Below are 72,089 nucleotides of genomic sequence, written 5' to 3'. Positions count from 1 at the left end.
CTAGAGGCAACATAAGCAGGGATGCAGTTGAAGCAGCTAACGTACGTCGGTGTACAAGAATTTCCTCCATAAGGGTGAAGAAAGAGAAGGCTATAATTCATGGTAAAGGTCCTTCCTAAAACTGGTTTTTGTCTTTTTATCAAAGTGATGTTAACTTCAGGAACCTGGTAAAATAATTCATCATCAAAAGAAACGATTTGAAATCTCTAATCGCTTCGTCTTTGGAAGAGCTAATTCACTATCAACGGATGTTGTCTCTAACGACGAACACCGTACGTAAACTGAAAAGAGAACTTGGTAAGTTCATAGTTATTTCCAAAGAGTTGGAGGAATTGAATGACCCCATTATCAATGTTTTTTCAACAACGAGAAGGAATTCTCTGAAGAGGCCTTGGGAAAGCTTCATGTTGCCTAGTATGTCTTCTTTTTGGTTTAGTTGGAAGAATAACTAGTCCTTTGAAAGGAAATGATTGTGACTACACGTAGCTATTATTTTTCATCTTCTTGTTCTTTTTTAGGTTTATTGGTTTAAATTCTAAAAACTTTTTGGAGGATGGTGTTTCGCAGTATTAATATTTATGATTTGTTATATTGCAATTTGTTATGGGATATTTGTGTTTACGACCGTGAACTATGTTTGTCCCATACTTTGTCAAAAGTAAAGTCGTTCGTGATCGGTATTCACGTATTGATAAAAGAATGAATGGACTTTTGACAAATACAAAAGTTAAGCCTATATTGTCAAATATTTGACGGAAGATAGGTTAAAATCTTTTGTTTTCAAGGATTATGTCTATTAAATATCCTTATGCAAATAGTGATGGAAAAATAGAATGAATCCTTGTGTATTCCGCGGTATTGATCATCCTTGATCCATATTTTATATATTACTCTGAGGCTCCGTAATGTATCTTATGTTGAGCATTATACAACCAAGTTGATTTTCTTAGCTTAGTTTTTGTTCCGTGAGATATGTTATGTCGAGCATATTGAACTAAATTAATCATCTTGTTTGGTTAATTAGTTATTGATCCGTAAGTATTCTTATGTCGAGCAAAACAAATGACAATTAAATTGATTACTTTTATAATTAATTTGGTTGTGTACTCCAATTAGATTAATTATGGGTTCTCTTATAATTAATCTAGTTGAATATTTTCGTGACTCCATAATATTTTCTTGCGTTGAGTGTATGAACGGTTAAGCTAATCATTATCTTATGGTTAACTTAGTCGTAGCTCCGTAAGTTATCTTATGTCGAGCACAATCAATTGAATTGATCACTTTTTGTTTTTAATTTGGTTGCATATTCCGATTAAATTAATCATGGGTTTACTTGTGATTAATTTGATTGAGTTTTTGGATATAGAAAATTATTCTCATGGTTTTTGGTGTCCAATAAACATCCTTCTTTTCTTCTGAAATTAAGGTCGCTCGTTGTTGTTCTTTCGGGTATGACATTAAATGGGGGAGAGTTCTTTTGAACTTGTGCTTAATGGTCATATCTTGAGGGGTGTGCGGCTTTGGAATTTTAGAGGAGTTATCTTGTATCTTTAAACTCCTTGATGAATGCGTTTAGCTTCGGCTTTATGATTGCATCTAAATTAGTTGGTAGGTATTTTTTTTCTTTTAGTCATGAAATGTCTCTTTCGGAAATTTCATTATGATCCCGTTCTTATACCTTTGCCAATTTTATTGACAAAAAGGGGGAGAATTAATTTGTAGTTCACACTACAAATACATATGGTTTTCGGATCATTGTGTAAGGGGGAGTGGTTTCCATTTGAGATGGAGTATTGACTAAGGGGGAGTGATACATATCACAATAGTATTATTGTTGAAGTTGTGATACAATTGGACTTTGACACTGTGTAATAATACTATGACACTGTATAAAAATGATCGAGACCGATGCTTTCTCATTGTTATAGCTACTGATCTTCAACAGCGGTGATGCTAAACTTACATCCTTTGGGATCATTGGAGTACTTAGAAGTGACAAAGATTTCGAGGAATTTTGAAGATTAGACATGTGGAATAGGAGATACTAAAGTTTCTTTATCTTTTTTGTATTCCATATGTATTGATAGTTTTGTCACTAAAATTGACAAAGGTGGAGATTGTTAGAGCATTGCTCGGTCGAACTCGCATGCGTTGCTATCTCAAGCATGTTTTTCAATGTTAGTGATCAAAACTATAAGTCTTGATTTCTAGTCTATTATAGCTAAGTCTCGGACTAGGATAAAAAGTGTAGTTGAGCTTAACGTATTCATGGCGATTCATCATACAAGTAGAAGAACTACTCAAGGAACCGGCGGAACTTCTCGACAAAAATGTAAGTGAAGACTTGAACTTATCTATCACTCAAAATTCTATCTACTCTATTTCCTACTCTTTGAGACGAGAAGTCGTATGCTATATATATAGACTTGGATTATACACATTTGGTATTTCGAGCTGAGTATACCTCGCCTACCTATATCTCGAAATATGTGTTGATAAGCTTTTCGCTTACATCAAGTTTATCTTTACCATGTGACGAAAGTCATGATATGTTTCAATCATCTTGAAAATTGCTTTGACGATAAATGGTCTAACAACTGTATAACGTCCTCTAAGAATGTTTTAATGATTGAAATGAGAGTTTAGATTACATAACCAATGGTGGACATAAGCATTATTGTGGAAACACATTTATGTATAAGTCATATTCCTTGAACCAAAGTTTGCGAACTTTGTTGATCAAGAGAACCAAAAGAATGGCATGAGCCAAGTCCGCGAACTCAGTCCGCGAAATGCCGAAGTTCTCAAACCCGAGAATTTCTGCTAGAGTTGACAAACTACTTGCGTGAAGCGAAGTCCGCGAACCGGAGAAGTTCTCATACCGGAGAATTTCTGAGGGAGTTTGTAAACTTTGCTCGGTAACTTAAGTCCGCGAACCTAGTCTACGAACTTGAGAAGGTTATATATCTGAAGATGATTTCTGATCTTAAACTTAAAAAGACTAAGGAATGCAGTTTGAAAATCGTGGATATAAAAGTTCATGAACCGATTCAAGTGAATCAAATCATCTTTGCTTCAATTGTGTCTTGTGTAGTACATGAGATTTCCTTGCAATTGAACAACTCTCTAACTAGTTCATTTGAAATCATTTGAACTAGTTATGGTGAAGAAGAACGTGGTTGATATGAAATGCTCATATAGCTAACCTTTTGGTTAACTATTGTTGGACCAACAAGTGCACACGTTTGGGTACGGTTAACAAACGTAGAAGCGTGCATTGTCAAGTGTGTGTAACAAGCTAAGTGTTCGATCTAACGGTTGAGAAATATTATCTTGAATCTAAATCAGGTTTCATCTAACGGTGGATATTGATTGCTTTGTTACCAAGGTAACTTAATTGCAAACCGTGATTTGAAAGACTATATAAGGGGAAATCTAGTATCTGTGCAAAACTAATCCCCACACCTCATGTGTGATACTAGTTTGCATACTAGAGTCGGTTCTCCTTTAAACTTTGGTTTTCTTCTTCTAAAACCAGGTTAACGACTTAAAGACTTCATTTGGATTGTGAAGCCAGACCGATACTCTCTTATTGTAGTTATGTGATCTGATCTTGCATATTCTATCGTACGAGTACAATCAGGTTGATCGGCTTGAGATTGATATCTCCGATAGGCAAGATATTAAAAGTAATCACAAACATCTTAGTCTCATTGTTTGTGATTCCGCAACATCTTGTTTCGCTACCATACGATTAAGATTGTTGTGAGGTGATTGATAACTTTAGGCTGTTCTTCGGGAATATAAGACCGGATATCAATTGGTTCCTATTCACCTTGATTATTATCAAAATACGGAACAAAACCTTTAGGATTTATCTGTGGGAGATAGATTGATCCTTTGATAGACTTGTCTGTGAGAGACAGATTTGTTTATTGTTAAAGCCTGCGATTTTGGGTCTTAGCAACTCTTAGTTGTGGGTGAGATCATCTAAGGGAATCAAGTGCGCAGTATCCTGCTGGGATCAGAGGCGCAGGGAGTACAACTGTACCTTGGATCAGCGGGAGACTGATTGGGGTTCAACTACAGTCTTGTCCGAAGTTAGCTTGGAGTACGCTAGTGTCTGTAGTGGCTTAATACAGTGTGTGTTCAATCTGGACTAGGTCCCGGGGTTTTTCTGCATTTGGGTTTTCCTTGTTAACAAAATTTCTGGTGTCTGTGTTATTTCAATTTCAGCATTATATTGTTTTATCTTTATAATTGAAATAATACAGGTTGTGTGTTAGATCATCAATTAGAGTAATCCAACCTTTGGTTGTTGATTGTCATTGATTGATCCTTGGATATTGGTATTTGGTACCATCCAAGTTACTCCTTGTGTTATATTAAAGACTCGCTGATTTCTATTAGCTCGAGTAAATCAAAACAAGATAGAGATATTAACTCCTTGAGATACTTTTACCTAGATTGAGTCTAACTATTTAGTTGATTCTCTAGAAAGTATTACGGAATTAGTCCATATAGATGTCTAAGTGAAATATTGGGTGGTGTTGTTAGACCCACGCTTTTTCAATATACACGTATGAAAATTTTCATTTGGTATTCAAGTTAGACCTCCGTATAAGAATATCCTCCATGTAAGAATATTTTTTTGTGGTTCCTAGAATATTCTTACACATAGGTTTTACTGTATAGAATTTCGTTGTGCTTGTCCATTATTGAGGTGTTAAGAAGACCCATCTGGATAGTGATTAGGATAGAAGTCCACCACAATGCTAATGTTTGATCACGGAAGGACACTGGAAGGGACCAGGAGGATCGCCTTAGCTCCTAACATGAACTTCATGTTTTACAATCGATTGTTGTGGTTAGTATTTTGTGGTGACTTCCTTTGACATTTCCACTTATTTTTGTTTTAGTTACAAAGATCTGTTTGAGTATTCTATCATCAATCTCAGAGAGTGAAAATTGAGGTATGCAGGCAGAAGATCAGACAGTGTTGAGTTTAAGGCCTGGTGGTGGAGGCAATCGAGGTAGCAGATTTAATGCACCTCGTTTTGAATCTGTTGCGTTTGGTACTTCGGTGGTGGTTTAGATTCTGGTTCTTCGTCAGCAGATATTATTCCTCATGGTTTCGCATCATCTCTCAAGGTTTGAGAAATATTATTGATTTTTTTTCTTCTTTTCATGGATCTAGGATTTTGTTTGTTTGTTGATTTGAGTTATATGCTTAATAAAGCCTGAATTTGTCTTCCATTTTAATACCAGATGACATAGGAATATCATAGATCTCGAGCAATTAACCCTAGTTACCCTTTTATCATCCAGGGAAATTTTAGCAAATATGAGGTTACAAGGAAAGGGGGAGCGGGAATATGCCACCAAGTCAACTACCAGGGTTGATGCTTAGACCTTAAAACACACCTGGACCAAACTTCCTATAAACGTTTCTTTGGAAATTTGTAGAATATGGACTTGTTTGTATATCCGTTTGTCATTTTGCGCCTTATACTTTCTATATCATTCATTGCATACCTTACTGTAGATGGTGGATTTTCAACAAAGGGCAAAACCGTAAAAGCATGAGGCATGTTTTTGACACGGCTTTCAGGCATGCAACGATTCATATTTTACGAAGCCATGATGAATATGTTTTCGAAAAGCCTCCACCGGCTGAGCGTTCGATCCCTGGCATTTCGTCGTGACCTCTATGCAGAATAATGTATTTGGGCGGTTCTCCGTAGATTGAGAGCTTAACGCCTTCAGGACGTCGGTGATACTCAATGTTCCCTGACTGCAGGAGAGAGACCAACCTCCGCATAGAAGAATAGTTGGGCGGCGGACGCCTTCAGGACGTCGGTGACACTCATCGTTCCCTGATTATGTGGAGAGACTATGCATAGATTCAGGCGATTCTCCGTAGATTGAGAGCACTAACGCCTTCAGGTCGTAAACAACACCATGAATCCCTGACTATGCACCATTCAGAATAGATGTGACGCTTTAACTGGCTAATATCTTTTGTGCAATAGATTAATCCTGTCGTGACATTAACTACTGAATTCCCAGAATAATCTATTATTGCTTCTATTCCATGGACGAATCCACGACCTGATCCCGTGGAATGGCAATAACAATTGCTTCTATTCTATGATCGAATCCACGGCTTGATCTCATAGAATGGCATTAAAACAACTGTGCTATCTCATTACTCCGATTTCATGATCGAATCCACTGATATCATGAAATGGTAATATATAATCTTAATTACTCCGATTTTATGGTTGAATCCACGATCCCATAGGATGGTAATGCTTGTTTTATTATTCTGAATTTGTGTCGAATCCACAACTGATCCTGCGAATTAATAATGAACAACTATTCATTTTTATTACTTAGTTTCATGAATTATTCACCACTGAATTTCATAAATTAGTAATAAATACTCAATAACCAGGCATCTGGACCATCACTGAGTAAGCCCCACAAAAATGGTGTGAGTGTACTTGACAATGATGCACGACTGAGCACCCGGATGCACGATCGAGTGTCCAAAAATATGAAATAATGAGGAATCCTTCGCAAAACAGGAGAAAACAATAAATATTAATAAAATAATAAGAGGCGCCCAAGGCCGGGTCCAACAGCCGGCCAGCCGGCCGTGCCCTAGCCATGGTCGGTATGTGCCTCTCCCATTATTTTCCTTATTTTTTGTTATTTCGTGAACTCACGAAAACTCCTTGGTTTTAGCAACTTTCCTTGTTTTTGCAAAACCCGTGAATTCTCCATAACTTCGTGGATTCACGAAATAATATTATAAAATAAGGAGAGGTGTGCGGGACAGGGCAACCTAACCGGACGGCCATGCCTAAGCCGTGGCCGGTCCCACACCTCATAATCCTTAGCTTTTATAATTATTATTCCCTAATCTCAAGAAACTCCTCCGTTTCAACAAAAACTCATGGATTCTCCATAACTTCAAGGATTCTCCATAACTCCAAGAATTCATGAAAAATAATAAAATTGGGAAAGGTGTGCGGGACCGGGCAACCTAGCCGGCCGGCCATGCCCTATCCATGGTCGGTCCCACACCTCACAATCCCTAATCTTGCATAATTATTATTTTCCTCAATTCCTGAAACTCTTGGGTTTGAGCAAAATTCATGATTTCTCCATATTTTCTCAAATATTGCTCAAATCACGAAAAACCAAAAGCCAACATAGTCGCACGACTGGCTAGCCTCTCACGTCAATTTTAAATATTAAAACACTTTTATTTTAATATTTTCAAAATATTGATGAATTGAGCATACATGCTCATTCCAACAAAAATCGAGAATTCTCAGTCAAGATGAAACTCTTCTGAAAATTCACTATGTTGCTCGAACGCGCATCAGAAAATACTGAAACTCTCAGTATGGAAACACGGACACCACGGAAATACGTGCATGCCTCCATGACCGACCAGAGTCATTCCTAGGGCTTTCACAAAGCCGGTCCCACATGTTTTCATAATTCTGACCTAATTTGCTTAATTGCTCATATTGGGCCCGAACTCTCTCCAACCAACTGAAGAATCCTTCAAATGACCAACAACTGGTCGCGTGACCACCAAGAGCCGGTCCCATGCTCTCTTTGTCGGTCCTCATCTCTCATACCTAGGTTTTGTCACCTAATGCTGAATCCAGCAATATTTTAATAAATGATGAAACCTACATTTAATCATCGTTCTTTCACCAACTCTCAAACTGAGAACCCTGGTGCGTGCTCACTCGAGAACTGGGCATCACATGGACGCTCATCATCCCATGTGGTCGATGCCTCTTCACTCATGACCAATTTTCAGCAATTCACCAATTGTTGAAGGATTGATCAAAAATTAGGGTTTCGAACAAACGCTCTACGAATCACCATTCTGAGCAAGTTCAAACACAAAATAATTTTGATTCAGCAATCAACATCCAAATTAATAATATTCGTTAATTCACCAATATTTTTGATTAATATTTTATTGGGTCACGGCTCCAGTAAATAATTCGTCGAATTGAGCAATACTTGCTTAGTTGCTCGAATATCGATCCAACCATCAATGTTCAGTAAGTCATCAGTAGTTTGTCGAATTGAGAAACATTTGCTCAATTGCACGTCAAATTACCAATATTCAGTATTTTGTTGAATTGAACAACGCTTGCTCAGTTGCACACCAAAATTATCGAATTCGTCGAATTGAGCAATACTTGCTCAGTTGCTCGACAAACTCTCAATATTCGGCAATTCGTCCAGTTGAGCAATATTGCTCAGTCGCTCTAGTCAGTAATTCATTGACATCTCAGAGAACTACATGTTCAATCCATGAATCGCTGAGGATTCATCACTTATGCTCGATGCAACAAAACCATACTCACAGTCTAAATCAGTCAACAAATCACCAACTAATACACGTCTTCCTTACAGACTCCACGATTCGTGAAATATCAATCACGTCAAAAATGGGGGATATCACTTAGGTTTTTGGTCTGGCGGTCTACGGCACGTGGATTCATCCACAACGAGAAATGTGCGTAGGTCGTGTAAACGGTTGAAGGAGTTAGCAAAGTAGTGGGTGCACGATCAGTCAAGTCTCCACACGACGTGGAACTGAGTTTACCACGATCTCCCACTTTCCCACTCTTTCGCTCCAGAAACCGTCACACTTAGAGGGATCAGTGGTGCATCATTCTTGCAATATAAATAAGTCTAAATCCATGACAACATAATGATCGAATATCATCAATTATCGATTATCATCAATTATTGATTATCATCAATTATCGATTATCATCATTATCCGTCAATAACTCGATATGAACTTATTCACAAAACTCAACTTCAGGAGTTCAGCAATATTGCAGAAACCTTCAACACACCCACAATCCTTGATCATCACTGATCCCACATAACTCTCAGCTTCCCTCTTATAGATCAACCATCTCTCTCTTTGCGACCGAATTGACTCTGGAACGGCCATTGTCTTGATTTCCCGAATATAAGCACCCCCTTTGCAGCGGTGCATATGTGTGAGGATTAACATTTTGCCCGGTTGGGGAGTCTCCACAGCACGCTCGACTCTTCACTTTCCCAAAAAACCGGCGGCTCGTTTTTCCCCATCTACAGATTGGAGACCACAGTGGGAGATTGATCTCTCGGTTGCAATCTTTCATTTTCGCAAGATGGTTGGTCTTAGATCTAATTCAGTTTCTCAAAACTCCATTCAGAGTCTTTCAAATGGTGACGCTTCTCTAACTCGCCCGAATGATTATGGTAACATTCATCATCCGTACTTTACTACTCCCTTTTCATCTATTGGTGCATTTGATGGAGAAAGTCCGTCACTAGCTGAACTGACACGAAGGCAGGAGATTTTGGAAAGGAACATAAATCGATTGAAAAGAGCAATTGATAATTTGTTCAACTGCATGGTGGACATGACAAGAATCTTAGGAGCTCAAGTTGTGGAACGCTCATCTCTTGACACCACTGATGCTAACCCTCAATCCAACAGCTTCACCACTTATAAAAATCCGGTGGAACAAGATGTCACACATCTAATCGAGAATCTATATGAACTTCTGCATTTCTCCAGAGATCAGCGCACAGACACGTTTGTCTCTCTCAACAAAATATCATCCGATGTGCGAATAGTTCCATCATCTCAGGTGGTTAAACAAGTGTCCATGGTATCTGAACTCTCAATCAACAACATCACCTTCACTGAGGAAGACCGAATGGCGGAGGAAGGGCATAACTGAGCCTTGTTCGTTACTGCTTCCATTAAGGACTCTGAATTCAGGAGAGTTCTCATCGATACATGTGCTTCCACGAATCTTATCACTATGAAGACTCTCAAGGAGGCCAAAGTTCCACAAAGCAAGATCGTTCATCATCCCATATTGATGACGGGTTTTGAAGGAAGCCAGAGTCACACATACGGGTATGTCTATGTGGATCTGAAAGTAGGGCCGATTCAACCCACTGTCAAATTTCACGTGATCGAGAAAGACCCTGACTATCACATGATACTCGGAAGACCATGGATTCACGATAATAAAGTTGTTCCTTCGACGTACCATCAATGTATGAAAGCTTTGTTCAACAACAAAATTGTCTGTATCCCAGCCTCAGTGTCTCCTTATGCTCCGGTTTACGATGCTGAGTTCCTGGAACATCCAAAGAGCATCCCCGAACCTCCAAGAAAGATCTGCAGTATTCCACTCCCAAATTGGAAATCTATTGAGAAAGTCGAAAAACCATCATCAACATATTCTAAATCCGTCAAGTTGTCTACCACACCACTCAAGCATCGTCAAGGTCAAGGTACGACTCAGAACAAGTCCAACTTTTTTACTGATTATGATGCAGAGGGGAGAGTCATTTATCTCCGTCGTAAGGATTAACAATTAACAGGGGAGGTCGATGAAAAGTCTCCCCGTCCTGAAGAATCATGCCAGAGTGAGCAATCGCCTGATGAAGAAATTCAAGATGGACCACGACAGCTGCAAGATGGCATAGATTCCACAACCGACGACCTCGAGACTATCAACATTGAAACGGATGAAAACCCAAGGCCAATTCTAATCAGTTCTGCTCTCTCACCTGAGGAACGAGAAGGATTGATACGCCTGTTGAAAGAGTATCAAGATATTTTTGCCTGGACGTACGAAGAGATGCCTAGCCTAGACGACAAATTGGTTACTCAGCATCTGCACATCACTCCCGGTTCCAAACCCGTCAAACATCCGCCCAGGAAATTCACACACGAAGTTGAGGAAAAAATCAAGGTGGAGATCCAGAAACTACTAACAACAGGGTTCATCAAACCCATTCAACATCCAACATGGCTGGCGAACATTGTCCCAGTCAGGAAGAAAAATGGACAGATTTGGTGCTGTGTAGATTTCAGGAACCTGAACAAGTGCTCCACAAAGGATGACTTTCCATTGCCAAACATTAATATGCTCGTCGATGCAAACAGTGGCCATGACATGTTCTCGTTCATGGATGGTTACAGGGGATATAAAATCAAGATGTACGAACATGATGCTAACAAGACTGCATTCAGAACTCCCATTGGAAACTTCCATTATACAATGTTGCCTTTCGGCTTGAAGAATTAAGGAGCCACTTATCAGCGGGCCATGACTGCAATATTTCATGACATAATGCACAAGCAAGTAGAAGATTATGTCGACGATGTGGTGGTGAAATCAAATACCTGGACGTCCCACCTAGACATTCTGAGACAAGTCTTCGAAAGATGCAGAGAATACAAACAGAAGATGAATCCCCTGAAATGTGCTTTTGGTGTTTCTTCCAGAAAGTTTCTTGGATTCTTGGTCACTGCAGAAGGAATCAAGGTCAACCCAGACAAAACAAAAGCCATTACTACCATGCTGCCTCCACGAACTGTGAAAGAGCTCCAGAGTTTCATGGGAAAAATCAATTACATCTGGCGTTTCATTCCTGGACTCGCTCAACTCATTGCTTCATTCACTCCTCTGTTGAAGAAAGGAGCAAATTTTGCATGGACAGCCGTTCAACAAGAAGCATTCCAGAAAATACAGCAGATATTGTTATCACCTGCTTTCATGAAATCTCCAGTGCAAGGACGGCCTCTGATACTTTACACAGCTTCCAGTGACGTAGCTATTAGAGCACTCCTCGCTCAAGTAAATGAAGAAGGTATCGAACACCCAATCTATTACTTCAGTCGCACAATGAGGGATGCTCAACTCCGGTACCCAAAGGCTGAAAGGGCGTGTCTGGCGTTGGTTCACGCAATTCAGAGGTTCAGACATTATCTACTATCAAACAGGGTCGTGTTGATGGCCAAAGCTGATTATATAAAGTTCTTACTGTCGAAACCTGCTCTGATCGGAAGACCAGCGAAATGGCTACTTCAAATGTCAGAATTTGACATAGCGCGTGTCCCTCCAAAAGCAATCAAAGGAAAAGCAGTTGCAGACTTACTTGCCGCTTTCCCTGGAGAAGACATCACGATGTTGCATGAAGAAGTGCCCGGTGAGTTTCCAGAAATTTCAATCATTCAGGAAGAAACGTGGATATTATATTTTGATGGGTCCGCCACTCCGAGCAATGATACCGGTGGGGCGGGTATTGTGCTGGTATCTCCATCCGGAGAAATCTTCTCATATTCATTCAAGCTGTATTTCCATTGCACCAACAATTCAGCAGAATATGAAGCTTTTCTCTTAGGGCTATCTTTGGCCAAGAAAGAAGGAGCGAAACATCTAGAGATCAGGGGAGACTCAAAGTTGCTGGTAAATCAAATGAATGGCGTATACTCTCTCAAAGAAATAACACTTGCTCCATTCAGGACTGAGGCACAACGACTATTAGCTCATTTTTCCGATGCAACAATTGTCCATACCGGACGCACCAATAATAGACATGCTGATTGTCTAGCGACCCTAGCATCCAAACTGCAATTTGAGGGGTCTGAAAAATCCATCACTGTGCAAAGACGCACTGTGTCATCCACCTAGCTTACTCAAGTCGAAGATGCTCAGTCAAGCGACCATTATTCATGAATTGAGAAATTCTCTTACGGAGGGGAAAATTAGCCTCAAGGAGTTGAAAAACTTTTTCCTGCTGCACGGAGCGTTATATAATAGCAATACTGATGGATCCCTGTCTCGATGCCTCGGAGATGAAGAAGCCGGTGAACAAATCAAACATATACATGAAGAAGTATGTGGGTAAACTCTAGTGGTCACACTTTACAGAAGGCTTCAAAGGCTCAGATACAATTGGCCTTCCATGGAAGCTCAGTCGAGGATGCTGCAAGGATCATGTCCCAATTATCAGACACCACCTCATCATTTGGAGGTTCTAACACTTCATCACACTGGGGACTGGAGAGAACCTTACATAAAATATCTTCGTGACAACGATCTTCCGTCAGAGAAGAGAGGTGCAATCAAACTCATTCAGAGAGCCAAACGTTTTGTCTACTTGGAAGGGATTTTGTATCGCAAAAGCTTCGGTGGGAATCTCCTGGGATGCTTGGTCGAGCATGAAATTGCATAATTTTGAAAGAAATGCATAAGGTGAACACCAAGGGAAGAAGAAATTATTTCTCCAAATCCATGAGAAATATTACTGGCCAACCATGAAAGATGACGCAGCTGCCTACGTTCGGAGATGTCATCAATGCCAAGTTCATAGTAACCTCATCCACACTCCTTGTCTTCCATTACACTATGTGAGTAGTCTGTGGCCCTTCTATAGCTTGGGACAGGATATCATAAGAAAGATCAATCTGGCATCTTCAAAGCAGCATGAATACATCATCACAGCAACATAGTATTTCACCAAATGGGTCGAGGCTATTCCTCTTCGAAACACCACTGGAGTCACAATTGCATCTTTCATCAAAGAGTTCATCATATGAAGATTCGGCGTTCCTAAACATATCATCACTCATAATGGAACTGATTTCGCCAACATACATGTTGCAGAATTGCTCGAAGAATACGAAATCAAACAGATTTTATCCACACCATACTATCCCCAAGGAAACGTACAGGCGGAGAGTACCAACAAAACCTTGATCCGGATTCTCAGTCGAAAAGTTCATGATAATCCACGGACATGGCATGAGGAATTGCCCATGGCTTTGTGGGCCTACCGAACCGCACCAAGAAGCTCAATTGGGACTTCACCATACTCTCTCGTTTATGGCACCGATACCATTCTCCCAGCCGAAATCAAGGTTCCCTCTGCAAGAATTGCAGCAGCTAGTGGAGTACAATGGTACGAAGTAGAAGTCTTAGATTCAAGAATTCTTGAATTGGACACGCTCGATTCAAGAAGAGACGGGGTGGAAAAATATGTAGAAACCTACAAACAAATGGTTTCCAAGGCCTACAACAAACTGGTAATACCTCGAATATTTCAAGTAGGAGATTTGGTTTTGAAAACAACAAATCATATCCAACAAGACATGTCCGCTCCCAAGTTCTCTCCGAAATGGGAAGGACCTTATGTGATCATCAAGGCAGTATCCATCGGATATTACAAAATCTTAGTTGTTAATGGAGGAGTTGAAGGAAACATCATCAACGACAAGTGGCTCAAGGCGTATTATGCTTGAACAATCATTGGAAGTATTAAATTTCTAAATGTAATTTCTATTTTCTCCAAAAGAGCAATATGCTCATTCACTCAAAATTCAAAATATCCTATGAATCTCACAAAAATATTTCAATCACCTAATTTATTCAAAACAAAATCTCAAACCTACAAAAAATCTTTCTCTCACTCAGAACAAACCATCCAACAGAGGATAATCTCTATAGAAAACCTTGTCAAGCTTCTTCTGGAAATTTTTGGTTTTCACCTTCAAGTCCTGAACTGCATTATCAACTCGTGCTGACTCCAAGGCGAGTGTTTTTTCCTCCTCCAATATGGCAGTAGACGCGGAAATTGCATCAGCAGCGGCCGCCGCCTTGTGAATTTTGATCATCTCGAGTTGATGACGAAGCAAACCTATGTTAAACTGCAGGGTTTCACAGTTTGAAATCATCTCATCCCATTTGTGCAGTTCATGATTTTTGACATCTCGCAGATGCGTCCGGTTCATCTCTTCAATGATCGGTAACAACCCTGCAACTGTAGTTAGGAGGGTTGGTAGAAAGCCTTTCCATAATTCGGTCGTAGCAATATGCCCGTACCTTCTCCAAATTTTGGTGTACAGGGGCGCGTGACACTTGGGAATGACGAATCCCCCAACCACTTCATTATTCGGGCAATTGTTGATCATGGGAGCCTCAAACGGGAGTCCAGCTGTTGGATACTTAGGAGCATGAGATCTAACCTCAGTCTCCACAGATTCAGTGGAGTTCTCGTCGACATGGTTGTTGCTATCATCAATCACAACCGTGGATTTCCCGTTCTTCCTTTTTCTAGCATCGACGATGACATGAACATCAACCTGCGATGAAACGATGGAGTATTTAATGGTATTGACCATTGAGCATGGTAAAAATATCAGTCGAGAAGTTATGAAATTATTTACAGACGTTCCAGCATCAACAGGAGCCGACCTATACCGGGCAGGAGCTTTAACCGTCCGTTTAGGTCTCAATCTACGAGAGGAATGATGATTCTTTTCATTATCCTGCAATAAATTCTTTTCTTTTGATCAATCATCCTGATCGAGCAAAATACAAGAGAAGAAATGTAACTCACCGAGACGGATGCTGCCACAGCATGTTCGGCATGAGATTCACTTCTGGAAGAAACACTGCTTCTGGACATGGTGACGAGAGGTAGGATTGTGATCAAAATTTATTTTGATGATATACAAAGGCAGCAGATGGTCGACTGTTTAAATAAAACCCCAAGTCCAATGTGGATGCTTATCCCCTAACGGATAAACAAGTCTGTTGCGGTTTCTACTGAAACTCTAAATCTCGAATCAGATGCGCGACAGATGGGAGAAGAGTAACAATGCTGGGGACTGACGGTTCGGACGTAATCAACATTACAACTACGGATTGATCGTCTGGTAGGCCACGTGTTTTCTAGACATCTCATGTGATTGCATTCTGTGGGTAATTATTGTCTATGTGGACATTGGTCCATCTACTGGAGATGTGAGGAAAATTCAGAAAGGAGATACTACAAGGAATTACGGTTCAAAAAATAATAATCTCTAAAGAAACATCTCTACAGCCAAGCTGCTTAAACCAGAGAACATCTACTTCAACAGAAAATAAATAATCTCAGAGAGAATCCTCTTCGAGTTCTTCATCAGAATCACTATCACGGCCATTGATGAAGTCTGGATGGATATTAGGATCATATGAGTCCGAGTCATCCTATGCTTCGTACTCAGCTTCGAGTTCAGCTTCAACCTGCTTCTCAATCTTTTGAAATTCTCTGGTACGCCGGTCTGGCTTAATCTCGTAATTCCGTACCACCCACACAGTTTCCTCTTCAGAAGCATTAGCGTCAGAGTTGGAGGGTACACCATCAATAAATCGACGCCTCTCTTCAGCCACCTGCATTCTGCGTCGAATTCGATCTTTTCTACGTCGACGATCCTCCATCTCATCATCCTGGGCCTTTCTCTTCATGAGCTCTTCATAAGAGATCCTTCGGTCATTAAGGGGTATGCTAGCTTTAGATCCCTCAACATAATTCATTTTAGCTCGCGATTTGGCTGCATAAGACTTGGAATCCTCATCAGAAGAGCTGGAGGAGTAATCACTGCTGCTGCTGGTGGAAACCATCATTGTCTGGAATCAAATCAGAAGCACATAATTACAAACGACCTAATGATATATTCAGTTTCAACAACGAAAACGGTAATTCTAAACTCTTACCTATTTACGTTTCACGAACTTAGTGATAGCAACGTAAAACTCCACAAACTCGCTTACTCTTTCAAACCTGCAACATAAGCGAGAAACTTATTATTTAAGAGTCAACACTGACTTTTCGCGAAACCATGAACAATTCACATAAACTTTTCATGTGAACATCTCATGATTTTATACCACAAAACATATATCATAAAATCATGAAACACAATTTTTCATCTTCAACAGTTACTCAAAATCACTGTTTGATTTTATTTTATCAAAAAAAAAAACGCACGTACGCATATAAAAAAAAAACTTTTTACGTGAGTTAACTTTGCTCAATCGAGCATTCACCTATGAAATGAGGGTCTTTCCTATTTTGTAAAGTACGAATAAAATTTTGAAAGTTCTCAAACAAATTTTCATCATGAACTCCAGGTCTTTTCGAAATTCCTCTAACCATAAGGATCGTTATTTATTACTTTTTACGAACAAACCTACATTCCTAAAAAGTATTTGCAATGTTCATGCTTTCAAAAATAAACTTGGGTTTTCATGAAACCTAATAAACAAAACTTCTGCTACTGCAACTGAACCATGGATTCAAAATTTTATATATCTCTTTCATATTAGGGATTTTTGCCCGTTCCCTCAACTAACGAACAAATGGGAATATATATACGTTTTCTAAAAATCCTTCATAAATCCTACGCATGCATGCATGCAACCTTGGGATTTTTGGTTTTGTGAACAACTCATCAATAACGAAACGAACAGCAAAACAAAAAAAATCGCACAGACTTACCTGCCGGCGCCGGCCAGAATCCTGCCGGACGGCGGCGGTGCCGGAGCTGTCATGAAGTTTTTTTTCCTCCCCCCTGTTGAAATCGTGAGATGATGAAGAAAGGTTGGTCGGTCAAAAATAAAAAATTATTATTAGGTTTATTCCCTTTTATATCAAATTTAGTTCCAAAAAACCTAATAAAACATAGGTTTCCTCTTTTGGGCTCGGGCCCGTAAATCCTAGACTGACCATAACTAAGCTTCCGAACGCCCAAATCAGCAGTGGCTCATATCTCCACGCTCACGAGATGACACTCTATCTTACTATCGGGGTCCTCATCTGTGCATTTGCTCGTACATGACATCATTGGGGTAAATCGAGGATTCTGAAACTACCTTTGTAGACTGAGTTCGACCGCTGATCTCATCGACTGAAAATCACCGTTTAATGCTTACTGTGGAACATGACTGTTCCTCACTAAGCAGGGACTTAATGTAGATGGTGGATTTTCAACAAAGGGCAAAACCGTAAAATCATGAGGCATGTTTTTGACACGGCTTTCAGGCATGCAACGATTCATATTTTACGAAGCCATGATAAATATGTTTTCGAAAAGCCTTCACCAGGTGAGCATTCGATCCCTGAATTCCCAGAATAATCTATTATTTCTCCTATTCTATGGACGAATCCACGGCCTGATCCCATGGAATGACCATAACAATTTCTTCGATTCTATGATCTAATCCACGGCTTGATCTCATAGAATGGCAATAAAACAATTGCGCTATCTCATTACTCTGATTTCATGATCGAATCCACTGATCTCATGAAATGGTAATAGATAAACTTAATTACTCCGATTTTATGGTTGAATCCACGATCCCATAGGATGGTAATGCTTGTTTTATTATTCTGCTTTCGTAGTCGAATCCACAGCTGATCCTGTGAATTAATAATGAACAACTATTCATCTTTATTACTCAGTTTCATGAATTATTCTCCACTGAATTTCATAAATTAGTAATAAATACTCAATAACCGGGTATCTGGACCATTACTGAGTAAGCCCCACAAAAATGGTGCGAGTGTACTCGACAATGATGCATGACTGAGCACCCGGATGCACGAACGAGTGTCCAAAAATATGAAATAACGAGGAATCCTTCGCAAAACAGGAGAAAACAATAAGTATTAATAAAATAATAATAGGCGCCCAAGGCCGGGCCCACCAGCCGGCCGGCCAGCCGTGCCCTAGCCATGGTTGGTCCGTGCCTCTCCCATTATTTTCCTTATTTTTTGTTATTTCATGAACTCACGAAAACTCTTTGGTTTTAGCAACTTTCCTTGTTTTTGCAAAACCCGTGAATTCTCCATAACTTCGTGGATTCACGAAATAATATTATAAAATAAGGAGAGGTGTGCGGGACCGGGCAACCTAATCGGCCGGCCATGCCTAAGCCGTGCCCGGTCCCACACCTCACAATCCTTAGCTTTTATAATTATTATTCCCTAATCTCACGAAACTCCTCCGTTTCAACAAAAACTCGTGGATTCTCCATAACTTCAAGGATTCTCCATAACTTCAAGATTCATAAAAAATAATAAAATATGGAAAGGTGTGCGGGACCGGGCAACCTAGACATGGTCGGTACCACACCTTGCAATCTCTAATCTTGCATAATTATTATTTTCCTCAATTCATGAAACTCCTGGGTTTGAGCAAAATTCATGATTTCTCCATATTTTCTCAAATATTGCTCAAATCACGAAAAACCAAAAGCCAACATAGTCGCACGACTGGCTAGCCTCTCACAACAATTTTAAATATTAATACACTTTTATTTTAATATTTTCAAAATATTGATGAATTGAGCATACATGCTCATTCCAACAAAAATCGAGAATTCTCAGTCAAGATGAAACTCTTCTGAAAATTCACTATGTGGCTCGAACGCGGATCAGAAAATACTGAAACTCTCAGTATGGAAACACGGACACCACGGAAACACGTGCATGCCTCCATGACCGACCAGAGTCATTCCTAGGGCTTGCACAAAGCTGGTCCCACATGTTTTCATAATTCTGACCTAATTTGCTCAATTGCTCATAATGGGCCCGAACTCTCTCCAACCAACTGGAGAATCCTTCAAATGACCAACAACTGGTCCCGTGACCACCAAGAGCCGGTCCCATGATCTTTTTATCGGTCCTTATCTCCCATACCTAGGTTTTGTCACCTAATACTGAATCCAGCAATATTTCAACAAATGATGAAACCTGCATTTAATCATCGTTCTTTCACCAACTCTCAAACTGAGAACCCTGGTGCGTGCTCACTCAAACACTTGCATCACATGGAAGCTCATCATCCGATGTGGTCGGTACTTTTTCACTCATGACCAATTTTCAGCAATTGGCCAATTGTTGAAAGATTGATCAAAAATTAGGGTTTCGAACAAACGCTCCACGAATCACCATTCTGAGCAAGTTCAAACACAAAATAATGTTGATTCAGCAATCAACATCCAAATTAATAATATTCGTTAATTCACCAACATTTTTGATTAATATTTTATTGGGTCACGGCACCAGTAAATAATTCGTCAAATTGAGCAATACTTGCTTAGTTGCTCGAATATCGATCCAACCATCAATGTTCAGTAATTCATCAGTATTTTGTTGAATTGAGCAACACTTTCTCAATTGCACGTCAAATTACCAATATTCAGTATTTTGTTGAATTGAGCAACACTTGCTCAGTTACACACCAAAATTATCGAATTCGTCGAATTGAGCAATACCTGCTCAGTTGCTCGACAAACTCTCAATATTCGGCAATTCGTCGAGTTGAGCAATACTTGCTCAGTCGCTCTAGTCAGTAATTCATTGACATCTCAGAGAACTACATGTTCAATCCATGAATCGCTGAGCATTCACCACTTATGCTCGATTCAACAAAACTAGACTCACAGTCTAAATCAGTCAACAAATTCACCAACTAATACATGTCTGCCTTGCAGACTCCACGATTCGTGAAATATCAATCACGTCAAAAATGGGGGATATCACTTAGGGTTTTGGTCTGGCGGTCTACGACACGTGGATTCATCCACAACGAGAAATGTGCGTAAGTCGTGTAAACGGTTGAAGGAGTTAGCAAAGTAGTGGGTGCACGATCAGTCAAGTCTCCACACGACGTGGAACTGACTTTACCACGATCTCCCACTTTCCCACTCTTTCACTCAAGAAACCGTCACACTTACAGGGATCAGTGGTGCATCATTCTTGCAATATAAATAAGTCTAAATCGAGGACCACATAATGATCGAATATCATCAATTATCGATTATCATCATTATCCGTCAACAACTCGATACAAACTTATTCACAGAACTCAACTTCAGCAGTTCAAAAATATTGCAGAAACCTTCAGCATACCCACAATCCTTGATCATTACTGATCCCACACAACTCTCATCTTCCCTCTTACAGATCAACCCATCTCCCTCTTTGCGACCGAATTGACTATGGAACGGCCATTGTCTTGGTTTAGGCCGGAGTCATACAGATTGATTTCCTGAATCTAAGCACCCCCTTTGCAACGGTGCATCTGTGTGAGGATTAACATTTTGCCCGGCTGAGGAGTCTCGACTGCACGCTCGACTCTTCACTTTCCCAAAAAATCGGCGGCTAGTTTTTCCCCATACACACTTATATGTGTCAAATTATTGGGACACTTACTCTTGTTTTTTACAACTGAAGTATCTTCATGCAGATTTAGACATGCATTGGGAATTTATTTATGGCAGTAAACGAGACTATATTTATAGTTGTTGAAACTATTGTTACTCTTTCTGATCATATTAGTTCTAGTTCTTGGTGCAGGACACTGAAAAGACGATGGAAGATTTTGATACAGGTACGTTGTCCCCTCCTATAAATTTTGAGATTCATATCTCTCTACGCTACTGATAGTTGTACCATTATTTACTGTACGAACAACATTGCAGCTGTGAATCATGTTACTCTTAAATAAATCAAATTGATTGCATGCACAGTCAGTATCATGTGAACAATTTTTGTAGCATGTAAAATTGATTTCTTTTTTGTGTATTGTTCTCAAGTGGTTCCTTTTTTGCAGAGTTTCTGAACTTCGATGACAATGAAGTGGAAGAAGAAGAAGATGAAGATAATTATATGCAAAATACTGAAGAACAACTCTGAATTCAAGAAAATTCTGGATGGTAAGGACAAGGTAAATTCTTCTATTATGTTTTAAAATTTGATTATCTGGTAAATATTCCTCTTGAGAATGATTGCATTAGACTTAGAGTATATTTGGATGCAAATCGAAAGTTATCCAGAACACTATGAGGGAATAGATAGGGTAAAACATTTAATATGCTGTGGTAGGACATCCTAATTAGGCTTTCTACCTTCCTTTAGATATTCAATTTTGTAGCCCCATATATGCTCAATGTAAATCAAGATTCAAGAAGACACGCATATGATTAGTGGGGATTTGTGTCATGTACAGACTATGATCTTGACAAGACACAGAGAAGATAAGAGGATTGAGAGCAATAACTATGAAATATTGGGTAACTCTACACTCAAGGTGCAGCTTCTGATTCTTTTCATTCGATGCCCAAATGACAGATACAATGTTGTCTTAAATACTAAGGATAGAAATCCCACAAGCTAACCCTAATCAACCACAGCCTAACACGTGCGGAGATAATAATCTAATGATTAGTAACGAAATCTACTTACGGAATAAGATAAAGGGTTAATCTCCAATGGTTAAAGGTTACAAAAAGCGCACTCAAAACACCATTTGCTACTGTCACTAGCATGTGATCTGTTGGCTGGACTTCACAAGCTAAGTGTTTCACAAGAGCTGAGTCTATGAAACTATGTGTACTTCCAGTATCAACCAAAATAGTAAAAACTTGTTCTTTAATAAGTCCTGGAATGCGTATGGTATCCACACTCATGGTACCTGTGAGATCATGGAGTGATATCTCCATATCTGACTCAAGAAAGGAGTCAGCAACATCTTGAGTTGGTTCTGGTTGTGGAGAATCCTCCACTTCTTCAGTCATGACCATAAATAATTGTTATGGCTTGCATCTGTGACCAGGGACATAATTTTCATCACAGTTATAGCAGAGACCTTGAGCTCTCATGTTGTCTTGTTGATCTCTAGTTAAACGTCGAATGGGTGGTAGAATATACACTGATTTAGTTACAGGGGTGGTGGGTGTAGAGAGGAGTGGGGGTGATTTAGGTGGTAGTGGTGGAATGGTAGTTGGGTTACTTTTCTGAGAGGTGGGTGAAAATTTATGGAAGTAATTGGTAGTTGTAGTTTGTTTATAAGATAGGGGTTTAGGTGGTTGATGTTGTTGGAATTGCAGGTAACTCTCTTGTAGACGGGCTAGATAAAAAGCTTGAGAGAGTATGGTGGGTTTATGCATTTCCAGTTGGAGTTTAATCACTTCCTTCAAACCGCTTAGAAAACTCATAACAAAATAATCTTCTTTAAGATTTGGGTTGTTCTGAAGCATAAGGGCTTTTAGGGGCTCAAACTTTTCAAAATGTTCCCCAACTGAGTTGATTTGAGCAAGTTTATTAAAACAACCAACAAAATTTTCATTTGCTAAATCTTCAAATCGTTCGCAAATAGCAGTAGAAAAATCAAACCAAGAGATAGTTTGTTTACCATTTTGAAAATCTTGAAACCAAGACTCGGCTTTGCCCTTAAGGTGAATGGAAGATAGCTCTGTTTTATGGTGTTCTTGCACACACTTCAGATGGAAATAGCGCTCACACTTGCGGATCCAGCTCCGAGGGTTATCACCATGAAATTTGGGGAAATCAATTTTTGGGGACTTGTTAGTGAAATCTAGGGTGCCAGATTCCATGATGGGTTGGTTGATAGCAGATTTATCAAGATCAGGTTGAACAGGATTTGTGCGGAGGAAGTGAGCAATAAGTGTATTGAACTGAGCTTTAGAGTCTTGTGCCAGAGCCATAAGTGTGTTCATTGATTCTTGATGTTCTTTTTCTGCTTCAGCACGGGTTGTACTCTCTTTAGTATGTAGATCTGTTAATTGTTTAACCATAGAGGATAGTTCATTTTTTGTATGGAAACATCTTTGATTGTTGCACCCGTCATTGTAAGGCTGATGAAGAGGAATCTACTGATGATACCAAATGTCATGTACAGACTATGATCTTGACAAGACACAGAGAAGATAAGAGAACTGAGAGCAATGACTATGAAAGCTTGGGTAACTCTACACTCAAGGTGCAGCCTCTGATTCTTTTCATTCGATGCCCAAATGACAGATACAATGTTGTATTAAATACTAAGGATAGAAATCCCACAAGCTAACCCTAATCAACCACAGCCTAACACGTGCGGAGATAATAATCTAATGATTAGTAACGAAATCTACTTACGAAACAAGATAAAGGGTTAATCTCCAATGGTTAAAGGTTACAAAAAGCGCACTCAAAACACCATTTGCTACTGTCACTAGCATGTGATCTGTTGGCTGGACTTCACAAGCTAAGTGTTTCACAAGAGCTGAGTCTATGAAACTATGTGTACTTCCAGTATCAACCAAAATAGTAACAACTTGTTCTTTAATAAGTCCTGGAATGCGTATGGTATCCACACTCATGGTACCTGTAAGATCATGGAGTGATATCTCCATATCTGACTCAAGAAAGGAGTCAGCAACATCTTGAGTTGGTTCTGGTTGTGGAGAATCCTCCACTTCTTCAGTCATGACCATAAATAATTGTTATGGCTTGCATCTATGACCAGGGACATAATTTTCATCACAGTTATAGCAGAGACCTTGAGCTCTCATGTTGTCTTGTTGATCTCTAGTTAAACGTCGAATGGGTGGTAGAATATACACTGATTTAGTTACAGGGGTGGTGGGTGTAGAGAGGAGTGGGGGTGATTTAGGTGGTAGTGGTGGAATGGTAGTTGGGTTACTTTTCTGAGGGGTGGATGAAAATTTATGGAAGTAATTGGTAGTTGTAGTTTGTTTATAAGATAGGGGTTTAGGTGGTTGATGTTGTTGGAATTGCAGGTAACTCTCTTGTAGACGGGCTAGATAAAAAGCATGAGAGAGTATGGTGGGTTTATGCATTTCCACTTGGAGTTTAATCACTTCCTTCAAACCACTTAGAAAACTCATAACAAAATAATCTTCTTTAAGATTTGGGTTGTTCTGAAGCATAAGGGCTTTTAGGGGCTCAAACTTTTCAAAATGTTCCCCAACTGAGTTGATTTGAGCAAGTTTATTAAAACAACCAACAAAATTTTCATTTGCTAAATCTTCAAATCGTTCGCAAATAGCAGTAGAAAAATCAAACCAAGAGATAGTTTGTTTACCATTTTGAAAATCTTGAAACCAAGACTCAGCTTTGCCCTTAAGGTGAATGGAAGATAGCTCTGTTTTATGGTGTTCTTGCACACACTTCAGATGGAAATAGCGCTCACACTTGCGGATCCAGCTCCGAGGGTTATCACCATGAAATTTGGGGAAATCAATTTTTGGGGACTTGTTAGTGAAATCTAGGGTGCCAGATTCCATGATGGGTTGGTTGATAGCAGATTTATCAAGATCAGGTTGAACAGGATTTGTGCGAAGGAAGTGAGCAATAAGTGTATTGAACTGAGCTTTAGAGTCTTGTGCCAGAGCAATAAGTGTGTTCATTGATTCTTGATTTTTTTTTTCTGCTTCAGCACGGGTTGTACTCTCTTTAGTCTGTAGATCTGTTAATTGTTTAACCATAGAGGATAGTTCCTTTGTTGTATGGAAACATCTTTGATTGTTGCACCCGTCATTGTAAGGCTGATGAAGAGGAATCTACTGATGATACCAAATGTCATGTACAGACTATGATCTTGACAAGACACAGAGAAGATAACAGAACTGAGAGCAATAACTATGAAAGCTTGGGTAACTCTACACTCAAGGTGCAGCCTCTGATTCTTTTCATTCGATGCCCTAACGACAGATACAATGTTATCTTAAATACTGAGGATAGAAATCCCACAAGCTAACCCTAATCAACCACAACCTAACACGTGTGGAGATAATAATCTAATGATTAGTAATAAAAGCTACTTACGAAACAAGATAAAGGGCTAATCTCCAATGATTAAAGGTTACAAAAAGCGCACTCAAAACACTAAGGGCAGCCAAGGGACATGACAACTTGGTAGGTCATCTACACATCTTTTGGGCTTTGTTGCCCTACAAGTTCCCTGCCAAATCATTGTGTGGGATCTCTTGAATGATGCTGAAATCTGGATCAGTAGAGTACTTAAAGAGTGATCCAGTTTGGAAAATAATCTGTTAAATGCATGTTTGTAACTTTAGGATATTTTCTTGCAGATCTGTTGCTAAGTACCTGAAGACCATATTTGACAAACAACTTGCTAATGGAGAAGTAAGAAAAGTTATTCCCCTTATCTGGTAAAACTCGGAAGGAAGCATCGAGAATGTTTTTCGAGACCTTGGTACGTCTTTTGAACTACTTACTGATGACAAGATACATATGTCACTAAATAGTATTTTGATGGAACTTTCCCTTTCTTTCTTATACAGGTTCTGAAGACAAGGGATTACATCCATGTAGAACAAGAGCAACCGTTTGCCAATATCAACATTAAGCCTAAAGGAAAACTAATGAAATCAGATTCCGGATACATCCTTCACTAGGCGGTGGGCAGTATACTAACTTAATAGTAATCCTTGATCAATGGCTGCAGCCATGTCTGTAAAAATAGCTGTCGGGTGTCCTTAGTTGTAACTATTTTCTCGCTTCCTATGTCTACAAACAGTCATGCTGTTATGAAGCTGATGAGATAGCGATACACTTGGAAAACTAATAATATTGGACAGGTAAGTTGAGGTGATCCTGTACGATAGATATCTTTTTGAAGTGACACATAGTGTCTTACTACTTTTTGTTAAGTATATCATGACAATCATGACATTAATGTTAAGTATAGGCATGTGATTAGCTCCAAAATGTTTTGTTGTGTGGTCGTCATTCCTTAGGCTCAAACATCAAATTCTTTAAGCAAAAAACATACACCATGACTAATGTACATTATATTAATAAGATAATCTTGGCTTGTCGTTAAGTATGCATTTATAGGGCGGCAAACTTTCCATGGTCACTACAGTACTATTTGTTCTAAGATTTGGAATTTGGAGAGGACGGCAAAATTCCAGGGTCCACTAATGTCTTCTTCAACAACACTTCTTAATCTGGAAACAATCTTTCATTATCAAATGTGAAATTAGCAGCAGGCTTGATGGTTGATATGTGTGACAGCAAATGTTCATACATGTCGATACGATATGTCCATACTTTTGGGTCTTTCCAATCAATTATTCTTCTCGATCATCACATGACTCCTACGCGAAGAAGCACCTAAAACCCTTGCTGTCCATGATGAATGTTGCTCGCAAAAGATTTTACTTTGATATTTGATATGATAATTTATGGTTGCCATATTGAAAAAGAGTATCTTACATCAATTAGAAGAATATACAAAACTCAACAACTAAAACTTCTTCTCCCTACTTTTCAACAAAATCTATAATAGTCATTATCTGGCATTTCAATTCGTACCAAGCAATGAGGCCTCCCAATGTGAATTTGCCTTGCTCCTGCTGCTAAAGTAGCTCCACTTTTGGCCATGCTATCTGCAAAAAAGTTGATCTCTCTATAACAATGTTTGAACCTGATTTGTGATATTTCTTTGATTGCTTTTTCTCCATCTCCCTTTAATAAACCATGGTGTTTGATCTTGAACAAATTCAGTAATCACTGCTTTTGATTCAGAAACAATGATTATCTTCTTTTTACCCCATACAGTTTCCAGCTCTATTGCACATATGACACCATATACTTCAGCTAAGTAATTTGAAGCTATACCAATTCCTCCAGCTAGCGTGCCTACAACCTGACAGTTTCCATCTCTGACAAAAATTCCAAATCCTGTAATTCCGGGATTTCCAAAAGAAGAACCATCATAACAAAACATTGTAAAGCCTTGTTCAAGAGGCACCACTGACACTTAATAATATGCTGAGATTTAGATTAATATTTCCTGACTCCCAGTCCAAATATTGCAATGATTTCCAGATCATAATTCTGATTCCACTTTGTATTTGTCATTCTGAAACCCCTTCATACACTAACTTCATTATTCTGCTTTTAAAACCTTGAATATTTGGCTTGGTCTCTTCAAAAAACTTCTTATTCTTTTGAAACCACAATTCTTTCAAGATGACACAGGCAACAATAATCCAAACTTGTTTAATCAGAGGACTTTTATTTGAAGCACCATATATCATCAAAAGATTTAGGCTGCTTGAATTGAAAATGGAACATATCCATTTCCAGATAGTTGTACTAAATTTGCAATTCCACAATAAATGTTGCGTACTATCTTGAGAGCTTTCATAAATACATCACTTGGAAAATATTTCATACCCCTTACTGACCATAATGGTATCATCTAGATATACTCCCTGAATGAGTTTCCATATATTACTAGTTATATTAGGATGAAGATATGAGTTCCATATGTACCTTGGCCACTGAAGAGAGTTCTCCTTGAACCTTAGTTTATTAACAGCTTCAGGAACAGAAAAGGTACATTTTACTATACCAATCCATATTGGAAAATCATCCCCTTCAATTATTTCTGGCAGTGTAAGAAGATGTAGCATTTTTTTAAGTTCCCCTGGGAGAGACCATACTCCATCCAAAATAACATCTCACACTTTTAAATGAATATTGTTAGTTATTACATAAGAAATGAAACCAACTTTTTCAATCAAAGGAGAATCACCTATCCAAGTATCAAACCACATTGAAATTTTTTGTCCAGTACCAACAGACCATTTAATATCTTCTTTTAGAGCATCCCAAGCCCACTTTAAACTAGCCCACTTTAAAGATGAGTATACAGCTTTGATGAATAATGGTACATGGGAATATGTAGCTCCTGATCCTTCTATGAATATTTTAGGTTCTAAGAGGGTGTATAAGATCAAACAAAAACCTGACGGTACTATTGATATATTTAAATCTAGGTTAGTTTCCAAGGGATACTGAAAAAGCGGGGGTCTAACAACAACACCCAATATTTCGCTTAGCAATCTGTGTGGACTAACTCCAATATACTTACTAGAGAATCAACTAGACAGTCAGACTTAATATAGATAAAATTATATCAAGGAGTTAATATCTCTTTCTTGATTTGATTTACTCAAGCAAAATCTGCGAGTCATAATCAAATACAAGGAATAACTTGGATGGTACCAAAGACCAATATCCAAGTGTCAATCAATTTAAATCAACAACCAAAAGGTCGGATATTCTAATTGATTGATCTTCAACGCACAACCTGTATTATTTCAATTATAAAGATAAATGATATAATGCGTAAATAGATATAACACAGACACCATAATTTCGTTAACGAGGAAACCGCAAATGCAGAAAAACCCCGGTACCTAGTCCATATTGAACACACACTGTATTAAGGTGCTACATACACTAGCCTACTCCAAGCTAACTTCGTACTGGACTATAGTTGAACCCCAACCAATCTCACATTGATCCAAGGTACATTTGCGCTCCCAACGTCTCTGAGGGCTGAGTTCGGAAGAGATTGAGGACGAATTTAGTTGTTTTTGTTATTTCATAACTTTTTTTAAGTTGTTTAAGTTTCATTCGTTATTTCATAATTGTTAAAGTTTCATCTATTTTGTTTTGAAGCTGTTTAAGTTTAATTTTTTTAACGGTCATTAAAAGTAGTGGTCGATACTCATTCGCTAGCGGTCTAGACTCGATCGCCAACAATCCTTATAAAAATACTTTCACTTCATATATTTCAGAAACATCCACCCCACTTCAAAATCTCACCTTCATTTCTCAAAAAAAAAATAATTCTACTTTCTGCGTAATTATGGATGATCCTAGATTTACTGAAGAAGAAGATTTATCTCTTTGTAGAAACTATATAATATACTACCCGGAGAGAGGTGAAATGTTAGATCACTGCTCGGTTGAACCCACTAGCGTTGGTATTTCAAGTTAGTTTTCAATTTTAATTTCCAAAATGCATTCTTGATCTAGCATACTAAAGATAGTTTCGGACTAGATTAGGTCTAAGAAGTTGAATCGAAGCTATTCTTAAAGGATGAAGATTGAAGACTACAAGAAGACATCAACAAGTACTTCATCAACAAAGGTATTTGATTGATTTCATTTGGACTCTTGTTCAATTCTACCTTTCTAATCTATCAAGATATATGCTCACTCTATGGAACAATTCCGATGACGGTAAATGTACATTTATGTATATATACTTGAGGTTATTTGATTCATGACCTTGGAGACAACAACCTTTATCCTTATAAATAATCTCATGTTATAGTGAATGAGCTTACGAATCCAACGAGCCAAGAATCACTCAATTCCGAGTTATAACGATGAAGTTATAAGTGATTTATTAAAGTTCGTTAGTAGGAAACAATCTATGGGATGTTTGTAACAGTTCGCGGACTTGGGCCCAATTACGTGACTAAAAGCTATTTTTGGTCAAGCTGGTGATGTTTCTTTGTCTAGGCTAGATGGCTATTAATCCAAACATATTTGATTACCATATTAAAGTGTTTGTGATAACTTTTAATTCCTACCTAAGCTAAAATGTGATTTATTCACATAAATAAATATTTTTTAATTAATTATTTATTTAATTATTTATGCATAATATTTGTAACTTAGGAAAGACTCCTGTGATTAGGAGAGTCTTGAAAAAGGAAAATAGTCAAAACCCTAGCTTTTTTCTCAAGCTAACTTTTCACTATAAATAAAGGGTTCGTGAGTTTACACGGTTTTCATCCCCTTTGGAAAATTGGCGTAAGCTTTGCAGGTTGTTTCCATGTATTCTGTTCTTCGTGAACAAGAGTGAAATAAAAGTCTTTGTATTGGGGATCACAAAGTCAAGTTGGATTAAATCTTCGTGATTGATTATACAACTTATAATCTAGGTTTTTCACCTCTTGTCTATTCTAAGGTTTTCTCTTCTGATATAAAACCATTCAAGAGTTGTTGATCATAAACCCTAGGTTTTGATAGATTTCATTTTCCGATCGTATACCAACACTTGTTAGTCGAAATCGGAGACTAGAAAGAAAAACTTCTATTGAGGCATCTCGTAAAATCCTTGAGAAGTTTTAAACAAAATATCTCTAGATTTATTCTAGTTGTTCTTGTTGTAGAATTATTAGGATTTTCTTAACTTGGAAATTGATCTTTGGAATCACCCAAGTTCACTTACAGAAATCAGGTTCACGGACTCTTTGTGTGTACATTACTGATGGTAAGTTAATACCCAAATATACTAGTTTGTTTTGATATTACTTTTACTGAGTAATTGTTTTTATCAAAATAAACACAAGGTTTCCAAAACCTTGATTTACATCTAAAGGGAAATCAAATCGGTGTTTTGTGCAAACAAAATATCAAAGCGTATCAATCATGTTGGTGTATCTTCTAAAGAGAACTTTGGGTTCTGTTAGAAGATTTGTGTGAAGAGTTCCTAAAGAGAATCGGTATTCTGCTAGAAGTTCTACAAGTGTTGAAGCAGGTTTTACATCTAGTCCGAATAGGTAGTAAGAAATTGGTGTAACAACTTTTAATTAATGTGTGTTTATTCTGGACTAGGTCTCGGGGTTTTTCTGCATTTGCGGTTTCCTCGTTAACAAAATTCTGGTGTCTGTGTTATTTTTTTCCGCATTATATTTTATTTATATAATATAAATATCACAGGTTGTACGTTAAGATCAATCAGTTCTTGTATCCGGCCTTTGGATTGTTGAGTGAATTGATTGACACTTGAACATTGGTCTTTGGTACCGTTCAAGTTAACTCTCTTATATTTAATCGGGCTCGCAAATTCCTATTTGCTGATTGCGGATTGAATCAAGAGATAGAGATATAGAACTTTTTGATATACTTCTTAAAGATTGAGTCTAACTGTCTAGTCGATTCTCTTGAAAGCATATTGGATTTTGTCTATTCAGATTGCCAAATGAAATATTGGGTGTGGTTGTTAGACCCCCGCTTTTTCATGAAGAACGACGGATGAACGGTTTACCTAGTATGAGTTATTTGGGTAAAATTCATGATGCATTCTGCACCGAGACAGGTAATCCTAATAACCGGGATCGTGCTGCTTTGTTTTGTCGTTTCATGAGTATAAAAAAAATTCTAGTGGCTTTTATAGCTATGAAAAGGATTGTCACTCGTTATCGTCTTAGAGGTGACACCGAAGCTGAACTGGGAATACGAACTCGAGACGAGTGGCGACGATGGAAACGAAAATATTTTGAATACGAAGCGCATTACCAAATTATCAAGGAGTTTCTAGTAACTCGTATGGGAGTTTAAGTTTAGTTTCAGTTTTAAGTTTAAGTTGGAATGGATGTTGTCAAGTTTAATGTAATGAAAAAAACTATAATAAATTCATTCACCATAACCAAATACTACACGTCTTCATTTAAATTTAAGCTGATACATTAATTGACTAATTAAATGGCATTACATTAAAATATAAACTGATACATTAATTAAATGGCACTACTTCATCAAGTTCTTCTTCATCATCCTCATCTTTAGCTTGAACTCCAAATTGTTTTTCCAAATTTCTCTTGTAGCGTTTTTCTTCCAACTCCTCTGCTAACCTGTCCATCTCCATCTCCCATACCATCAATTGTATGGTATCCATTGTTGAGGTGTTTGCATTTAAAATCTTATTCTTGTCATAGTCAGAAACAAACTTCTCTTGAGTTTGTCGATGTTTTTCCATCTCCCTAGTCAACAACTGACGGTATACAGCTCTTTGTACAGCTCTTTGTTTTTCGACGGTCTTCTGATGCTCTAGCAAAGTATCCAAAACACCTTCACTTGCCTCTACTTCTTGGGAAGCTTTTCTCGCTTCTCTTGCATGGTTTCTTCCTAACATTTTTCTCTTAATCACAGCATTGACATTCAAGTTGGAGTTGTTATTTTTTGTGGTTTCTGGTGAAGAAAATGGATTCTCCGGAGGGGATGAGATGTTTGAGATGGTTGTGAACCTGGTGTGGAAGGAGAAGAAGTGTATGGTGAACTTGCAGGTACATTCTGCATGCTTGCTAACACTTCTGGATCATATTTAGGTAACACTTTCAAAATATGATAACAACTTTCATAAGAAATATTTTTCCTATGTTTGTGGTGCCAGTCAGTTCGACACTTTCTTTCGACAACAACATCAACAAGACCGCTCGCCCGACCACGAGCGGCTTGTATTAAAGCAGCAACATATAAAGAAACTTGGGGGTTAATTACAACGAAGCGACCTGATAACCCATTTGCATCACGATCGTTGATATTCATAGTTTCTTCACGAAATTTAGCAAATATGTTATCCCACAACTTGGTAGATTGTTATTGGGCACCATCGACACTATCTTTTGTAAAGAACACATAGTTTCTGCAAATGCTTTCATCTTCGGCTACGGTAAATTTTGCACCCCTAATCTTCTTAGTTCTACTAGTTTGAGTATTAGATTGAGACATATTCCAGAAATTATACAATTAGAATGAATGAAAGAGTTGGATGATGAACTTTGTTTTAGATTAAAAAATATGAATAGTAGAGAAGAGAATGTGTGAGTTAAAATGGAAGAGGAATTGGGTATTTACAGTGGGAAGATTTATGGCCGTTGGATCAGATTGTATGTAACGGTGTAGACTAGACCGTCCGGTCTTATTGAAATCCCTGACGGTGTCCTAAAGACCGAACGGTCTTGTCTTGGTCGACCGGCCGAGACTCGACCGCTCGGTGGAAGCTAGACCTGACCTGGCTAAGTGGGAAAAAAAATCACTTAGCCAGGCCAGTTTGACAGCTCCATAGTGGGTGCATAAATGGAAAACCTATTGGTTTTCCACACCCATAGGAAGTGGCCTTATTTAGCCAAAAACTAGGAATTACTGATTAATCCTACTATGACTCTATGAGGACCCGCTTAACGTCTAGTCCAGCCATTAAAATATAGTGTTGGGCCTATAGGGGTTGCTGATTGGGCTTGCATAAGTGTATTTGGTTTTCCGCTTCGGTAGATGTCCAAAGGTCTGTTTTGTGCCATTGTTGTATTGTCTCCGCGGTGTGCCCTATTTTGTAGAGTAGATTCTTTGGTGGAGATGGATGGAACGAAGAGTTCCACGAATTGTGTACCACCTTTTTTAGGTGGGGGTGTAACAACTAGAGGTGCCCTACCCTGAAGTGTTTTTGGTGGGGTCTTCGGATTGCTTTTTCTTTCCTGGATAAATTGGGGCCTATGCCACTTAATTTGGGCCTATAGATTACTTCATCTATTTAATACACAATAATAAGGGGTGTCTAAATTTATGAAAACTACCAAAATTACCTTCAAAAAAATATTAATATTACTAAATTACTCCCATCAATCCTTAATAATAAACCTAACTAACTAAAATCAGTTTTCATTTATAACCTAAAAACCGATTCTTCATCTCCTCTACTCCCTCTTTTTTCATTTTTTTGAAACCAAAAATCGTTGATGATCGACGATCCAAAAACGATTAATTATTTTGTTTCTTTTATAAAATGTCTAAACCGTCAAGAATGAAGCATCCTACTAACAGGAATTATTCTAGTGATAATGATCCCGGAATTTTTGAAGCGATTCGAAAGAAAACGAAGGAAGTTCACGAGGAAGCCGAAGCGTCTCGTATCGCAAAAGAGGAAGAAATGGGTCGAATCAGGTACTTTTCTATCAACCCAATCCTCTAAACTAGGTTTTAATAACATGCAATAGGTTAGAAATCGAGAATTTTGAATTCAAAAAATTTCAGTGTTCACGGAATCGGGTTACGTTAATGTCGAAGTAATCCGATGCTTGTTAGAAACGGATTATCTTTATTAAACTTATAAACCGATTGTTCTGCATGTGAAATGGAATCGGGAACGTTAGTGTATAAATAGCCCGATTGTTATAGCCAATATTCCTGGATCTTTATTTTGTTGGAATCAGATTACATATGTCTTCACAAAAAACGATTGTGTAGTTTAGAATCGGACTTTATATGTATATCGAGTAAACCGATTTCTGGAATCGGTTTATATTAGCACTTCACAAAATCCGATTGTGAATTTTATTATGTAAGGAATCGGATTTTATATGTACATCGAGTAAACCGATTATGTACCATGACTTTAAAAATGCATTCTATTCCATTATCTTTTGTCGCTTAAATCCGTATTGTACAGGCAACAAAAGCAAGCCGAAAAGAAATATAAGCGGAAACATGACCTTGTTACTCCTAAAGCTTTGCGACCTCGTCGAGAAGACGGTAAAAATTTGAATGCTTCCCACCGAAACCGAATTGGCACGGGGAGTAAAGCCAAAGTGATCATCATCAATGACCCACCACCTCAAGCGGAGCAACCAACACATGAAGAATCTGATTCCGAAACACCTACTAAACAAGAAGGTGATGATAGAGAAATTAAAGAAGAAAAAGGTGATGAGGAAGGTGGTGGCAAGGAAGGTGGTGAAGAAGAAAGTGATGAGAGTGAAAGTGATGAGGAAGGTGGTGGCAAAGAAGGTGGTGAAGGATAAAGTGATGAGAGTGAAAGTGATGAAGAAGAAGGTGAGGATGAAAGTGGTGAAGAAGAAGGTGAGGATGAAAGTGATGAAGAAGAAGGTGAGGATGAAAGTGATGAAGAGATAAGAGAAGTGTTTCAAGAACAAGAGGATCAACAACAAGACCAAGGAGGATATGCTAAAGAAAAAGGTAAGAAGAAAGAAGGACCAAAGAAGAAGAAAGGTGACCACATGCCCGACCCGCTGAAGATGTTTGCTCGCGGCCCTGATGATCCACCTTTAGGGATACCCGGTGATGGAGGAAAGGTATTATTGGGTTACAAAGACAGTTGTTCCTCCGTCGTTTACAATACTATAGTAAATACTTAAACCTTATGTTATGTGATGTAAACATTATTATCCGTGTATTGTTTTGATTGTTGTCCATCGTGGTTGTTTTGTTTTATAGGATCACAAGGATGTTGTTCGTCTTATGAAGCCAAGAACGTCAGTGAGTATGATGAGGAAATGGCCACTTATAGCACCAGAATCCACCCTTGGAGAAGTTCTGGAAGTAGTCGATCTAGTCAATTCCACGGGGTTGATACCTGCGGTCGATAATTTGGACCACCTTAGTTACGACAGACCTCTTTGTTCCGCCTTTGCCGAGAGATACTACGGGGAAACGTATACTTTACATATTCCGTTTGGAAAAATGATGATAACTCCAAATGATGCGAAGTTAATTACCGGCCTAAGCATAGAAGGTAAAGCCGTGAAGCACAAAGGGTACGAGCCAGAGCTTGGGTAGGACAAGATTATGAGTGGACCAAGGAAGTGTTCCAATGGGATGAGGAGAAGACCAAGAAGGAGATGCTAGTAGGCAAGACAAAGCAGAGGATATTCCATATCTCGAGGATGAAGGACAACTTCATGAGAACAAAGAAGCTTCATGCTGATGGAAAAGAGGTGACGCCGCAACGTATCATATCCACGGCCAATGCGTGTGTCCTCTATGTCCTAGGAGCTGTAATCTTCCCCGACGTTTCCGGTGCCCGTGTGAGCGCCAACTTTATCCAGCTTTTGCAACCATTTGGAGAGATTCGCGAATACTCTTGGGCCACTGCCATCCTTGCACACTCGTTGAAGGAGTTGAGAAAGGCTTCTAGGTCTCAAAGGAACCAAATAGGAGGGAATATGGCTTTTCTGCAGGCTTGGATATATATGCACTTCCCAATATTTTCTAAAAGGTCTTTTGAGAACAAGGATTGGGACGGAGAGAATTATGGAAACAAGTACAACTACAAAAGTAAGCGAAGAAACAAAAAATGGATTTTATGAATTTGAGACGCCAGTTAGACAACTTGACGACGAAGGATGTTGACTTTGATCCTTACAAGAAGGATTTGGCTAAAGGAAAAAGAAAAGGAAAGAAGGTTGGCCGCCGAGAGCAAAGTGAATATTTTGGGCCTTTGTTTCACCCAATAGGATATGTAATGTACAACCCTACGAGAGTTGCAAGACAATGCGGTTACGTACAAAAAATCCCAAAGGTGCACAAGATGTTCAACATCAATGAGACAAAAACCAAATCACATGATAATGATATTATCATTGTTCACAAGCCTTTCCCATCATGTGATTATTGGAACGACAGAGCGTTCCAAAGATATCCTTTGGATGGTTCATCTCCAGCAGATGACGCGGAAATTTCGGGTTACATACCGTGGTACCTCAAACTTTCGGATACTCGAGTGATACGAGTAGATGAGAGGCCCAAGATAGAGGACAAAGATACGGCTCTCGATTACTTGGTGCGTATTGTTACTCAATTACGATTTTGTTAATAGTTTTAGCATTATGTATTGAATGTTTCTTATTTGAAATTGAAACAGAGAAGACGAGTCGGAAACTGGATAACCCAAGCAAAGCTAGAAATCAGGGAAGGTAAAATGTGAAGGCCAATGAAAAGTTGATTGATGAATTGAACGGTCTCGAAGATGTAGAAGTTGGTGCAAATTTTGGGGAGCAAGATGATGATGATGATGAGGAGGAGGAGGAGGAGGAGGAGGAGGAGGCAAAGAAGAAGAGGAAGAGATCCCCCCCAAAAAAGATGTTTGAAGGTGCATCGACCATCACTCAACTTGGTAAACGAGGACGCGGTGGACGTGGTCGTGGTGGAGATGTTCATGAATGAATGGTTATATTCATGTTTATGTCTTTAAGTATGGATAATTATGGAGTCAAAACTTATGTCTTGTCTTAAACTTATTGTCGAATTATGTTTGGTTATACTCCTAGTCTATGAATGACTTAATCTGGTTTCTAGTTTATCAATGACTTAATGTGTGCGGAAAAAATGGAGGATTCTGGCATTCTTTCTGTCAGAATCGGTTTACATATAACTATATGTAAACCGATTCTGACAGTTTCCCAAATGTTCAGTTTAGGAATCGGGTTTCATGTATAAATATGTAATCTGATTTCTATGAAGAAAAGTTATGTAACTTTTAGAATCGGTTTATATGTATAAATATGTAATCCGATTGTTATGAAGAAAAGTTCTGTAACTTTGATAATCGGTTTACATGTGCATTACAAATGCCCAATTTGTTAGAGGCAAACTTATATGATTTTGCAAGGACAAAATCGGTCTATGTGGTAATATATAAAATCCGATTGTTTGAATTGAATTCAAAAAAAATAGCCGTTGAGACTTCATCTATATAAGGACAACCTTTTTGAGCCACTCCTACATCACACACTTAGCCTAGAAAATGGAATGGGAACCGTTTGAAGATTTGTGTCTGGTTAAATCCTTTGCTAATACGTTCCACGAATGTCCGAATGAAATCTATTCATATTTTGAAAGAGAGTTAAAGAGTTCTTTTACGGGCGTACCGCGAATCCCAATAACCGAAAATGGAGAGACTTGGCTTTTCGATTCAACTACATAAAAGGCGCAATGATAGAGTACGTAATAGTTAGAAATATGGTATACCGCTATCATCCACAAGCTCTTCTTAGGGAAAAAGTGAGTAATGCGATCATTTTTATACCCATGTCAACTACACTAGTTCACATACTAACATATAAGAATTCATTGAATTTCAGCTGGAGTGTTTCAACGGGATATGGAGAATTCGTAATGGGGAAAGAAAGTTCATTCACCACAAAGAATACACGACGTTGTACCGACGTGCTCGGAGGTTCATTGACGAGCATTTGATGTGTCAAATTCTAGAATTCCCATACTGAGTCCTATATATATGTAGTGGGCTAATTTCCTAAACTATGTAATGAATATCTTGTTTCTGAAAGTAAGGCATAATCGGTTGACATGTGCATTACAAAATCCCGATTTTAGGAATCGGTTTATGTGGGTATTGATCAAACTCTGATTCTAGGTTTACATCTTCCCAAGCATAAAACTCAACCCAGAATCGGTTTACAAGTGCACTAACATCAACCGATTCTGGATCGAGTAAAAAAATATTCTTATAGGTTTTGATTATACATTAATGAAAGTTAATCTCATGATTAACTTGATTAAACACTTTTTAATTTTTCAAATTAGCACTAATTTACCTGGCGTTTTTAGGGGCCACTCAAAAGGATTTAGGGGCCAACAATAAAACAAAAAAGGTCACCCAAAGGGAAAATGTAGCCAGCCCTTATCTCGCGTAATTCGTAATGGCGAAATTACCCTTATATATTCGGAGGATATGATAATATTGTTACCCTCCGAATGCAATCGGAAGCCAAAATCGTTCCCATACTTCCGATTGTAGTCGGTGCAGTATTAGAATGATTTGTGTTTCATTTTTTCCATTTCTTTTTAATTTTTGAGTTGTTAGAGTTATAGAGAAGAAGGTGAAGGAAAAAAAGAGAAAACCCATTTTATCACTACAAAAATGGATGGATACGAAGAAGAAGGTGAGAATCATGACGAAGAACAAAATGTTGAGGGTTCACGACCGTTTAGAGAAGACGATTTGGGGTATATGTTGAATGATCCAAACTTTTGTGGAGAGGAAAACATAGACGACCCTTTCATGGAAGAAAATGGAGAATCGCATGATATTGAAGCTAACGATGCATGTAAAACACATGTATTGTGTTAAGAAACTCAAATACTCGATTTGCATGCGTTTGTGTGCTTTTGTAAACAAGAAAAACCGATTATTGCATGCATTGAATGCCATGAACTACCCAGATTCGGTAGATAATTTCTAGATTAAACTTACGAATATAACACACTGAGTACCAAATATGTATTATAACACTTCAATACGATTAATCATATTCGGGAATTCCATATTTTATCAAATCGCCGATTAATATTAAAAATTTGAATTTACAGCACTCAAACATCACATGTTATTCTTTTTTCCCAGTCCGAGATGCAACAATCAACGCGGCTTCGAAATGTAGAAACGACTCTCCTCTCCACTTGGAATAAGCATCTTGTGCCGCAAACCTGTCGTCTCTGTGCCTAGCAAGAATACGGTTGTACTCGGTGCACAATTTTATAACATGGTGCACCCTTGAAGAAACATGGGATGGTTCATAATTGTGGCGTGGATTCTTGTACTTACCAACAAAAGGACCCAATGAAACGTTAATCCAAAATATACGATCGTCCTGATGTTCTTTGGGTAGATCTTTCACAATGTAATAATTTTTTATCCATTCGGTCTCTTCCTCAACTTGTTTTAATCTTTCTCTATGATGGAATTGTTCTTGACCTCGCTTCTTAGCCTTGATTTCCTCTTCCTCCTCCTCCGTTGCCATTAACGATGGTTTAATTTTTTTGGGTTGTTTGTTCCCTTTTTGTATTTCTTCTTCCCTTGCTGCAATTGATGTAGTTGTTCGCTCGCATCTTCGAAGTATGTTGTCGATTGATGATGGACTTGCCATTGAAAAGGTTTTTCATTCAGATTTGTTACTCAATAATAACTGAGAGGGGTTACCCTCCTTATATAGATTAGAGTTCCAACGGATCTAATTTTTGAAAATATGGTCGTTGAGGTTTCTGAAAATATGGCCGTTGAGGTTTCGTATCATTGGTGCACTACAATCGGTTGTTAATGATACACGTATTACCTCCGAATAAGACATTCGGTGGAAAACTTAAATTCTTATCTACCGATTAAGTTGGTATTTCTAAACACGACTATATTATTCGGAGGATAATTGTTTTGTAAAGTTCCGAATGTACGATGGCCCAAAAATCAGAATTTGGGAAAAACTTATACTTTTCAAATTTTGAAATTGAAATAATCGGAAGTATAATTAGTTACCCAAACTTCTGAATATGGGCTGTCTAACATTCTATATTGGCCCTTGGAACCACCTAGAGCCAAGGCGTGGTTTTTTTTGAACTTGCTATATTCGGAGGATAATTGTTTTGTAAAGTTCTGAATGTACGATGGCCCAAAAATCAGAATTTGGGAAAAACTTATACTTTTCAAATTTTGAAATTGAAATAATCGGAAGTATAATTAGTTACCCAAACTTCCGAATATGGGCTGTCTAACATTCTATATTGGCCCTTGGAACCACCTAGAGCCGAGGCGTGGTTTGTTTTGAACTTGCTATATTCAGAGGATAATTGTTTTGTAAAGTCCCGAATGTACGATGGCCCAAAAATCAGAATTTGGGAAAAACTTATACTTTTCAAATTTTGAAATTGAAATAATCGGAAGTATAATTAGTTACCCAAACTTCCGAATATGGGTTGTCTAACATTCTATATTGGCCCTTGGAACCACCTAGAGCCAAGGCGTGGTTTGTTTTGAACTTGCTATATTCGGAGGATAATTGTTTTGTAAAGTCCCGAATGTACGATGGCCCAAAAATCAGAATTTGGGAAAAACTTATACTTTTCAAATTTTGAAATTGAAATAATCGGAAGTACATAACATTATATTGTCTTCCGAATAAATACTGGCCCCAAAATGGGATTTTTCCTATATCAGAAATTTTGAGATTTTTCAATATATATATATATATATATATTTGGTAGTGAGTGTACTTCCGAATACTGTGTGTCTACTTAAATATATTCGGGAGACAAAAAATTCATTAAACTACCGATTATTACCAGTTTGTATCCAGGAAGATATGACCAACAATATTCGGCCGATAACCATCAAATATTTCTCCCGAATACTGTCGATGTTCTTGAGAAATGAAGAACACGACTACATTCGGAAGTAAAGGAGCATGAATATCGCCCGAATCTGGATAAAATAACCGAAAACCCTAGAATTATTTTTTCTTGATTCGCCGAATTAAAGCGAAATAAACCCCAAAAATGATAGATTCTTACCTAATTGGGGCCATTTGACTTTGGAGCGGAATTTTTTTTTTTCTTCCACAATCGAAAGATAATAGGAAACTGGAAGAAGAAGAGTTGAAATGAGTAGAATTGTTTTTGATTTGGTTTTCATACAGTTTTACCATAAGGGCATTTATGTAACTTCAATATCATATAGGGTATCCCTTAACTAGAGTCTTTGGCTGGGTATAAATTGATGGCCCCTAAATCCTTTGGGGTGGCCCCTAAAAACGCTAGGCTAATTTAACAAGGACATATCATGCATTAACATAAATAGTGGATAAGGGGTTTCTATGAATTAGTTCTTAATGACCCTATTTTGTCATGTAGCTATAGGCCCCAATTAAATGGGATAGGCCCCAATTTAGCCTGGTTTTCTTTGAGTAAGATAGTAGCATCGTCTGATGCAATTCTTGTTAGGTGTTGGATCAGCGCATGTGGGTGTAGATGGAGCCAATAGTGATTGCTCAAGTCTTTCTTGTATGTGCCTGCTTCCTTGCTGTTTGTTTGACCATGTGTAAGGGTTGCCAGAAAACCCTAGATCAATGAAACCGTTGGCGTTGATGACTTCTCTAAACAGTTTTGCATGGCCATAGTTAACTGGTCGACCACCTTTTTTTTTCCCTCTTGGCATAACACTTTGTTGAAATCACCCATCAACAGTAATACATGAATAGTGGACACTCTTTTCCTTTCTTGGATCAGCTTTTATAACACAATACACAGCGAAGAATAATTTTGCAGATAAATCGACGCATATAAAGAAAACAGAAAACTGAACAAGTTGGGGACACTCAACTCTCTACAGATTTAACTACCGCTTATAAATAGAAACACGAGCAACTGGAATCATTGCTTCGCGGGATTATAACGTGTCACTCACCACTGGAAGCAACCAGCAAAACCTCTCTGTAAGTTTGTTCTCTCTCTTTCTTTCCAACTCAAACAAACTCAAAAGAAAACCTCAGAACATACTCCCCAACATTGTTCCGCAATTGTAAACTGCTGTCTTTATTACTTTCCAGGTCTTCGCTTACTTTCAACAGAGCCCAACTGCCTCCCATTTCGGTGCAGAGGTGCTCCGCCAAAACCATTCGCTACTTTCCGTGATGGTGATGGACCAACCGTGGTAATTGAACTCCTATACAAAGCACTGTCAAAAACATGTCAACTTTATAAGCACAGCAATTGAAGATAGTGAACATTTGAACATAAGCACTGAGCTTGCTGAACACAAGATTGTTTGAAGTTATACTCAGAATTATATAGTAATACTAGAGTACACGATAGACAATTTTTTTTTTGGAAAGATATAGTAAGTAGTTAATTACCTTAAATCTGGACTCTTTGCTGCCATTTTAGGCTGAGGTTTCTTGATCTTTGACGCAATTTTAGTGGGTGTAGTAGTGGGAACTTTTGGAGGATTGAATTGCCAAAGCATGTCTGGTTCGGAAGAATCACTGGTGGCAGCCTCAACATCATCTGAATCATCTGTAGTTGCTGTGTCAAAACGACTTCTTTGAGTGTCATACTCTTGGTGGCCATCCTTTTTACTTGAATCCACAAGATATCGCTGGTAAAAGGAGTCTGGCAACTGCCTATTATCTCCTTCCCAATTCGCATGTTGGTTTGCATCTCGTAAATGAAATGACTCCTGCTTGTTTACCATTACCTTATCTACCCAATCCCCATTTCCTCGTTCTCTCTCATCCTCCCTCTGGAAACCAAACCCAGAACTGTTGACCTGGGGCCAGGGAGGCGAGTTTAACTCTTGCAGATCAAAAAAAAATTTTTTTGGTGTTGACGACGTAGAGTTATTCCATGACTAGAAAAAAAGAGGGTATAACTTAGCATAATAATCAAAACATTCACAAAGAAGATAAAAGTATGAAAACAAACCAGACACCCAATAATATATACTGCTAGCATTTGAATTTTGAGTCTCTCAGCTGAGGGTTTGGCAACTTAACTAAAACAGAAGCTTTGATAAAGCTCATACTGAATTGTGCGTTATAGACAATTAATCACAGTTCTTAGGAGTTAATCCCAGCAAATAATATTATCAGTTTAATCGAGGACTTGAACAATCAGGTCAAATAATATTATCAGTTTAATCGAGGACTTGAACAATTAGTAAAAATCTCAATAACTATTAGAACGATTGTTCTCTTAGTCACTAACTGATCATTTATGGGTAGTATAGGCTTTGCAAGTGTTATATATCTTGTTAGCCTGGCCAGGGGATGAATTCAAAGGTCCGAATATAAATGCAGTTTCACCCAGTCATCAGATGGAATTATGTCCATTCTATCCCTGTCCACATCCTAAATGGGAATAATTTTTCGTAATTATTTGCAAAGAACATAGTAAAACTGGGTACAAGATTTCAATGGAGTGGTTACCTCTAAGTTCCCCACATCCTCCATTGGCTGCCTTCGGTTGCTGTTTCCGCCCAACATATCTCCTCCAAATTGTTTGTTAGGATACAGTGGTGATGATACACAAGCCTTTATCACGTGTCTATCGGGACTGTTGGGTTGAAGGAGCTCGGCACTCCCACCGTCTTTCCTTGCAAGTGCTGCTTTAAGACTGGCAATCTAAACAAGCAAGAGAAAAGTATAAGCATGAGACCAACTCTATGTGAAGAATTTCCTACAAAATCGCAAATGAATTTGAAGAAGGCAGCAACAATAACCTGATCTTTTAGCTCTTTGACTTCTCCACCACCTTCTTTGTTCTTTCTGGCAGCACCAAGCTCCACTGTGGCGACCCTTTCCGCAAATTTGAGGGTACTAATTGTTTCCCCAATGGCATCCATTTCAGGACTTATATGTACAAACATAAGTGTCTTGGCTTGTCCACCTAATATGTGGTAAGAATAAGATACTCAGCATCTTAGCTAAATCCTAATTATATTCTAGACCAAGAAACGAGAAACAAGGCAATAGCTTTATCGTACCAAGTGAATCTTGGAGCAGTTGTGTGAGTTTACTATTTCGGTAGGGAACATGTGCATTCTTTTGGGCGAGAGAAGCAATTACATCTCCTAAAGCAGACAGTGACTTATTAATATGCTGAGCCTCTTTAAGTCTATCTCCAGTCACCTCAGATTTGTTAACTCTTTCACTCCCTGCAAGATCAACCAAATGCATGCATCCCCGAAGAACGGCCCCAGATGCCAGGTCTCTTCCTTGAACATGAACAGTCAAGCAACTACGAATACAAGAGAAATCAAGGAAAACAGTTAGCTTAATCTCCAGAAATTTGCTCAAAAGAAAACCCCTGTTAACAACTATACCTGTGAGAACGACTACTACGGTCATTGAGAGCTGTCGCACCTACTGCACGGTTCCTATGTCCAATATCCATCAGCTCCATAACGTCAGATGTTGATGCAACAGGAACAAGGTTCGCATCAGGCACATTGAGTCCCTCACGTGAACTATTTCGAATTTCTAATGTTTGCAGCAGTTAAGGATAATCAAGAAAATATGGGTGTAATGAAGTAAATGGAACAAAAAATCAAATCAGTAAATAAACAATGAAATCTGATGAAGGATATCTTTTGGTAAGTCCATCTGTAACAAGGAGATCTCTAACTTGCTCGTTATAAATCTCAATCATCTGAACAGAAACATCATATCTAAAAGTGTCCTTTCTTTGTTCTGATAGATGAAACAAATCACCCAGTGCTCTGTAGTTTACACCTAGGCCGTCTTCTGTGAGTTCTTTAGGACCACTCTACAAAAACAGTCACATGAATCCACTATTACTGAATAACTGGATTTTTTTTTTAAGCAGCGAAAGTATCCACTCATTAATGAAAACTAACCCAACTTTCACTCTAATGATGTCTTACCATGGTGTAGGTTTTTCCAGATCCTGTTTGACCGTATGCAAATATACATACATTGTAACCATCAAGAACCGAACGGATTAGTGGCTGGGTATCTGCGAATACCTCCTCTACAGTAGGGAAACCTTACGAGTTAACAAAAGGCATTGATTAATGATTCAAAGACATAAATGTGAAGCAAGAAAAACATAGCAACCTTGAGTTGCAGCTGGACCAAACACTTTGTTGAAGTTGAATGACTTGTGTCCTTCTTTTCCATATTTTGATGGCACGACAATCGTAATGTTTCCTTCTTCTATGTGTACTACATTGCTTGATCGGTTTGGTTGTCCAGGTGGGAAGGGCCTCACTCGACAGTATACCCTAATACTTCCTAATCAAACGGAAAGAAGGAAATGGGAAAAATTAGTGAGAAGAACATAAGTTAATTATACTCCAGAAACTGTTCGTGATCTTTACCTTTAAGGTCTTGTACTTGGTTGTACAGTTTACGGTTCTCCTCCAGAACTCTATGATATCCGGAAGCAGCCTGAGCTAGGCCATGAAGGTGGTTACCTGTAAAAGAAAAGAATAAGTAAAGAACCTAAAACCGCAAATTGAAAACCAAATATAATGTTAAGGGCCTTACCAAGATTACTGAATTCCTCGTGGTACTTCATTTGCATAAACTGCACTCCCGCTTTTGTAGTACGTAAAGTATGTCTCAGTTCCTACAAGAGCCAGTACCATCAACACCATATTCAGAGTGAGATCCAAAGAAAAGAATGTATTTTCTCCATTTATACCTGAATATGTCTTGTTTGTTGGTCAAAAAGCACTTGCTGCTTCAGAAGCCGGTTTTTGGATTCCTGACAACTGATGGAGTTTTCAAGAGCAGAATTTACTTTTGTTAACTGTGCAGTGTGGTGTTCTTCTGCTTTCTTATGAACAAGAACGTGTTGCTCTTCCTCTCGCTTAATCTTTAAATCAGCAGAAGCAGATGTCACATTTTATATTCAAATTCTACAACCAACAGTTCATAGTAAAGCTGAAAAACAAAACAACAGTCTACCTTCATATCACCAGTAGGAACTTTGGAAAGAAGTTTGCTGTTGTTAGATCCGATAACCTCAGATGTTGTCACCTGTTCAATATGAAACAGTAAACAAATATCAAATGGAAAACCTTGATAGATTTGAAGAACCCGTATCCCTCAATAGTTACTACTGTCTTTAGTATTCAATCTACAATCTGAACCTAGAGTTGATTTTCCAGTGGCATTTGATGTTTATAGACTTTGATGGAGCTATATCATTACTTTTTCTTTTCTTCGTCAAAACGGACTACCATGAGATGTTAACAAATGCATATAGAAGCTTACCGATTCATTCTGGGCCACAAGGCGACGTTCGAATTCCTCCATAACCTTGCCAAGCAACGATTCAACCAGCTGTATGTGCAAAGAGTAGTATTATGTGCACGTTAGAACCAATAGCTTTAATTAAGAGGCTAGAGTTGGAAGAACAGGTAAACAGTTGCAGCAATTACTAGACCTACCATAGGAACTTCATCAGGGTTCTTGTCTGATAGAACAGCATGAACAAGCGTATTTAACGGACGATTAGTCTGTTCATCAAAGTTTAAGTAATTGATTAATACTCGTTTAACTCAACTCAACTCGAAGAGACCAATTGGGTATGCAAATAGTAAGGAACACCAACCATATCAGAAGAATCATTGGCATCCAAACTTTTCTCATTTATAGACTGAGTCCTTGACAAGGAACCACCTGTAAAGGGCTCTGAATTTTTACGCACAAAACTTTTTGTTGAGATATTAGGTTTCACATTCCCACCATATTTGAATGCACCATTACAACCAGTCAGTTTCCAGTCATTGTAGGATTTAAGTGCTAAAATACAATTCACAATTCTCGCCGACTTCCCTCCCTGAAAATTACAAGCAAAAAATAAATGTTAAACACACACTAGCGTTCATTTGAAAATCCCATTGATCCATTTCAAATTCTCAACAACCTAATGTCCCCTAACTGACCAATTCTCCAAAATTTGAGGCAAAATTTTCAATTGAATTACAACATGCCTGTTCAAGATCAGATGCTTCAAAATTTGGAAGCCCCAGTTCTTGAATAACTACAAGGAAATTCCTGACATTTTCGAAGTACTGATATGCAGATAAAGCAGCACCATCAGGTACTAGAACAGAATCACACGCACTTTCCACCACCTGAATCACATTCATATAAACCCCGATCAAAAACTAGTAAAAACACTAGAAGATTGAATTAAATTTTGGTTATTTCTTTCGGAATTGTTGTTTACTTTTGGAACAGCACCAGGTTGAATCTTGTTAAGAACATTGCAAATAATTAATCCACTTCTTAATCCAAGCCTAAACTCCTCTTCAGATGGCTCTGCTGGTAAATCTTTAGCTCCCACAACTCCAACCATCTTTCTTAACCATCCAGCTGCCTCATATCTTCTCATTGCTAAAACAAAATCAAAATGTTCAAATTTTTAATTCCTCACAAAAAAAACACGAAAGAAATCAACATTGAAAACAATTTTTTCCAACTCAAATTCTCCCAAGTAATCCAAAGAAAGAATCACAAGGGATTTCCTCCAAAAATCGATGTGACGAATCAAACCCAGAAAAGATATACAGTATGATCTAAAATGCAAGAAATTGGTACCTGATTCTTCTGCTTTTCTTGAAGCTAAATCTGAATCACACGACCTCTTTCCATGTTGTTGAAGAACATCTTCTACGAAGGATAAAATTCCTCCCGTCGTCGCCATTAAATCAAAATATACACAAAATTTAAAAAAATAAAAAAATTCTTCCAATAATAATCAAAGAATTCAATTCAATGTCATCTAAAACCTCTCTACAATCTATCTATATCTCTCTGTATCGGATTATAACACAAAATTATGGTGTCTGTTCTTGAAGAACTAGATCTTAAAATTAAAGTTTTTTTTCTGAAGAGGAAAAAAAATATGAAATCAAGTGCTTTTCTTTTTTCCGTTTTGTTTTTGAGTTTTTGGGGTTTCTTTCTTCACTCTCTCTCTCTCTTTTGTGTTCTGTCACTCACACACTACTAACTCTACTTTCTTTTCTCTCTTGTTCTAATATCACTCTCAATTCCGAACCCAACTCCGAGCCTCTTGGTTCGGAAGGTTTTGATATTTAAACTAAAATTTACTCTTTGTTTCTATTTTTTTAGCTGTTTACCGAAAAATTAATTTATAATTTTGAATTACTAGCCGTTGGATTCGTATGACTATGAGGGATGTAATTAGGTGAAAAGTAATTTCTGGTCCCATGTTAAAGTCGGACTCGGAACTTTAACTTTCGCCACTTCTATTGAGTGGTGGTGGGGGGTGGGGGTGGGGAATATGCAAGTCATGATCATGTGTTCATTTGTTAGCTATGGTTTTGGTACTTCCGGCAACTTGGAAAATAGCCACGCCAGGTGACTAACTGAAGAGAACTATCAAGTGGTTTGATGGTCTTCGTGCTCCCTTCTATTTTTGTTCTAGTTTAGAACCCACATTATGTACACAATTCCACTTTAAAAGAATTTGAAGGTAGTCGAAAAAACACTGTATGTACTATCTCGTCGAGTGAAATTCGAGTAAATAATATCGAGTTATGATAATCAAAACTTGAGAATTTTGAACACCATTGATTAGGCATTCTCCATTTTAGACAACCTCGTATCATTTTTGTTGCCATAAAAAAGTGAGAAAATTAAACAATAAGAGCCCGTTCGGTTGGGAGAATTAGAATCCTAGGAATCCAATTCCTAGGGAATGCGCCCAATTCCTTGAACCGAACGGGGCAAATGAACTCTACGTAATTGAAAATTTCAATTCTTAGGAATCCAATTCCCTCCAAAATGATAGATTTCCATTGCATTGCTCCAATGATGCAATGGAATTGGATTCAGGGATAATAACAAAGATAACCGAACATGAATTTTTTGGATTGGAATTAAATTCCTTGAAATCCAATTCCAGGAATTGAATTACCCTATAATTGAATTCCTAGGATTCTAATTCTCCCAACCGAACGGGCTCGTAGAGTGTCTATGAGTAATTTTCATAATAAGTGCCAACAATAATGAATGTGTGTATAACTAGATTCCATCAAAGATTAACGCGCTAAAAAACCTATTTCTTGGATCCCTCCAAGTGTTCATGAAAGTGTGTGTGTACAATAAGAAATGAAGAAGAGTGGGCAAACATTGCGTCAAAGTATCAAACTCTGAGCATGGTACCAAGTCCGACCAACTAAAAGAAAAATTCTACTTTTATATTGACTTTAATGCTCAATAGAAACGGCTTCTTTGTTTTTAAAATTTCTGATGCTGCCTTTACCAACAGTCATATTTTTTTAAACGGTGTCTACGTGGGAAATCGGTAGGGAAACAAAAACACTGTTTTTTTTATTTTTTTGTTTTTCTTCTAAAGCAAAAACACCGTTTATGAACTGACAAACTCTCCCAAATTTGTCAACTATCAAACTCCAACATTGGGGGGGAGCTAGATTTATTTTTTTTTCCCGGCTAGTTTGGGGCTACTCCACTTATTTGGGGCATATAAAAAAATTCAGTCTTGCTAGACTCACTCAAGAATTTGCACCGTGAATGCGTCGAGGGAGATCGCACGTATTCAGGATAGCATTCGGTGCATTGGGATAGGAGTGGGTAGAAGTGGGTCCTACTCATCCTCTCACACGGTGAGAATGCGGTGCAAATTCTTCGATGAGTAAATCATTTTCGAAAAAAAATTCTCCCAACTCTATCAAATGTCTTTGGAGTGTCAAATTTCACAAAACGTCTAATTTACCTCCAAATTAATTCCTAAGACTAACTCATATAAATACCAATCCATTACCATTTTCAGTAAAAATCCAAAAAGCATAAAAACATAAACCTAAAAAACTTTCTATTTTCATCTTAATCTTTCCAAATTCTCAAAACCCTAATCAAATTTTTTTTTTGCCCCTCTTCTCCAACGATCTTTGATCCAATAAAAAAAAAGGTAAATCTCCATCAACCCGTTCTAGTGTTCGCATTTCTTCATTGATTTACATGTTTAAATCTTCGATTTTTAAAAACCAAAATCTCTGATCTTACCCACAATCGGTTTATGTTGACATATCGTATAAACCGATTATGGGTTTTGTTCTTCGGCCATAAAGAGCATGCAGAGTAATTGGTTTATATGATGATTAACATCGACCGATTCTGGGTCTAAAATCAGAATATGAAAAGACATCACCAGAATCGGTTTATAAGTGCATTAGCATAAACCAATTCTGGGTACTTTTTGTTTAACTCTGTGATTCCACAATCGGGTTTTGTTTACTTGTTAATGTACTGATTGTGGAATTGTCCCTTCAGATTCCATTTCATAATCGGTTTTTATATATGTATCACATAAACCGATTGTTTATGTTTGACATTCCTTTGTGTTTTGTTGTTGAGAATCAGATTGCATATGTTTAATTATGTACCGATTGTTAACTTTTTTTTTTTTTGAGGTATGGACTTCGGGCACCTAGTATTTTACTCTCGAGATCTCACCCATGAGGATATTCATAGGGCACCACAACCCGTGCCAGAAAGAAGCCTTTACAAGTTTGCATATGGGCGTGAGACCCGTCTGGAGAAAGCACTCCCACTGGTAGACAAGCTTGCACTTGAAGAGATCCGAGGAGAAGGAGGGATTTGATTTCAGCTTAGAGGGATTTCCATAGACATTTAGAAGCTATGTTTGAAGAAATGACTGAATATCAAGTCATGACTCATGGCTGATGCAGAAGTTATTGCTCTTGATGCTGGTGCTGCTGCTCCTGATGCTGTTGTTCCTGATGCTGGTGCTCCATGATTTATAATTTTAAGTTTCTAGGTTTAATTTTTAGGTATTAAAAGTGTAAGGTTTTAAGAATTGGTTGTCTAATTTTTAAGTTTTTAACACTCTTTTGGGATGGTTAAGGTTTCTATTTTCGATGCTCCTGGTTTGAACTTAATGCACTTAAAATTTTAATTATGATTATGTGTATCGTAAAACAAGTTTATGCATGCTCAATAACTCTGTTACCAAAACACATGCCCACAATCGGTTTTCTCGATATGTCAACATAATCTGATTGTCGAGTGTCCATCAAAAAATCGGTTTATGTGTGGGGTCACTATAATCCTATTCTTCGTGCCTTAAAAATGTTGTTTTTTCTGTATCTTTTTTAAGCTAGAATCGGATCACTTGTGTATTTATATAAACCGATTAATATCGGTGAAAATTCAAATATTTTCCATGTCTTTAATCGGACTATGTTGGCAACAATAAAGTGGCATAAAAACAAAATCGGATTTTAAGGGCCTTCGAGAAGACCGACTATTCCAAATTATTTCACTTTTTTCAAAAAAAAAAAAATTCGTTGGAGACTTTCTCTATATATAAAGACCTCACCCTTGGACCCCATTTCCCCCAAAATTATTCATTATATTTCCTCTAACTCCATACCTCCACAAAACAACAGACACCTATATACATGTACTCTCCAAAGCTCATATCATAATCTACTCTTTGTAACTCTCCCAATACCTCTACATACAACAATGGCATCATTTGATTCAAATGAAGATTTATCCATCACCAAAGCATGGTACGCCGAAACTCGAATTAAAAATCAGTCCTCCGTAAGGGTAGATGCCGAAACCTTTTGGACAAAGGTGAAAAAGCGGGGGTCTAACAACCACATCCAATATTTCGCTTAGAAATTTGTATGGACAAACTCCAATATAGTTTTTAGAGAATCAACTAGACAGTCAGACTCAATCTTAATAAAAGTATATCAAAGAGTTATATCTCACTTTCTCGATTCAATACTTACTCAAGCAAATAGAAATCTGCGAGTCTAATTGAATACAAGAGAAATCACTTGAACGGTACTAAAGACCAATGTTCAAGGATCAATCAATTTCAATCAACAACCAAAGGTTGGATTTCCCAATTGATCGATTCAACGCACAACCTGTGATATTTCAATTATATAACAAAATATTATGCGGAAAAGAAATAACACAGACACCAGAAGTTTTGTTAACGAGGAAACTGCAAGTGCAGAAAAACCCTGGGACCTAGTCCAGATTGAACACACACTGTATTAAGCCGCTACAAACAGTGGCCTACTACAAACTAACTTCGGTCTGGACTGAAGTTGAACCTCAATCAATATCACACTGATCCAAGGTACAGTTGCGCTCCTTACGTCTCTGATCCCAGCAGGATACTACGCACTTGATTCCCTTAGCTGATCTCACCCAAAACTAAGAGTTGCTACGGCCCAAAGTCGAAGACTTTAATAAACAAATCTGTATCACACAGAAAAGTCTACGGTAGTAGATAAATATGTTTCCCACAGAAATACCTACGAGTTTTTGTTCCGTCTTTTGATAAATCAAGGTGACAGGAACCAATGGATAACCTAGACTTATATTCCCGAAGAATAGCCTAGAATTATTAATCACCTCACAATAATCTTAATCGACTAGCGATAGAAGATATTGCGGAATCACAAACGATGAGACGAAGATGTTTGTGACTTATTTTATATCTTTCATATCGGAGAAATTAATCTCAATCCAATCTTACGATTGTACTCAAACATGAAAGAAACAGCAAGATCAGATCACGCAACTATAGAGAAAATAGTTGGGTCTGGCTTCATAATCCCAATGAAGTTTTCAAGTCGTTAACCTACAGGGTCTCGATAGAAACCTAAGGTTAAAGGAGAATCGACTCTAGCTTATACAACTAGTATCACACAAGAGGTGTGGGGATTAGGTTTCCCAGTTGCTAGAGTTCTCCCTTATATAGTCTTTCAAATCATGGTTTACAATCAATGTTAGCTTGGTAACAAAGCATTCAATATTCACTGTTAGATGAAAACCTGATTAGATTCAAGATAATATCTTTCAACCGTTAGATCGAACTTATCTTGTTACACACAAATGAAATGCACGTTTATTTAGGTTTGTGTAACCATACCCAAACAGGTACACTTAGTTGGTTCAACAGTAATTAACCAAATGGTTAGCCATATGAGCACTGTCATATCAACCATGTTCATGTTAACCATAACTAGTTCAAATGACTCAAGAGAACTAGTTAGAGAGTTGTTCAATTGCTTAGATCTTATAGAAGTATACAAGACACGATCGAAGCAAAACCGACTTGATTCACTCGAATCAATGTCATGAACTTTATAACCACGGTTTGCAAGTGTGCATTCCTTAGTTTATATAAGTTTAAGTTCACGAATAATCATTTTTAGAAACTAACCAATTTTAAGTATGCATACTGGTACGCGGACTTATGTACCCGGAATAAGTTTGTTTTCAGTTCACAAACTCCAGCAGAAATTCACGGGATGTAAACTTCCGACAGTACGCATACTGGTACGCGGACTTCAGTTCTGGTTTTCCTGAGCAGCAAAGTACGCATACTTTGGTTCAAGAAATAAGGACTTACACACGTATGAGTTATCACAAAAAGTTTTGTATCCTTTCAAGGTTATATTCTAAACTCTCATTTCAATCATTGAAACATTGTTAGAGGACGTTATATAGTTGTTGTTCACAAGCAATTATTCGTCAAAGCAATTTTCAAGTAATTGAAACTAATATGACTTTCGTCACTAGTAAAGATGAACTTGGCCAAAGAGAAAGCTTACCAGCACATATTTCAATAAAAAGATAGGCGAGATAAACTCGATTCAAAATAGGAAATGTGTATAATCATAGTCTATATAGCAATACGACTTTTGTCTCAAGATAAGAGATAGAGTATATAGACTTTTGAGTGATATATAAGTTCAAGTCTCCGCATACCTTTTAGTCGATGAAGTTCCACCAGTTCCTTGAGTAGTTCTTCGTCTTTTTATGTTGATCGCCATGGATTCTAGAGCTCAACTACACTTTCTATCCTAGTCCGAGACTTAGCTATGAGTAGCCTAGAAATCAAGACTTATAGTTTTGGCAACTAAACTTGACAACAAGCTTGAGATAGCAACGCTTGCGAGTTCGACCGAGCAGTGCTCTAACAATCTCTCCCTTGGTCAATTTTAGTGACAAAACCATCAATACATATGGAATACTAAATAAATAAACTTTTGTAGCTTCTCTTCCACATGCATGATCTCCTTGGTTCTTTAAATTACTCGAAATCTTCGTCACTTCCAAGTACTCCAATGATTCCAAAGGTTGTAAGTTTAGCATCATCGTTGTTGAAAATCCGTAGCTATAACAATGAGAAAACAAGAGTTCTCAATCATTGTTACACACTGTCATAGTATTATTACACAGTATCAAAGTTCAATTGTATCACAACTTCGGCAACAATACTATGATGATATGTATCACTCCTCCTTGGTCAATACTCCATCTCACATGGAAACCACTCCCCCTTACATAATGATCCGAAAACCATACGTATTTGTAGTGTGAACTACACATTAATTCTCCCCCTTTTTGTCAATAAAATTGGCAAAGATACGAAAGCTAGTGGGATCTTAATGAAATTTCCATAGAGATATTTCATGACCAAAAGAAAGCACATATAAACTATTTAGATGCCTTCATATAGCCGAAGCTAAATGCATTCATCAAGGAGTTTATAAAGATACAAGATAACCTCTATAATATTCCACAGCCGCACTCCCCACAAAGATTTGGCAATTAAGCACAGGTTCAATTAAGAACTCTCCCCCATAAAATGTCATTCCCGAAAGAACAACAAGAGCGACCCTACTTTTACAAGAAAAGAAGGATTTCTTTGGACATAACAAATCACATACGAATACGAATTTGAATCCAAAATACTCAATTAAATTAACCACAAGAAAACCCATGATTAATTTAATCGGAAATAATCAACATAAGAGAACTTATGGAGCCGCATAGTATATACATAAAATATGGATCATAGAAGATCAAAATACTGCGGAATAGACAAGGATTCATTATATTTTCCATCACTATTTGCATAATGACATACAACAGACATAATCCTCGTAAACAAAAGTTCATCCTATCTTCCATCAATATTTGCATAATGACATACAATAGGCTTAAAAACTTTTGTAATGTCAAAAGTTCATTCATTATTTTATCAATACTTGCATATCGACATTGAAAGACTTAACTTTTGACAAAGTATGGGACAATCATAGTTAACGGACGCAAACACACATATCTCATAACACATTGCAATATATAAAACCATAAATATTAATACTGCAAAAATCATCTTCTAAACAATTTTAGAATTTAACCAAATAAACCTAAAAAACAATAAAGATGAAAACGTTGGACATAGCTATGTGTAATCACAATAGTGGCTATTCCAAACTCTAGTTACTCCTAAAACACAAGAATAAAATTCTCATAATAAGATTTACTAGACATAATAAAATCAACAAGCTAAAGAATTTACTTATCATCTTCATCATCGGAAACAATCCAAGATGCTTGAATCATGTTCAAATCTTCCTTGATCTCGGGATACTTAGTTGTAACCAACGACAATTGTTCTTGCACGCATTTCACCCTTGAATTGACCTTACACACACCCTTGTGAATTTTTTGAAGAAGACTCAAGGTGGTAGGATTACAAGAACCGTCAAGGGAATCATCTCATTGTCTTTTGCACACATTTTCCCTCATAGATTTGAAAGTATAGGGACGAACAGGTTTGGGAGCTCCAAGGGAATTGCCAATTGGATCAAAACCACGTTCATGGAAAATTTGACTAATCAAGCAAGGAAAGCCTAACTTCTTGTTGGGTGAAGTCATCGAAGCCATTTGAAAAATGATGAAACCACAAAAATCGAGACTCGGAACACCCAATTCAAGGAAATAAACCAACTCTGCAAACTCGCAACTCCACCGAGAATTCTCAATTGTGGAGGGACAAAGATTAGAGATACCAAGTTTTCCGGAAGCCATCAAGGAGATACTAAGAACATTAGTAGGAAATTTCCCTTCATTCCAAACAACCTTCTTGCCACAAAGACCATGAGAGATGTCTTCATATGATGGTCGTTCATCACTTGGCCTAGGGAGACGAAAATTACCCAAAGGGATTTTGGTAATCCTTGAAATCAACTCTCTATTAACAAGAAACCTTTATATATTTATCATGGTTTTGAATTCCAGTTTTTCGAGATCAACATCGTGAATGTTGGCATAAAAAATTCTTGTGAGAGTATCAAACCCTTGGCCAAGACCATCAAAGATGTTTCCAGGATTGAATTTTTTAAAACAAATTAAATCCTATTTATGTCCACGAGAGGAATCCAATTTATTTTCTAAAATAAATCCACTAGATGAAATCCTTTCAAAAACACTAGCACAAGAATCATTGACAAATCTAATCCTAAGATAAATTTGGTCTAAAGGAAGATTCATGCTAGAAGATGAAGAACCCAATTTTTTTGAAATTCTTTTTGAAACCTTAAGATTCATCATGAGGTCTAGAAATTGGAAAGGAAGGAGGAAGAAAACACTTACTTTGAATGAACCTTGAACACCCTTTTTCATAATTTTTCTCCAAAGAAGTTTTAATGGAGGAAAAGCATGAACCCTAGAGTGTTCACGTACGCAGACAGAATTGGGAAGGAAGAAGGTACGCGTACCATTCTTTTATAAACCCAACACAGGACTTGCGCCCTTTTCTGAACTTCGACCCACAAAGGAAAGTAGGTTTTCTTAAACCGTTCACCACCCAAGGTTCTCACACTGAAGAGACCAGTACAGTGCAGTAAAAGAACAGAGGAGAGACTCCGTTACTTTTAGTTAACCTTTGGAGAAAACAAAAAAAAAATTACAACAAAAATTAATCCAGAGAAAAATCAACCATCACTTGCCCCACATCAAGTTATATACAAATGGGGTAAAGTCAGTCGTGTTACCGAGATGCTAAATGTGCAGAGGAATTCTCATGCAACTTTTCAGGTTGAGATGTATCAGTATAATCATAGTAACGATTATATTCTGAATTAATAGAATTTTTTGAATCCCCCTTCTTATACCCAAGAAAAGACTTTTTCTGAAGGTTTTAACCTACTTCAAACTCAGAGGAATTATTTTTATCGATTTCACATGAGTTGGAGGTAGATATAGTTCGTACATCGTGACTACATGATTTGACAGGTACAAAACTTTTCTCAGAATAATTCTTATTCTCAAAGGAATTAAGTTTTGCTAATAATTTAAAAACGCTTTCAAAAACTCTAAATAGATCTTTGTCAATTGATCCATTATGATAGTATTCCTCATAAAGATTAATATTTAATATAGTGAGATTCCATATCTTTGAGCGTCGAATGTGTTTTTTCAACAGACTCTTCTTAAAAGAGCTTTTAATTTTTCCTTTAGATTGTTCACAATCATCTAAGCTTTCCAATGTCTTAGATGAAGCAGGATTATCACGAGAGACCAGAGGTCTAATCAATAATCTTTGAGCAATCTTTACGGAATTCTGGTGTGCGTTACAGATGCCAAGAGCAAGATTCCTAAAGCGATTTCCCATAGGGACAGTATTTAGGAAACAGTCAAACACAAACTTATTAGGTTTATAGTGTTTGCGTGCTCTGATACCAATTGAAAAAATGGGGGTCTAACAACCACACCCAATATTTCGCTTAGCAATCTGTATGGAAAAACTCCAATATACTTTTAAGAGAATCAACTAGACGGTCAGACTCAATCTTAATAAAAGTATATCAAAGAGTTATATCTCACTTTCTCGATTCAATACTTACTCAAGCAAATAGAAATCTGCGAGTCTAATTGAATACAAGAAAAATCACTTGAACGGTACCAAAGACCAATTTTCAAGGATCAATCAATTTCAATCAACAACCAAGGGTTGGATTTCCCAATTGATCGATTCAACGCACAAACTGTGATATTTCAGTTATATAACAAAATATAATGCAGAAAAGAAATAGCGCACACTCCATAAGTTTTGTTAACGAGGAAATCGCAAATGCAGAAAAACCCCGGGACCTAGTCTAGATTGAACAAATACTGTATTAAGCCGCTACAGACACTAGCCTATTACAAACTAACTTCGGTCTGGACTGTAGTTGAACCCCAATAAATCTCACACTGATCCAAGGTACAGTTACGCTCCTTACGTCTCCGATCCCAGCAGGATACTACGCACTTTATTCCCTTAGATGATCTCGCCCACCACTAAGAGTTGCTACGACCCAAATTCGAAGACTTTAATAAAAAAATATGTATCACACAAAAAAATCTACGGTAATAGATAAATCTGTCTCCCACAGAAATACCTACGAGTTTTTGTTCCGTATTTTGATAAATCAAGGTGAACATGAACCAATTGATAACGCGGACTTATATTCCCGAAGAACAGCCTAGAATTATCAATCACCTCACAAAATCTTAATTGACTAGCGAAACAAGATATTGCTCAAAAATGATGAGACGAAGATGTTTGTGACTTCTTTTGTATCTTGCCTATCGGGTAAATTAATCTCAATCAATTCTTACGATTGTTCTCAAACACGATAGAAACAACAAGATCATATCACGCAACTGCAGAGAAAATAGTTGGGTCTGGCTTCACAATCCCAATGAAGTCTTCAAGTCATTAACCTACAGGTCTCGATAGAAACCTAAGACTAAAGGAGAATTGACTCTAGATAATATAACTAGTATCACACAGGAGGTGTGGGGATTAGGTTTCCCAGTTGCTAGAGTTATCCTTTATATAGTCTTCAAATCAGGGTTTCCAATCTAAGTTACCTTGGTAACAAAGCATTCAATATTCAGCGTTATATGAAAACCTGATTAGATTCAAGATAATATCTTTCAACTGTTAGATCGAACTTAGCTTGTTACACACAAATGAAATGCACGTTTATTCAGATTTGTGTAACCGTACCCAAACATGTACACTTAGTTGGTTCAACAGTAGTTAACCAAATGGTTATCCATATGAGCACTTTCATATCAACCATGTTCATCTTAACCATAACTAGTTCAAATGACTCAAGAGAACTAGTTAGAGAGTTGTTCAACTGCTTAGGTCTTATACAAGTATACAAGACACAATCGAAGCAAAAACGATTTGATTCACTCGAATCAATTCATGAACTTTATAGCCACGGTTTGCAAGTATGCATTCCTTAGTTTATATAAGTTTAATTTCACGAATAATCGTTTTTAGAACCTAATAGCCACGGTTTGCAAGTATGCATTCCTTAGTTTATATAAGTTTAAGTTCACGAATAATCATTTTTAGAAACTAACCCACTTAAGTAAGCATACTGGTATGCGGACTTAAGTACCCGGAATAAGTTTTTTTTCAGTTCACAAACTCCAGCAAAAATTCACGGGATGTGAACTTCCGACAGTACGCGGACTTCAGTTCTGGTTTTCCTGAGCAGCAAAGTACGCATACTTTGGTTCAAGGAATAAGGACTTACACATGTATGAGTTATCACAAAATGTTTATATCCTTTCAAGGTTATATTCTAAACTCTCATTTAAATCATTGAAACATTCTTAGATGACGTTATATAGTTGTTGTTCACAAGCAATTTTTCGTCAAAACGATTTTCAAGTAATTGAAACTAATATGACTTTCGTCACTTGTAAAGATGAACTTGGCCAAAGCGAAAGCTTACCAACACATATTTCGAGAAATAGATAGGAGAGATAAACTCGGCTCGAAATAGCAAATGTGTATAATCATAGTCTATATAGCAATACGACTTTTGTCTCAAGATAAGAGATAGAGTAGATAGACTTTTGAGTGATAGATAAGTTCAAGTTTCCACATACCTTTTAGTCGATGAAGTTCCACCAGTTCGTCACTAGTAAAGATGAACTTGGCCAAAGCGAAAGCTTACCAACGCATATTTCGAGAAATAGATTGGCGAGATAAACTCGGCTCGAAATAGCAAATGTTGTATAATCATAGTCTATATAGCAATACGAATTTTGTCTCAAGATAGGAGATAGAGTAGATAGACTTTTGAGTGATAGATAAGTTTAAGTCTCCGCATACCTTTTAGTCGACGAAGTTCTACCAGTTCCTTGAGTAGTTCTTCGTATTTATATGATGATCGCCATGGATTCTAGAGATTAACTACACTTTTTATCCTAGTCCGAGACTTAGCTATGAGTAGACTAGAAATCAAGACTTATAGTTTTGGTAACTAAACTTGACATCAAGCTTGAGATAGCAACGCTTGCGAGTTCGACCGAGCAGTGCTCTAACAAAAGGTATATAAGAAATATATGCAAGATTTTGTAAATCCGAACGGAAGAAGTGTTCAACAAATCCATGTTAGGCACCAAGTCATCGAAAATGCGATACTTGCTTATATAGCTATCTGACATCATATTTTGAACACTTGCCACTTTAGGTTGTCCGTTGATCAATTTGTAAGTATTTTTGTGAATTATTTTACGTAATCCATGTTGTTTTATCTTCCAATGAAATACCACTAACAAAGTAAGTTTGTGTCGTGTTTTTGTAGAACCAAGTCATGAAAGCTCGCTACTTGGAGGAAAAGGGGGAAGCATTCACATTTGATGCAAGCTATCACTTCATGGTATCCAAAATTCCGGAGTATGCCCCGGACTTCATGGTGAGTGAATCAAATTCAGATTCCTCCGACGAAGATTGATGGTTTTAGAAGTTTTTGTGTAGGTTTTGTGGGTAGATATCTATGTAAACCCTCACGGGACTATATCTCGTCCACTAGGGTCGCCTATGGGTTTAAAGGCTCGATGCATGTGCTAAATGCATCCGTGATTCCTATGAAAAGGAGTAGATATGAAATGAATGAAAAAAAAATATTTCTTATGAAATATAATAATCGGTTTATATATGTCCCACAAAACCCGATTGCCAGAATCGGATTTTATCTGTGCATACTTTAACTGATTCTGTAAGTCCTCTGTTAATTTCAAAAACACCAACCCAGAATCGGTTTACGAGTGCATGAACGTAAATCGGTTCTGGGTTGTGTTTCCGAAAAAAATCAAAAAAATTTCAATTGTTTGATGTTTTGAAGATCCATTTAACATTAGTTGATCTCACATCTAAAACATAATTAACACCTAATATGATCAATTAACGTTAATTAATCAGGGATAAAATAGGTAGTTAGATAATAATTGGGTAAGGGGTTGTGTGAAATTTATTTCTAATGATCTTTCTGTCATCTAGGTAGATAATAGTTGGGTAAGGGGTTGTGTGAAATTTACTTCGTAATATCTTCTTCTTCTTTTTTTTTCCTAAATATCCCTCAATTTGTGAAAGTATCTCCCAATTGTACCTTCTTTTTTTTAAGGGGGCTAAAAATCATTCATAAGATTTTGGGAACTTTTAGTTGGCTAAATGTTAAATATGTGGTGAGATTAAACACAAAATAATTAATAGAATAGAAGGTTTTTATATAACTTTGGAGATTTTAGGGGGTAGAGCTAGGGTTAGTCAACCCTTGGCTCCGCCCTTGCCAACATTGCTAATGTTGAGTGCTAGTTTACCGGTATGATTACCAAAATCTCCCCTTTTTAATGCCAACAAGCCCAACTGAAAACGTTAACCTTTTTTTCGTTGTTCCCGAACTTTTCGTTTGCGCACGTATTTTTGGTACGTCGCACGTATTATTCGTCCCACGCGTTTTAAGATCTGTCGTTGGATTTACTGCTGCCGTCCGATCCAAAGAAACTGACATTTTACTTCTTTCTTTATCCTCGATGATTCGTCTTCTTCTCTCTATTTTTTTTTCTCATGGATTTTCTCAAGTCATCTCCCATCAGAAATCTTTTGTATAACACGGTATTCTTTGTTGATTACGTTCAACAATAATTTCGATTTATTTCATGTTATTCCTGAAATCGAAATTCGATTGGTTTCATTTTATCCCTCTTCTAGGGCAACTTCAATTGAATTAAATTTTTTATCTCCATCCAAATCGAGTTTCAGTTAATCAATTTGTCACTGAAATCATTAGGTTAGTGTTCGATATTGCAAATCTATCTTAGTAATGAGGTTCAAAATCATATTCACTGATAATTGCTTCCAGTTTTTATTTTTTTTATTTTAAATTGTTGATTCGCTATTTTACTTTGAAAACCAGGGGTTTGCAGAATTTGCATTTCGAAGTACTTTTAATTGTAATTAGTTTTGAATGTGCTCCTGCAACAGCTCTTAGTAATTCTTAATGCATGATTTTTTAATTGATGTTGGTCAACTGGATAATCCTCAATCTGATCATGGAAACAGCAATAGAAGGAGAACCTAATTGCAGGGAGGTAAGATTTTCACAAGTCTTAAGATTTTAATTCTTATTAAGAATGGCTTAGTGCAACAATGTCGATGATCTTGATCCATATACCTTACAATGAGAATTCTTGATCTTTGCATTTTGTGTACTTAGTCTAATATTTCTAATATCTGTGTCTTTTGCTTACTTGAGTACACACACGTGCATTTCCTTCGTGATCTGAATTGTTTCAATTCTCTTTTTCTGCAGGTTCAACAAGATTCTTACAGTTATGGAGGTACTGCCACTTACAACCAAGGTTGAAACGTTAACTCCATCTTACCGAGTTTCATCTTAGGTACGCAATATTGTCTAGATTCAATCAGAAAGTGGTGATAGACTTGGGAATTAGGAAATATACGGTGCTGCAGTTGAACTTGGAGACTGGATGAAGAAAATTGTAGAATTCCCGGTGTTCGCCGACATGCAACACACGTGCACTCTACTTGTCCATGTAAGACGACCAAAAAATGTTTTATCCTAAAGGGGTTTTGATACCCTCCCTAATAAACTGGTATTCCTATTAACAATCTTGATCAAATTCTCTAAGAAAATGTTTGATTCTCCATCATTATACCCAAGATCTACCTGATGTTGTTTGAAATATTCCATATCCTAGACCAATTTAAATACCTTGTACCTATTACCAATTGCTCCATATGTTATACGTTATATCTCGAATGGCTATAACGAAATACTGCATCAAGTCAACAAATATGTAGGTGCACCACCTTAGCTATAACAATCGCGAAGACGTTACCAGAAGATAGAATGGATGCGTAGGTAACAGTCTAATAATTGCTCGTATTTTACTTTGTCTTCGCCGTTTTTTACATTACGACAAAACCTAATTCTCATGGAGGCAACAGAAAAACCTCGTAGGCTCACCACCGGCTGAAACAAGCTACACAAGCATCGCCTCGACTTTCTCAACCTCGAATTATGCTTCACTACAGATGAGTCCGGCCATCACCACCGTCATGCCCGAAAATCCACAGACCACAGACGAATATAAAACAACCCAACCAAGCTTGTTGGCGTAATCATCTAACAACTTCCTATGCATGTTAAACTCAAAAAATAGGGGTAAAAGCTTCGCTCTAAGTATCGCACTTGTAGCTCAACGGAGATATCGACTTAAATTCCCACACAAACTTCATATGCGCATTTAAATGCTCGAAACTGAGTACTTCACATTAGTCGTTGGCTTTCTTTGTTCCCTGCGAAAAATACCAAATGTCAGCACCGAGCGTTGTATTAAGTGGGGACCCGTTAAACCTTTCGATTCGCAAGAAAAAAGTAGTTAAACCTTTCGATTCGCAAGAAAAAAGTAGATAAAAGGGTCATTGAGGGCATACCGAGGTATCGGTAAATCGGTCTATTTTAAAACGACCAAGTAGTACCCAAGCTATGCATATAGTCCCAGAACGTTTTGCTCTTCAATCGCGGTACACCAAGATATTCACATGAAAAACTTTGTTCGAAGATTTTCCTAGTCAAAGCACTAGCATGGACCTTTTCAAACTAAAAACTATATACACGTCGACCTACGGACTTCTCGACGGGAATGAAAACCATTTCCATCAGTTCCGTACTCCTGCAGCATAAAAACTTCGTCCAACGTCTTTCCAAATGAAATTGCAATAGAAAAGTAAAGAGTAAAAATGTTGAAAGAAGAATAAGATAAGTCCAAATTTCGCAACTCAAAAAATATTTGCTCCCCATTATAGCAAACTAAAGAAACTAACTCAGAAGCAAAAGGGAGGAAAATATTCTGGCAATCAACGGAGATTGAAGAAAAATTGAAGAAAAAACGAGATGAAACGACAACATAACACATATGAATCAAGCGAAATAAAATCATAAAAAACTTCTTATGAAGGTTCAAAAATAAAAAAGCAACATAAATCATCCAAAATATCATCTTCGATATATAAAATAGTTAAGGACCAAATATCGCCTTCCAATCTTTTTCAGGACCAATGTGGGGGTTCCACAAGACCACTGAGATAAGTCAGGGTTCATTGTATGAATTGATGAAAACTTTGAGGAATTATGAAGACAAGGCTCAGAATAAATAAAAGGCATGTTAATCTAAGATATTTTGTCAATTACGGGAAAAAAGAAGAAGGGAAAAATGTGGATACCAAATATTATATAGGTATTTAGACTTACTTAGGGAATGTTTTTGCGTTTAAGATGCTAACCTACACCTTATAGTAAAAATATTTTAATGTGATAGAACCTTCGTATAATAATATTCTCTACATAGTTTAACAAAACCATAGTCCCAACTTGTAAATTCTTACATTTATTAACCTCTATATATGTTTATAACTTATATTAATAATTGTGTGTGTATCCTAAAAGTATAATTGTACGAAGGTTTTATTGTATATAACTAGCTACAATACTCCTTGTGCACAATGAATCATAAAGGGTTGGTTATTATGATCCTTATTTCCTATAAATAAGAATTTTTAGCCACCAATCTCAGGTTAAGACATAACCTATCGAACTATATGAAAGGAACTCCTTTAGTTTATTATGTTTTCTTATACTTTGGCTTAATATATGTATTACGACTACCATCAAATGCTTCACTTACATCTATTTTTAACCCTTGAACACTCATTTTTTCCCTTGCTATTGTTCTTCTTATATTTTATGGTGTGAATAATTTCAGAGGCTGTAATTATATCTTTAGCTACCTCTTAAACCGGTACAATAGCAACGTGACACAAGGGTATACAGATGTTTATGTGGGGTTTGGGATTATTAGCTGAATTTTAGGAACTATCTTGCAAGTCGTGTTGCATAGAACAATAAATTAGAAAAATTTTGCTTCTTCTGGATGGTCTTTTTTTAAAAACAAAAACAAAAAAAGTTTGAATTATCTCTTTAAGAAGCAAACTGTAACACCTGCACTTTACGCATGGCACATGCTCAAAGATGCGTCTTTTGCATGAGATGAAGCTTCATCTCAAAGCTTTGGTTGCGCGCTAAGAGAATGTTGGCCCAGGACAGAAGTTGCACCATCATGGTGCATCATCCAGCGGAAGGCTGGCTAAGTGAAATGCCGCACCATCATGGTGTATTACGCAGGCTATAGCGGTCAAGAGCCAATATCCCATCATCATGGTGCATCATGCCAGTGGTGGATGTCCGAGAGAGATATCACGCCATCATGGTGCATCATCCATTGGAAGGCTGGCTAAGGAAGTATAGTGCCATCATGATGTTTCACGCTAGTGCGATATTGCACCATCATGGTGCAATATTTGAGTTAACCATGAGGCCAGATATAGAAATACCCCTATCATGGCGCATTATTTAGAGATACATGACAACAACCATCAATAGTGAAAAAATCATGTCAAAGTGCTCCCCAAATTTTATTGGTGGAAATGCCGATAATACATATATAGGGAGGCGTAGTTGGTTGAAGGTACATTAAGGAGTAATGTGTCTTAAGCTTCATAGCTTAGCCAATAAAGCCTATATGATGCGTAATATCATTGCGTCTCGTGGCTTAGTCAATAGACCCCTATGATGCTTAGGAAAGGCCAATTCTTGCGGCTTTGCAAACTAATGGTACACCACCATAGTACAAAGCGAAGGAAAGTCCAATGATCCACATTCTTGCGCATTATTTGCAAAGGACTCTATGGCCTATACAGACTAGGCAATTTCTTGGGCTTTAGTTGCTTATCCCAATGTGGATAAACTATGGTCATTTTTTGATCCATTCAAGGTACAAAAGAGGATAAGTAGGTGTCTGTATCTGCTCTTTTGAGTATCTCTGCTTTGATATCTTAGATCCTCAAGTGCTGGAATTTTCTTTCTCTGTGTATTTTTACACGTGGAGTCTGGGATACCCTTCGGTTGTACAATCTCGTGGGTCTATTTGAGTTGTACATTCTCCGTCATCTACATGTTAGGCGATCTTTCTTCTAAGAAAAAAATTAGAAAATATAGTTGATTTTAAAAGAGCCAATAAATACCCGGACCTGGAAGGTATCTAAGGTTTTTATCGGGTCTGTTCCGGGTTTATTAATTTAGGAACCGGCTATGAAACCGAATAAAACGACCTGTTCCGGTTCCGGGACCCGTTGGCACCCTAGCTTCACTACAAGCAGCAACATAATTTCATTGTCTTTGTTCCCGGTCTCAATATGCAAACATGTCAAATCTGATCCATAAACCAATCCGATGTTCTACACATATTCACTACCGCTCAATCTCAGAAATTTGCTTTTAATCTCATTCTCCCTATCTCACGACTTCATAATGCATTTGTTGGTTCTTTTACTTTTTTATCTGTATGTATGGTCGTTTGTGTTTTAGGTGGTGCGTCCAGTTTTTTTGCATCCAGTTGTTTGTACTGCTTTTAACTTCTAGGTTTGGTATGTCGATCCTTATTGTTGTTGTTTTCCTCGCTACTCTTGTTGGTCGCTCCGTCTTTGATGTTCTACTCCACGCGGGTCTTTGGCTATTATTATCGGTATTTTCATCCGATCTTTTTACCTCCTCCATTTGCATGTCTGGTTCTATGAATTTTCCTTGCCTTATGATGGGTAAAGTAATGATTCTTATGGTGATAATACTCCCTTCTGATTGTTGTTAGTTTCTTGTTGTCTTGCCCATATCTATCCGGTAAGTAGACGTTGTTACGATGTGTAGCTTTCGCACGTGAATCTCTCATAATGCTTTTACTTTCAAATTTTGTAAGTTACTATACTTTGTGTCTTGACCAAATAAGGAATCAAAAAGACCTTTTCCTGATTGAAAAAGGTTGAGCCGAAAGATCCCATTAGTTAAAGCTAAAATGTTGTTGGTTAATGAAGAGATAACTACCACATCCAAGTAGAGATAAACCAATTGCGAAGCTAAAAGATAAGTAAAGAGACAATACATAAAGAACTTGTACGTCATTGGTAAAATCTTCAAATTGGGTCCTTAACTTTGAGGCTATGATTACAAATTTATAGGCTTGAAGGAGCACCTCGTAATTAATCTAGTGCTCCTCGATGGGTACATTAGCTACGTTATATACATTCTTGAGTATTTGTAGACCTTGAGCTTGACGTCTTTACTAAATACTAGCCTTTTGGTATTAGGAGGACATGTGAAACATGGTATCCACAATCACTATATTTGTCTTTCAGACAGATATTCTTATTGACCCGACCTATTTATTCAAGTGGGTAAATCCTGGAATTTACATATTTCAAGAAGGGGACATTTTATTTGGATTCTTTTTGAAAGTATCAACGAGAGCTTGGGATAAAATTTGGGACATTAGTTGTGTGATTGGAAGGAATTTTCAGATAATTGCATTATGGTTTAAAGCCTACTATACTTTAAAGGGCTATCGAATTTTGAACTTCGTTTCTTAATCTCCTTAGAAGATGAGATTGGGGTTGGAAGGTGAAGGTGAAGGTTTTTTTTTTTTTGAGCGGGTAAGTGTGGTATAACATCTGAATATTTGACAGGTATATAAGCTAAAATAAAGGTGCAATTCTAGCCTATTGTAACAAGATGAAACAAACAAGCAAACAAACAAAAAACAGTTTAATAAACTTCTTTGATACGACATAAGGAATCCTTATATGTAATTTATACCTTTAACCGATGTGATTTGGTTCCATTTACTGGTCAAAAGTGTCCTCAAAACTAGTGCTTACCTTAGCACTTCGTGTTTTAGAGATAACTCATGTCTTTTTTTCCCTTGGCTTGGCGCAACAGATAAGAGGTATGAGGTCAGCGTATGAAACCATGGGTATCTATCTTACTTGAAAATAAAACGATTTTAGTAACTATGTGATTTATCATCGAACGACTACTTTCTAAAAGCTAAAAAGTAGCAGCGACGAAAATTTCTTCCCCTTGATCGTCGTGCTCAGGTCATCTCTATAAGAGCTGATTTGAGATGATCAACCATATATTGATCTTTGTTTCTCTCAACTCTTTAATTTGATTTACTTTTTATGGTTTTAGTTTATCGTTTTTCTTTGATTTCTCATTTTCTGATCAGTGTGATTCTGGATTCGTTTGGTCGGGTCTATAATTCTGATGAAGGTTTGTTTATTTGGGATCTGATGAACAAAAGAGAGAAGGTCAAAACACCATGTATCTTCAAGCATGTCATTGTAAAAGCAACATCATCGGCAATTGTTATAGAACTCTGAGGATCTCTCTGGCGAGTTCAAGGGTTACTGCCTAGGGATGATTGTTTTCCATTTACATATTCTAATACTTTTACTATAGAGAAAGTTGTTTTACAGAAAATATATCAAGATACACAAGCTTTTCGGTTTAAATCTGCAATCAAGCCTCACCAACAGATCCTTTTTCGGCGACTCAATGTTGACCATCACTACAGATGTTCTCTAACTCCTTTCCCGGAGTTGTTTAGTGATCTAGTTATAACCAGATCAAGTTTATGTTCGGATATTATATTTAGTTTTCATATATTTTTTTTGGAATTATGTTCTCTCTTTCATGTGTGCGCTCAATGTTTACAATATCAACAAGAGTAACACCAAGTTTTCCAAATTCACCAGTTGAAACAAATTGTTCTTCAAAGACACCAACAACAACTCCTAAGTTACGAAAGACACCAGCAGTAAATAGTTCCAGAATACGGATTCTGATGAAGACCCATACGGTGTCCGATGAACGATTTCGTCCTATGATGACCTATTCAGGTTATAGTTGTTACCATTACCTTGAAAAAATAATAGAAAATTGGGTGGATCTATGGATCCTTTCGACCTCGTATCATATGTTTTACTACGTTTCTGGAAGAAAAAAAACCTTGAGAAATGGTTGGAATTTTGGATCCAAACTCCTCCGCTGACAATAGATTTGTTATATAGTTTGGTTGTGCTATTTTCAATCCAAATAAGACAATTTTCTGTTACTTGAAAAATCGTATGGAATAGTTAGGACTTTAAGTTGGAACATGTCATATGATTGTGTTGTTTAGTGGATTTCATTATGTTGGTTGTTTGTTTGCGAATTTTGTGATGGTCAGAAACCTTCAGGTGAGTCTTATAATCAAAAACAGAGAATTTCTATCAATGTAACCGGGGCTTGTCTCTTTTTTGATAAAAAAAATCGTCGAACGACTACGTAACTTACTTAGCTAGCTAGTACTCATGAATCAAAAAAATTTACTACTTCTTTTTTCTATTTGATCATTTCTTGATAAAAAAAAATCATCGGTAGATAATGAACATCACGAAACTACCAATTGCACAATCGGTAGATAATAAACATCACGAAACTACCGATTGTGAAAATAGAGAAATCCAAAATTCTCATTGGTTTTTGAAAATTTTGAATTTGGGACTACTACCACAATCGGCAGATAATGAACGTCACGAAAATTTACTACCGATTATGTTTGTGTAAAGAATTCGAAAATTTAAGGATTTTTGGCATAATCCAATTTTGAGGCTACATTGTAATCGGAAGAAAATTAAATATCATTTTGTACCGATTATAGATATATTTTAGCTCAGTAGTTTACGATCGGTAGACATGGTACTCCATTATCCACCGATTCTGGGTTGTTCTCAATCATGTGAAAATGGAACTTCCTCTATATAAAAAATTTCTCCCGATTATAAACTTAACTACCGATAATGGAGGGCATATTTGTCATTTCCAAAAATTTGAGTGGTCCTATTTTGTTTTATTAGTCGGTCTTAATTTTTTCCGGATCGCCCCTAAAAATGATAGGATGATTAACCTCAAATTCGACTCGACGTGGGAACTTTATGCTTTAAAAAAAAAAACCTATACCCATACACGCTTATTTGAAGAAAAGGAAGAGAGGGAGTAATCATGTCGAAAAAGCATCTAGTAAATAATTCACAAATCAACCTTTTAACAATAACTCATTTTACGGCCGGGCTTAAACAAGAAATAGTTTGATGGGATGTTTAGAATCTCTAGACACCTTAAAAGGTTAAAAGGCGATTATTGTTCCCATAATGCTGTTGCATATACCTTGCTTGAATTCTAAGGCAGAAATCTATTAATGATTTATCCGGTTCTCGAATAATAGAAATCCAATGGCTACCGATTTATCAAATATAAAATATCCAATTGGTTATTGTGGAGGTAGATTGATAAAACTTAAACTAAGGATAATTGCTAGAAACGATTTCAGACTGTTGTAGATTAGTAGGCAATGCATCACTTTCAACTAAGGGTAAGTTGGTTGTTAAAACACTTGACTATCACCAACCATGCTAGCTAGATTTTGATTCTAAGTCAAAGCAAGCTTGATTTGTTATTTAAATTTTACAATCATTATTTTATATTTTTTCCGTTCTAAATAATAGGCAGAGGCAGGCTTGCGTGTACATTTTGTTCTGAAGCGGAGGTAGTATAAGACCGAAGGAAAATGCCTTTCTTTTTTTCTCCCAAAGTTACGAGCCTTGTGCTATTATGCGTAGCTTAAGTTAAGGCCAACATAAACAAATTCAAAAACCTATACGCATCCAAGGACTGTGATGAGTAGCAGCAGTACACGCGTTCTATTTAAAACATTGGTGTAAGGGTACGTACGTAATTAGGCGTTTGTATAACCTTCAACGTTCGAAAAAGATTCAAATAGTTGGTTCGTATCCGAACCTAACAGGCCTGGTTGGTTTAAATATGCACATATCTAACTTTCAAAGCTGAAGAAGATCAATCAAGAATGCAAAATACTGGGTCCCGCTTAGACCGTTTCTGGCTCAGGTCCCACGTCAGGGTATTACGTTATTAATCCAAGGCCGGTTAGCGTATCAGGTTAGCTCGTCCGACTATTCTCGCAAGTCGTATCTATTTGGGTCCATGCCAATACGGTCCAGTTAAAAGGCGTACTCACTTATAATGCAGCCAGTTGAGTTACCAATATCTGTAGATGTCGATGGGTGATAGTTCTATCTAAATTATGTTAGATTCATGGATTCTACTCTACTTGCATGAAAGCATAACAGGAAATGGAAATATGAAATCGGCTTTAAAGAAATGCTTATCCACGTTTTTAAATCTAGTACTGCAAATTCTTTGTACTTGTAACTTGTCAAAAGATCATTGTAGAAGGACAATATGTTTGGTTGTAGTCAGTGCTTGACCCCAGAATCGGATGGGAGGAGAAAACGTTAAGAAGGATGCATTAATTTCCACACTCTTAACCCACTTGTAAAGCTCATTTCACAATAATGGAATTTTGGCGAGGGATGGAAGACGTCAAGCATGATGAATGCCAAAAAAAAAAAAAGAAAAAAAAAAGAAAGGATAACCATTTTTTTTTTCTTTTATCCCCTTCTATTACAAAGACGAGTTTATTTGTTACAGTCAAGTTCGATAGAGTAAATTTTCTGAAGATCATTATTGTTAAAGGTAGTATGATGTTCAAGATAATATAGCCAATCTGAGCAAATATATGTTATGTCAGATTCATTTTGTTGATGATACCTGAGTTTTTTTATGCAAATAAACAAAATAAATCAATAAATCAATAAAAATTAATATACGAAATTCTAATCCTGAAATAATTAAACACTACTGATAGAGGTGATAATTTTAACAAGTTAATCGGCATCCAACCACTATTATTGAAGAAGGACTAAAAAAA

The 72,089-nt window shown here is 37.4% G+C and overlaps 1 protein-coding gene and 1 long non-coding RNA gene across 3 annotated transcripts; one reads left to right on the top strand and one right to left on the bottom strand.

Moving 5' to 3' along the window:
- Window positions 1-41,874: 41,874 nt before the first annotated feature.
- LOC113336751 (kinesin-like protein KIN-14I) lies at window positions 41,875-48,170 on the bottom strand. 2 transcript variants are annotated; one of them, XM_026582422.1, is made up of 19 exons: window positions 47,757-48,170; window positions 47,386-47,552; window positions 47,147-47,290; window positions 46,765-46,992; window positions 46,601-46,669; window positions 46,425-46,493; window positions 46,116-46,187; window positions 45,850-46,023; window positions 45,693-45,774; window positions 45,524-45,619; window positions 45,261-45,437; window positions 45,068-45,174; window positions 44,771-44,949; window positions 44,507-44,668; window positions 44,168-44,421; window positions 43,904-44,070; window positions 43,611-43,805; window positions 42,540-43,033; window positions 41,875-42,349 (listed from the first exon to the last, which is right to left on the bottom strand). In XM_026582422.1, the coding sequence occupies exons 1-19, from the start codon at window positions 47,860-47,862 to the stop codon at window positions 42,223-42,225; spliced, it is 3,069 nt and encodes a 1,022-aa protein (XP_026438207.1). In that variant the 5' UTR covers window positions 47,863-48,170; the 3' UTR covers window positions 41,875-42,222. The 2 variants fall into 2 exon arrangements, with proteins under 2 accessions (XP_026438207.1, XP_026438206.1); XM_026582421.1 differs by having other exon boundaries at window positions 41,875-42,361; window positions 47,757-48,169.
- Window positions 48,171-61,855: 13,685 nt separating this feature from the next.
- LOC113336928 lies at window positions 61,856-62,998 on the top strand. Its single transcript, XR_003354051.1, has 2 exons — window positions 61,856-62,438; window positions 62,660-62,998. It is a non-coding gene; the product is annotated as an uncharacterized LOC113336928 (long non-coding RNA).
- Window positions 62,999-72,089: the final 9,091 nt, after the last annotated feature.

Source organism: Papaver somniferum, unplaced genomic scaffold (assembly GCF_003573695.1).
Source record: "Papaver somniferum cultivar HN1 unplaced genomic scaffold, ASM357369v1 unplaced-scaffold_154, whole genome shotgun sequence".
NCBI classification, from domain to species: Eukaryota; Viridiplantae; Streptophyta; class Magnoliopsida; order Ranunculales; family Papaveraceae; genus Papaver; species Papaver somniferum.
The sequence above is the reverse complement of the archived record's forward strand: the minus strand, read 5'-3'. Positions and strand labels throughout refer to the sequence as shown.

Excerpts from the sequence above, each read along its gene's own strand:
- LOC113336751 (XM_026582421.1), bottom strand. The coding sequence starts at position 47,862 with ATGGCGACGACGGGAGGAATTTTATCCTTCGTAGAAGATGTTCTTCAA. Across the intron at positions 44,422-44,506 it reads CGTAGTAGTCGTTCTCACAG|TTGCTTGACTGTTCATGTTC; the intron begins GTATAGTTGTTA and ends TTGTATTCGTAG. Across the intron at positions 43,034-43,610 it reads AGGATGTGGGGAACTTAGAG|TCATGGAATAACTCTACGTC; the intron begins GTAACCACTCCA and ends CTTTTTTTCTAG.